This window comes from Dysidea avara, chromosome 11 (genome assembly GCF_963678975.1).
Source record: "Dysidea avara chromosome 11, odDysAvar1.4, whole genome shotgun sequence".
In the NCBI taxonomy this organism is placed as follows: Eukaryota; Metazoa; Porifera; class Demospongiae; order Dictyoceratida; family Dysideidae; genus Dysidea; species Dysidea avara.
Genome location: NC_089282.1, coordinates 6,056,431 through 6,128,519, shown reverse-complemented (window position 1 = coordinate 6,128,519; position 72,089 = coordinate 6,056,431). Strand labels below are relative to the sequence as shown.

At 38.4% G+C, this 72,089-nt stretch overlaps 3 protein-coding genes across 4 annotated transcripts; all 3 read left to right on the top strand.

Annotated features, from left to right (window-relative positions):
- The first annotated feature begins 7,096 nt into the window (after positions 1–7,096).
- LOC136239343 (fibrinogen-like protein A) lies at positions 7,097–7,807 on the top strand. The gene has a single exon (XM_066030075.1). It carries the CDS (start codon positions 7,097–7,099, stop codon positions 7,805–7,807), a length of 711 nt encoding a protein of 236 aa, XP_065886147.1.
- Positions 7,808–23,214: 15,407 nt separating this feature from the next.
- LOC136238457 (uncharacterized) lies at positions 23,215–56,660 on the top strand. 2 transcript variants are annotated; one of them, XM_066028931.1, is made up of 7 exons: positions 23,215–23,250; positions 32,123–32,182; positions 33,805–33,865; positions 43,575–43,658; positions 44,715–44,870; positions 54,247–54,360; positions 55,789–56,660. In XM_066028931.1, the coding sequence occupies exons 2-7, from the start codon at positions 32,172–32,174 to the stop codon at positions 56,482–56,484; spliced, it is 1,122 nt and encodes a 373-aa protein (XP_065885003.1). In that variant the 5' UTR covers positions 23,215–23,250; positions 32,123–32,171; the 3' UTR covers positions 56,485–56,660. The 2 variants fall into 2 exon arrangements, with proteins under 2 accessions (XP_065885003.1, XP_065885002.1); XM_066028930.1 differs by lacking the exons at positions 23,215–23,250; positions 32,123–32,182 and having other exon boundaries at positions 33,773–33,865.
- On the top strand, positions 56,530–56,934 carry LOC136239342 (uncharacterized). The gene has a single exon (XM_066030074.1). The coding sequence runs from the start codon at positions 56,530–56,532 to the stop codon at positions 56,932–56,934; it is 405 nt and encodes a 134-aa protein (XP_065886146.1).
- Positions 56,935–72,089: the final 15,155 nt, after the last annotated feature.

Sequence of the window (72,089 nt, the reverse complement as noted above, 5' to 3'; positions counted from 1 at the left end):
TATATGGTTTCAGTATGTTTAACACATTAACTAAAGCCTCACATGAGATTGTTAGTATAATACAGGTTATATCAAGCTTTTTTGTATTCAATAAGCCACTGGAAATACCATCTTATATCCCTCTTTTTTCACAGTGCTAGTCAATATTACTTACGAGAAAATACAAACCTTCATGATACCTGTACTACCATACTGTATGATTTGCCTGTGTACAGGATCTTGTAACCATTTTGAGTATAAACATTGAAATACTATTTTTTTCATATGTTGTGTTAATTAAGCATTAATATGTTTTCTATTTTTAGTTCAGAGTTGTAACTTTCGTATTAATCTTAGTAGCATTAATCCCTGGTCCCAGGTCCACTGTTTATACCTACCTGGTTAAAACTTGCAATACTGTATGAGCATACATAGCTAAAGTTGATGCACTAAATAGAACAATGTGTTGATACATTCTACCTTACTTAGTGTGTTTGCTGGAATGTTCTCCTACATATTTGACACTCTTCCTTACTACTTTATGTTATTATCTCTTGGTTGTGCACCTCCATAGTTGTATTGTTTAAAGTTGTTTTATTTTAAAACACACTAAAAATTAGGAATTTTAGGAATCACTGAAAAAATTAGGGAAACAAGGGAGGTTGCCTACACCTACAGATATGCTATATAGTGGACATTTAATCCCTACTTCGAATTCAGTCTATACTCATGACTGAATTAGGGATTAAATGTCCACTAATATATCTGCAGTTGTAGTTCCCTACTTTTTTTGTGATTCCTAAAATTCCTAATTTTTCCTTATATTTGACTTGTATGGTTATTCAAAAGTTCTACATTGCAACTCAATTTGCTGTTTAGTTAGATCTTAATGTTGGAGTAAAAGAAAGATGGTCCTATGAGTTTGTTTACACTTTAATGACATCTGGTAAAATTATTTGTTTGTTGTCAATAATATCTAATCCAAAACAGCCAAGCTGTAAAAAAAGAGTGCGGCCCTGAGAAAGGCTATGGTGAAAAAAGATGTGAAATCCAAGGTGGCGGCCAAGAAATGGCTGTGATGGTAGGTTAATGGTAAAAATTTTAATAATGGCAATTCAAGTGAATTTTGTGCCAAGACCAAGCGGCACCAAATTCACTGAATTGTTGTTATTAAAATTTTTACCATTAACCTACCATCACAGCCATTTCTTGGCCGCCACCTTGGATTTCACATCTTTTTTCACCATAGCCTTTCTCAGGGCCGCACTCTTTTTTTACAGCTTGGCTGTTTTGGATTAGATTTCACTTCTTTTTGCATTTGTATACCCCAAAGCCAGCCTATGGCCGGCTTTAGGGCTTTTTAACCTGTCATTTTTTTCTTTACTACATGAAGAAGAAAAGATGAAGCAGGGTGATTTCTTTGTAGTTGACCTCTCTGCAAGGTGATCCTTCTAGCTGATCCCTCTACCGGATAACTTGTTTGTAGCTGAACTCTCTACAAGGTGATTTGTTTGTAGCTGAACTTTCTACAAGGTAACTTCTTCTAGCTGATCTTTCTACAGGGTGATTTGTTTGTAGCTGAATTCTCTACAGGGCGATTTGTTTGCAGCTAAACTGCTGAACTCTCTACAATGTAACTTCTTCTAGCTAAACTCTCTACGGGTGGCTTGTTTCTAGCTGATCTCTCTACAGGGTGACTTGTTTGTAGCTGAACTCTCTACAAGGTGATTTGTTTGTAGCTGAACTCTCTACAAGGTAACTTCTTCTAGCTGATCTTTCTACAGGGTGATTTGTTTGTAGCTGAATTCTCTACAGGGTGATTTGTTTGCAGCTAAACTGTTGAACTCTCTACAATGTAACTTCTTCTAGCTAAACTCTCTACGGGTGGCTTGTTTCTAGCTGATCTCTCTACAGGGTGACTTGTTTGTAGCTGAACTCTCTACAAGGTGATGTGTTTGTAGCTGAACTCTCTACAAGGTAACTTCTTCTAGCTGATCTTTCTACAGGGTGATTTGTTTGTAGCTGAATTCTCTACAGGGTGATTTGTTTGCAGCTAAACTGCTGAACTCTCTACAATGTAACTTCTTCTAGCTAAACTCTCTACGGGTGGCTTGTTTCTAGCTGATCTCTCTACAGGGTGACTTGTTTCTAGCTGAACTCTCTACAGGGCGATTTGTTTGCAGCTGAACTCTCTACAAGGTAGCTTCTTTGTAGCTGAACTCTCTACAATGTAACTTCTTCTAGCTGAATTCTCTACGGGTGGCTTGTTTCTAGCTGATCTCTCTACAGGGTGACTTGTTTCTAGCTGAACTCTCTACAGGGTGATTTGTTTGTAGCTGAACTCTCTACAAGGTAACTTCTTCTAGCTGACCTTTCTACAGGGTGATTTGTTTGTAGCTGAATTCTCTACATGGTAGTTTCTTTGTAGCTGAACTCTCTACAATGTAACTTCTTCTAGCTGAACTCTCTACAGGATGACTTGTTTCTAGCTGATCTCTCTACAGGGTGACTTGTTTGTAGCTGAACTGTCTACAGGGTGATTTGTTTGTAGCTGAACTCTCTACAAGGTAACTTCTTCTAGCTGAACTCTCTACAGGATGACTTGTTTCTAGCTGATCTCTCTACAGGGTGACTTGTTTGTAGTTGAACTCTCTACAGGGTGATTTGTTTGTAGCTGAACTCTCTACAAGGTAACTTTTTCTAGCTGAACTCTCTACATGGTGACTTGTTTCTAGCTGAACTCTCTACAATGTAACTTCTTCTAGCTGAACTCTCTACGGGTGGCTTGTTTCTAGCTGATCTCTCTACAGGGTGACTTGTTTCTAGCTGAACTCTCTACAGGGTGATTTGTTTGTAGCTGAACTCTCTACAAGGTAACTTCTTCTAGCTGACCTTTCTACAGGGTGATTTGTTTGTAGCTGAACTCTCTACAAGGTAACTTTTTCTAGCTGAACTCTCTACATGGTGACTTGTTTCTAGCTGAACTCTCTACAATGTAACTTCTTCTAGCTGAACTCTCTACAGGTGGCTTGTTTCTAGCTGATCTCTCTACAGGGTGACTTGTTTCTAGCTGAACTCTCTACAGGGTGATTTGTTTGTAGCTGAACTCTCTACAAGGTAACTTCTTCTAGCTGACCTTTCTACAGGGTGATTTGTTTGTAGCTGAACTCTCTACAAGGTAACTTCTTCTAGCTGATCTTTCTACAGGGTGATTTGTTTGTAGCTGAACTCTCTACAGGGCGATTTATTTGCAGCTGAACTCTCTACATGGTAGTTTCTTTGTAGCTGAACTCTGTACAACGTAACTTCTTCTAGCTGAACTCTCTACAGGATGACTTGTTTCTAGCTGATCTCTCTACAGGGTGACTTGTTTGTAACTGAACTTTCTACAGGGTGATTTGTTTGTAGCTGAACTCTCTACAAGGTAACTTCTTCTAGCTGATCTTTCTACAGGGTGATTTGTTTGTAGTTGAATTCTCTACAGGTGATTTGTTTGCAGCTGAACTCTTTTACATGGTGGTTTCTTTGTAGCTGAACTCTCTACAAAGTGACTTCTTCTAGCTGATCTATCTACAGGATGACTTGTTTCTAACTGAACTCTCTACAGTGTGATCTGTTAATAGCAGAACTTTCTACTAGGTGATTTGTTTGCAGCTAAACTCTTTGCATGATTGTTTCTTTGTAACTGAACTCTCTACAAGGTGACTTCTTCTAGCTGATCTCTCTACAGGATGACTTGTTTCTAACTGAACTCTCTACAGTGTGATCTGTTCGTAGCAGAACTTTTTACTGGGTGATTTGTTTGTAGCTAAACTCTTTGCATGATTGTTTCTTTGTAACTGAACTCTCTACAAGGTAACTTCTTCTAGCTGATCTCTCTACAGGGCAATTTGTTTGTAGCTGAATTCTCTACAGGGTGATTTATTTGAGCTGAACTCTCTACATGATGGCTTATTTGTAGCTGAACTGTCTATTTGGTACCTTCTTCTAGCTGATCTGACTACAGGGTGACTTGTTTGTAGCTGAATTTCCTACAGAATAACTTACAATGTAATATAACTGAGTAAATTATAAATGCAGCTGAATGCTTAATTAGGGTGACTGTTCTATTAGAGTATCTCGATCTCCCATTTACTGCACCTAGTTGCCTTTCAAATCATAACTCAGTGATTTGTAATCCGATTCTTCTGTACTACTGCAAGGACTTTCTATGATGATTATTCCAGCTACATACTGATTTCCAGCTCGTTGCTCTAAGCGGTTTGCCTGGTAGATACGAAAACTAATAGTTTTTTTATTCATAAAAATCCATCGCGTAATTTTGACACAGGTTGGGTTTCGTGTCATATCTCCATGGTCTTTATCCCGATTCCTTTCAAACCACAAAAAGGCACTCCTACGATGGTTGCTCCATCTACATATCAATTTTCAACTGATTCCTCCAAGGCGTTTACCCTGTAGGCGTGACAGACCTTCGACCTTATTTTACGCAAATAATCGGTAATAACTCCGTGAATGTTCATCGGATTCCTACCAAAGTTGGTACGGAGATCCGCCTTAATGAGCCCTTTAAGTGTGCCAAATTTCAGCCACATCCGAGCACGCATTCGTGTTTTATGGCGAATTTTGCGAAGTGTGCGAAATGAAGAAGATGAAGAAGAAGAAAAAAAAAACGAAGAAATTAAAACGAAATGTTGTTCGCTCGTATCTCGGAAATGGCTAGAGCGATTTTCTTCAAATTTGGTATGTAGACTCCCCTAGCTGGGCGGCATGTCTCCAGCAAATTTGGTTCCAATCGGATAAGGGATCACAGAGCTACATAGGTGTGAAAATTGCGTTTTCTTACTTCCTGTTAATATACTCACGGTGTGGCGCGCCGGCTTCTTGGGCCGCACGACACACTATCGTGTGTCTTGATCCAGTCAGGATCTTACAAATTAGCAAGGTAGCTAAAAACATACTAATTAAAAGTTATAATTCAAATAAAACTCCCTCCTGTAATACTATAAAAGGTGTACATTTGAGCCCCATACAGAAATATACATAGCATGTACATTGGCACCTATGCAATTTCTTACTGTGATAGATTCTATTATGATGATCTGTGTATTTACGTAACACTGCTAGGAATTATGGTGGGTGATGGCTGTCCGATGGCATTATCTGCTAATGGAAGCTGCTGTGAACTCCCACTATAATTGTTCAACCATTCAAATTTACTGAAAAGATCCCTGTATATACTACATATTGATAACAAACTTCTTCGTTTCAGCTATGTATGTTTACAAATAAAAAAAGACCGGTCACTACCACAAATCTACACCTTAAGATGTCAGCAAAGATAAATGGAACACAAAGGAGGACACTATGATGCATGCATTGTATGTACTGTGGTATGCCAAAAGGCACCTGTCACGCTGAAGCAATGTCAAACAGTGCAAGCCTGTAGTCTTAGCTGTTATCAAGTTACTCTTGACTGCAAGTCAGAAAGTCAGTTAGTAAATCAATCAGTCAGTCAGGTAGGCCGGCAGTCAAAACATTCCATTGAATAATTTTTTAGTAACCTATTGGAAGCATTTTAGGTCATACTGAAGGCACTTTTGGGCTTGGCTGTACCAAACCAATACTGTCAAGGTGCCATGAAGGTATATTGTGAGGCTGGTTTCTGGTCAATAGTTTTGTGAGAAAGTGCAAACCTTCATGATCCCTGTATGTAATGATCGCATGAAGAAAATCCATCCCTCCTGGAGGAAGACTGAGTGTGGCCCAGACTAGACATTGGGTGACCTGCAGTTTGAATCCTGGGGTTGGAGGGATTTTTTCCCTTACTTTGGGTCACTGTAAAGTGCTAATAATAATAATAATAATCATCTGATTTCCTGTCAGCTAGGGGTATATGCTTGTTTATACGGATCTTGTAGTCATTTTGAGTATAAACATTGAAATAATTATTTTTCATATGTTGTGTTAATTAAGCATCAATATGTTTTCTATTTTTAGTTCATAGTTCTAACCCTTTAAGTAAAACTTGCATATAGTTGGTATAGATACCATGAGCAAACGTTGTTAAAGTTGTATCAAGATCTAGAGTTCATAATATTAATGTTAAGGAATACCACAGGCTTTAAGCCTTCTCACAGGTTCCTAGTGGAATGGCATTCACAGAATGTATAGCCTGTCCACACACGCACGCACGTACGCACGCACGCACGCACACACACACACACACACACAATGTAAGTAGAATTGACTTTTGACATTTTATGCTGGTGCATGATAGAGAACTGTTGAGTACAGTACTGAGTATAGGAAATCTCTGCACAAAATAGAAACAACCAACATGTCAATATATTCTACCTTACTCAGCTGTTGGAATGACTTATTTGTTCCTAATTATTTGACACTCTCCTTTATTACTTTATATTATCAACTCTTGGTTGTGTACCTCCAGTTGAAGCTATAGTTCTATTGCTTTACTTAATACATAGGATGTTATCTTTTGTGCCTGACTCTGCATGTACATTAAATATGAGTTGCATATAACAAGAATATCAGGTCTGGTTTTATGTCATGGTGACAAAATATTTTATTCACTGCAAACCACTGTACTAGCTTTCCTATAGCTACTCAATTTGCTAGTATTGCTTTTAGCAACATGATCTAGGGTGTAATAAAAAGTATTTCTGGAGCTCTACATATCTCTTCAGTCCCTCACAATATGCAATTATCCAAATTCTATATGCATTGTAATATAATTCAGCGCAATTTGAATTAGCTACCTTTGCAAGCTGTTAGATCTTCAGGTTGGAGCAAAAGAAAGATGATCTTTTGAGCTATATATTTTAATTGTATCTGGTAAAATTATTTTAGTTGTTGTTAATAATATCCAGTCAAGATCTTACAAATTAGCAAGGTAGTTAAAAACATGCTAATTAAAAGTTATAAATCAAATAAAACTCCCTCCTGTAATACTATAAAAGGTGTACATTTGAGCCCCATACAGAAATATACATAGTACCTGTGTAATTTCATACCAGTTAGTTAATCACTGAGCACAAAACACAAAGCTGTGATGGATTTTATTATGATGATCAATGTATTTACACTGCTAGGAATTATGGTGGTTGATGGCTGTCCGACGGTGTCATCTGTTAATGGAAGCTGCTGTGAACTCCAACAAATTGTACAACCATTCAAATTTACTGAAAAGACTCCTTTACAATCCCGTATATACTATATAACAAACTTCTGTGGAGAAAATGGAATGATAGCCAGTGGGTATTGTGATGCTGCCACCGATGGAGGAGGATGGCTGGTTATTCAACGGAGACAAGATGGAAGTGTTGACTTTAACAGAAACTGGAAAGATTATGAAGATGGATTTGGTAGCCTGTCTGATGAATTTTGGTATGGATTAACCGCTATCCACTGCCTTACAAGTCAAGGGCAGTGGGAACTCCGTATTGACTATAAGCAAACTGATGGAATTGAGGGATACATGTCATATAGTAGTTTTAGGGTTGGACCAGCCACTACACAATATATATTAACCATATCTGGTTATAGTGGAACTACTAACGATCCATTTTCATCCTATCCACTTAATGGCATGAAATTTTCAACAAAGGATAGAGACAACGATAAATGGGGGAGTAACTGTGCTGTTAATGATGCAGGTGGTAATGGTGGTGGATGGTGGTATAATGCTTGTAGCAATATTAGGCTTAACCATCAATATAAAAGCACTTATTCATTGTATGTCAGTAGCAAGTGGCGTGCACTTAGTTTTGTAGAAATGAAAATTAGGCCAAAAAGTTGTGCCATCTAAACTATGCAGTTAAAGGTACGTAGCTACTAAGAGTTGGTACACATTATGTGTCACATCATATACATTCACATAGCATTTTATCATACACATTATTTTTTCTTCTTAAACTTGCAATAAAATAGTTGCATTGTATACGTACATGTACCATGTCTTATGTTCTGAATAACAATTTGCCTGCACATGAAATTTGGTTATTACTTAAGTGTGTAAATCAAAGATGGATATTGATTTATGCTTTTGTTACTATGTTATACTAGCAAGGTGAGGAGGCACATGCAGTATAATTGTCTGGGAATAAATTTATATAAGATATAATCCCTTAAAATTGTAGGATAATAGCAGCATAACTATCCAGGTCATTGAATTGATCATGAAATCAAAGTAAACATTTACTGAAATGTTTGCAGAAGTGATATATTTTCAGCAATGACCATACAAATGTCAGACCAGCTTTATGGTTGATCTGACATGCTCATCAGCCAATCAGCCAACAACACTATATTTGCCTCAAGATACGTATTTATCAACGCTATAGTGTACAATGGCCCCACCTGGTTGGTTAATCTCCTAGCAACAAAACATTGTTATTATGTCAACTAGAGTAACTATGCAGGTGAAACCACAGCCTGCACCCAATTTTCCCTGACCTGACAAATGCCAGACCAAACAGAACAATTTTAATTGTTAATTGGTCAGGAAATGGCTGATGGCCAACTGTTATAATTACCCCTGACTTGAATATAAGAAACTCTTACCATGCAATTTAATTAGCAGCTATATTATATACCGTAGATTTAAAAAACCTGAGGCAAATGTCATCATATCATTCACAAAATGTAAATCCATTCCATATTGTTATCTATGAAAGAAAGCAACTGCACAATATTGCTCAGTGTTCATTAGTAAGATTCCCTCAACTGGAGATGTGCAGATACCTATCTGCTGCTAAGAGGTCTCTAACCATTTTAGAAAACCCCTTCAAAGGTTTCACATACCACTTTAGTACATGCGCATGGGCGTTTAAAGGCACTACACATTCAAATCATCACTCCTGCTTAATCATCACTATCTCCTCTTCTGAAATGACCAGGAAGGAAACCAGAAACACATAATTGACTAATTTGTAGTAAATCAGTTTTTTTTTCTGCTTATTCAAGTATAGACAACCTAATAAAATGATTCAGGGGTGTACCAAAGGGGGTTTCCAGGGGTTTCAGGAAATCTCTTTGGATTTTACACACTACTTAAAACATTAAGAAATTGAAACTTCAAGTTTCCAGAATCTGGAATCTATCATGGAACGGGACACAATTATCTTAGTTAAATAATAGTTTCTCACCTGATAGCACCACTTATAGCGAAATATGATTTTGGTGAGATACTCTAATAAAGCAGTCAGGCAATATAAACACAAACTACTCTAATATAACAGTCACTTAGCTGTAGTGGAAACCCCTTTTCAAAATTCCTGCGTATGCCCCTGATTAAATAATATGCATGTGTGTATACTATGCCAGTACATTATTATGCACATGCACATATGGAATGCACTATACGGCATGTTGTGTGTTAACGATGTTGCAATTCCTTTGGCTGCTACTTAACAAGATAGCTATATGGTAGTATGGATTTTCATATTACATCCTTTAGGTTTTATATGGTTGCATGAACTGCAGCTCACAAAAAAATTAAAACCAACTTCCAAAACTTGCTTGTGTAATGAGTATCATCCCACCATGTAGGTTTATAGTTGTGTAGTCAAATAGTCAGTTCAGAAAACATTAACTGGATTCCGTAATTGCCAGACCTTCTGCTCTTCCTTGTAAATCTATTTATGAAGTCCTTTTACATTCAAACAGTAGACTTCTCGTTGACTTATATTCCATGTTTATCACTGTAAACTACGTGGAGATATATATTGGATAACAGAGGTTGATAGTATGCTAATTGCGGTAGCTATAGGAAGGGACCTGTCATGCAGTATAGCCAGTACAGCTTTGGTCATAACAGTTGTTATACAACTTTTTAATAAAACAAGATAGCTTGACTTTTCACCAGCATTGGTTGGAGAGGCTTCTAGTGGTGAGAATGAAAGATGTGCAAAAGATTCAATCACTCTAATAGAATGGTCAGGATATAGACTCTAATGGAGCAATCAACACAGCGAATGCACCACATGCAATAGTTGGCTACAACAAAAACAGTACAGTTAACTACCTGGTTACATGCTTTATGTGCAATACCTATTTTACTGAAGTTTATAAGTGACAAACCTGAATGAAATTACAAACATCATTTGCATGTAAATTAGAATTATGTATATTCTAAGTGAAAAAATCCAACAGATTCAATCAAATCCAAATCTGTAAAATATTAGGTTCAATCAAATGTGCCTAAATAAATCAAGTGGCGTATGTGGATGGTGTGAGATTTAGCTATGTATGCCACAACTGTGAGAAATTCCTGAAGAGCTAAGTTTTGTGTACATGGGTACGTATATCGTAAAGTATGTGACAAACTAGCCCTTCATGTTGTGCATTAGACTAACTATATAGCTATAATGTATAACTCAATCAGTGAGGACATGGTGAACTCTATTATTATGGACTTATGGTTAAGTCCCTACAAAGTACGTACAGTTGTCAAGAGCATGACACAGGCTTGATGAGAATGTGGTAAATCATGAATATATGCTGATAATCTAGTGACTTGAGTTACTACAATTGCAATAGTGGATATTTTCAGTGTTGGCACACACACACACACTACACACACACACACACACTACACACACACACACACACACACACACACACACACACTACACACACACTACACACACACAATACACACACACACACACTACACACACACTACACACACACACACACACCACACACACTACACACACACACTACATGTAGTGTGTGTGTGTGTGTGTGTGTGTGTGTGCATGTGTGCTAAGGATTTTTAATTATCAGCTTTTGTCCAGCACTTAGCTATGCTATCTGTGCTGGGGTGGTGGCAAGGACATAACATCTAGCCCAGGAAATAATATATTGCCAACAGGGCTGCCCAGAGAAATTAAGAGGCCCAGGGCAAAGAGTTAAAATGGGGCCCTTGACCCAAGTTGTAAGGTGAAGACCAAAAAAAAAAAAAAAAAAAAAGGTCACAACCTGCTGGCAATGACAATAACTACCCATCACCAACCATATCTCCTTATCTATAAGCTTGCTACACTGCTCCTCTGAAGAATACTGTGACTGCTCTATTAGAGTATTTAGATCTGACTGCTCTATTAGAGTATATCGATCTTTTAAACAGGCATTCAGGGGGTCCTTCATGGGGCCTCCTGGGGCCCCTTTCAGGCTGGGTCCCGGGGCAAAATGCCCCAGTTGCCCCCCCCTTGGGCGGCCCTGATTGCCAATGCCCATTCTAAAGCCCTAAATTAGTGGAAATTGACTCTGAAGAACTATGTCATGGTACTGCATATAGTATCTATGCTTATGTGATATATTATGGGAGAATTAATGTATGGGGAGGGATCAAGTGATATTCCAGTCCTTTTGTAAGCTATCCTCTGTCTGTTGTATGTACATTTGCAAACAAATTTCTGTCAAAATTGCTGCCAAAAATTTAACTGATTGATTTGATTTGATTTATTATTATCCTCTTGGTAATCGGCATGAGCCGTTCTTCCTTACCAGAGCTAAAACACATAATATGTACAGCACAAACAGATACAAGAACAAAACCATACACACATACACTAATTACTAACACATCATTACTTAAATACATAGATTTAACACAATCAACAAGTTCAGGATGAGTCATGCATTACAGGAGGAAATGATATCTTTGAAGTAACATCAGTCATTCCACCAAGTGCTAGCACTAGATCGAAAATATTTCCATAGTCCTCGATAGATGATAATTAGATAGGTTGGTAAAGTGATCACTACAACATGTAGTGTATGAATTCTGATGTCCAAACATTATAGGGAGTCTAAGGGTAATGTCTCTTGTTGTTGGTAATAATGTGACTAACTGAGCTCAGATACTAGGTAACTTTCCTGTGGGGGCATGCCCCCAGACCCCCTAGATAAGAGCACACTCTAGATTATTCAGTTATTCACTCTCTGTGTGTTTAAACGTCTAAATATTACTTTATTTCAATCAAGCATTTAGTGACATGTCTTTTCTACCTTGAAAAATGCCTTTTCTACCTTTTTTTCGCTCCACTTTCAGCTAGCTACTACTTGTAATGTTTAATTGCTAGTGAAAGAAGAGCAGCTATGTTTCGTTGGATTGAGCTTTCCTTCTTCTACATGGATAGATGATGCGTAATTAGCGCAAACCCTCGCGCATCATAATAGAACAACGGAAAATACACGTTAGAGTCCGGGCTCGGACCAGAGGCCGGGGACGTGAGAATTGGACCAGAAACTCCTATACCAAGATTACGAGAGTCCGGAAAGTGAGTTTTTTCTGTTCGTGTGGCGTATTATTGAAAGTATAACCATTGTCTCCGTATACAAAATAATAAGGTATCACTGGCCGCTCTCATAAGAAGAGGTAGCTACTTCTCCATTCGAGCCTACTGACTAGTATTCTTTTAGTGGTGAATAGAGTTTACTCAGAGATTCGAACGCTTAGTATCTCACCCCACAGTGCTTTCTGTACAATCACTGTTAGGGTCCGTAACGCGAAAAATCGATATCCTCCAATCAACTATCTAACTATTGTCATGTGTTAGGCTAAGTGTAACTTGAATAACACCAGCGTGGCAGCCAAGTTTGTCACTTCTGGTAGAAAACGATACAAATGTCTTTAAATCACGTGATTTTTCGTTGCAGCGGTTCGTAGGGTTCTTCGTATGCCATGATATTCACTCTCAACATTGTTCAAGTAGTCTATCATCAACTCAAAGTATTGGTGGTTTGATTTTATTGGTCAGCTTCTGGTGGTAGCACGGTCTGTGTGGCTTTTTGGCGACAAACAAAATGTTCCCCCCTCCAGAGCACAGGACAAGTAGAGCAGCAATGATCAGTACTAGGTAAAGTACCTTCATGCTGAGTATGGTTATAATTGAAGCTTGTTAGCCATCTGGCTGAGCCATCTATATGCTTAAATTCGGCCAAAATGACACGATTTTTGCAAACAAATACCAGAATGGTTGATACAACAGTGAGACAGTCTCCAACAGCAAGGATGCTAAGCTGATAAACACCTAACAATACAGCTATCTTGCCCAGTAAACGCATAGAGCAATCCAATGCATGAAATAGGCACTCGCGTGATCAATATTCAAATCGCAGAAAATGCAACCACAATGACCTTACAATCACTTGGAATCAAATGACAATCAGTTTGTATGCATTAGGTACAGCATCTCGATTAGCCTCAGCACCTCGATTAGCCCAGCAGTCTAAGACTCTCCCTATGATGCCATCACAGAATAAAACACACCTGCACTGATGCCTGAGTGAACAATTAACACAAATATTTATAAAAGGAGCACACTGAATGGTTCTTATTCAGAAATTAAAGCGATTTCATGGGTATTTCTGCGATTTCAATTTCGATCACGCAAGTGCCTATTTCATGCATTGGATTGCTCTATGCGTTTACTGGGTGAGATAGCTGTATTGTTAGGTGTTTATCAGCTTAGTATCCTTGCTGTTGGAGACTGTCTCACTGATGTATCAACCATTCTGGTGTTTGTTTGCAAAAATCGTGTCATTTTGGCTGAATTTCAGCATATAGATGGCTCAGCCAGATGGCTAACAAACTTCAATTATAACCATACTCCGTATGCAGGTACTTTACCTAGTGCTGGTTATTGCTGACCCACGGCACAGTTGCTGCTCTGCTTTTCCTGTGCTCCAGAGGAAGAAACATTTTGTTTGTCACCAAAAAGCCACACAGATCGTGTTGCCACCAGAAACTGACCAATAAAATCAAACCACCAATACTTTGAGTTGATGATAGACTACTTGAACAATGTTGAGAGTGAATATCGTGGCATACGAAGAACTCTACGAACCACTGCAACGAAAAATCACGTGATTTTAAGCTATTTATATAGTTTTCTACCAGAAGAAAGTGACAAACTTGGCTGCCACGCTGATGTTACACTTAGCCTAACACATGACAATAGTTAGGTAGTTGATTGGAGGATATCGATTTTTCACGTTGCGGACCCTATCACTGTACACTTGCGTATATGTAAATGTGCCCTTTGTCAAGCTCGCCAGCCCACAACAAACCATATCACTGGATCATATGAAAACATTTGTCAACTTTAACCGTACATTATAAAAATCCATAACATAAAAAATACCCGAAAGTAACCGTCTATTAAACACAGTGCCATAACTTCCGCATGCTTTAATTTACGGAGATCTGGTATGGCTAATCAGAACCCTTGATCAATGGCAAATGGAATGATATATAGAAGTTTGTGAAGTGACCAAGAGAAAAGGCAGGATAGAGCATTGTATCGCCAAATTATGCATTCAGATACATAATAAAACAGTGGGAAACCCTTTTCTTTGTATATGTTTTGCAATGTAACTCGGTGTCACGAAGCCGAGTAGTTCTAGCTATTCGATCCGGCGCTTCAGTTCTCAATACTCAGTTTAGCACACTCAATTGCAGACTAAATTTTGCACACAGATACAGAGTATTTATACAAGCTGTAGTGCTAAGGTCAGCAAAAGGTCAACTACACAAGCTTACAAAGAGAGTTAATTACCTGTACAAAACTAGAACAATAAAGAGACAGAGATATGTCAAAACAACCTACTGATAACTTACAAAAATAACAACAAAGACAGGAATAGGTAAAAACACCTGTCTAATTACACTAATAGCTACAAAAAGTAATTATGTATGCATACAAAGAGATAATTAATGTTAATTAAGTATGAAGTTATAGCTGTTTACAGCCTGCTTCTTCACATCCCTCCCTCCTTAAGCTGATGGCTGGGGCTGCTTGTAGTCACTGCCATTTGCTCAGTTAGTTGCAGTGGTCCTCTAGATAGCCCATCAGCGTTACCATTCTTACGACCAGAACGATGACATATCTCAAAGCAGTAGGGTTGAACAGCTAGTGCCCATCTGGTAAGTCGCTGGTTGTTATTCTTCATTCGCTCTAACCAGGAGAGTGGCTGATGGTCGGTCTCTATAGTGAACTTCTGTCCATATAAATAAACATGAAACACTTGTAAGGACCACACAATCGCAAGGCACTCCTTCTCAATTACAGAATAATTCTTCTCTCTAGGCAAGAATTTTCTGCTAGCAAATGCCACTGGATGTTCTTCTCTGTTCTGATCTATCTGACTTAAGACAGCCCCGAGTCCTTGTTCAGAAGCATCTGTCTGGAGAACATAACACTTAGTAGGCTCAGCAACCTTCAAAATAGGAGGGGTAAGCAACAGTTCTTTCAACTTACAAAAAGCTCTCTCACACCGGTCAGTCCACTTAACCTTGTCGGGATTCTTTGCCTTGGTCAACTCTGTTAAAGGTTCCGCAATGGTAGCAAAATGTGGCACAAATCGTCGATAGTAACCAGAGAGGCCCAAAAATGCTCTCACCTCCTTCTTGGTTGCTGGTACTGGGTAGTCATCCACTGCTTCAAGCTTCTGAGGGTCTGGTTTCAAGGTTCCTCCTCCAATTACATGACCCAAGTAGTGTACTTCACTCTTCCCAAACTGACACTTGGACATATTAACTGTTAATTGAGCCTTCTGAAGACATTCAAGGACTTGACACAAATGGTTAAGGTGTTCTTCCCAGGAATTACTGAACACAACGATGTCATCGAGGTACGCCCTAGCAAATGACCAGCATTCTCTGAAAGGTAGCAGGGGCACTATGTAAACCAAATGGCATTACCTCAAATTCAAATAGTCCAAATGGTGTAGTGAATGCAGTCTTGTCCTTTGACTCTTCAGCCATTGGTATTTGCCAGTAGCCCTTGGCTAAATCAAGTGTTGAAATGACTACTGCTGGCCCAATTGTATCAATGAGCTCCTCTATTCTAGGCATTGGGTAGGCATCAAATCTGGCAACTTGATTCAACTTGCGGTAATCCACACAAAAACGAATACCCCCATCTTTCTTATTGACAAGAACAATTGGTGAAGCCCAGGGGCTAGTTGAAGGCCTGATCACACCTGCCTGTAACATTCTGTCAAGCTCCTGCTGAACCTGCTCTCTCTGGGAATAAGGCACCCTGTAAGGCTTCTGTTGTATTGGAGTTACATCTCCCACACTGATGAAATGCTGAACAAGGGTAGTCCTTCCTGGTTGGATGGCTAGTACCTGTGGAAATGATAACAGTATTTCACACAGTTGTCCCCTTTGTGGTTCGGAAATGTTCAAGTTCACTTCCTGGACCCCATCTACTTCCAAAGGAAAGAACTGTTCCTCACTGGTCTCCTGCCAGTACTGAGTATCTTCTGACTCTGGAACAGCCTCAGCTGGGCCCATGGCCATTGAAACTGCCTGTACACTGGGTTGAGATGGCATTACATACCACTGCTTCATCAAATTTACATGGTAAACTTTTCTTTCCTGTCTCCTACCTGGAGTCTCGACCTCATAGTCAACAGTGCCCAACTTCCTTGTGACCTTGAACGGGCCAGTCCACTGCAACTTCAGTCGATTTGCTGTAGTGGGAAGTAGTACCAACACCTGGTCTCCAACCTTAAAACTTCGAGCCTTTGCTCTTGTGTCATAATATAGCTTCTGCTTCTCCTGGCTCCTGGATGAGTGTTCAGCTACCAGCTGTGCCATGTCTGCCAATCGCTGCCTCATCTCTATCACATATGTATTCACAGGAACTGCAGCTTCCTTATCTCCGGTCTACCCTTCTCTCAGTACATCTAAAGGACCTCTAACATGGCGTCCATAGAGTAAATCAAATGGGGACAAGCCAGTTGTTTCCTGTGGAACCTCATGGTAAGCAAACAATAAATATGGCAAATACTCATCCCAGTCCTTCTGACTTCTGCTTACAAACTTCCTCAGCATACTCTTCAGGGTCCCATTAAACCTTTCCACCAGCCCATCAGTCTGGGGATGATATGGGGTGGTCCTGATCTTCTTGATATGAAGCAGCTGATAAATTTCCTCAAATAGACTCGACATGAAATTCGTTCCTTGGTCAGTCAGAATTTCATCAGGCACTCCAACATGAGAAAAAAGGTTTACTAGCTCTCTAGCTACTCTAGGAGCTTCCACACTTGGCAGAGGGATGGCCTCAGGGTAGCGGGTAGCATAATCACAAATAGTGAGGATAAATCTGTTCCCTCTCTGTGTACGGGGTAGTGGCCCGATGACATCCATAGCTACTCGCTGGAAGGGCTGTTCTATCACAGGCAAGGACACCATCTTGGCCCTGGGGGGAGACTTAGGATTACTCTTCTGACATACCTCACATGTCCGACAATAGTTAGCCACATCTGTGAAGACTCCTGGCCAATAATAACGTTGTAAGAGACGATTCTTGGTCCTGGTGATTCCCATGTGGCCAGCCATTGGTACATCATGATTCATGAGCTAACTGTAACACTGCTTGTCGGCACTGCTGGGGTAACACTAATTGTTTACAGGTTCTTACATCTCCTTCTGATGACCCCTCAGGTCTCCACTTCCTGTGCAGCAGCCCATTATGGTAGTAAAAGCCAACTCTAACATCACTCCCCTCTTCTCCAGCCTCATCCCTGACCCTAGTCAATGTAGGATCAGTAGTTTGCCATTGCCTTATGTCATCAGCATTAGCCTCCAGTGGACTGTGTTCCTCATCCGTGGAGGTTGGTAGCTCCTCCCTCCTTTGCTCATTGCTCTCCTCTATGGGATCACTCACAGTACTGCACTCACCCTGAGGATTACTGTCAACTGGTATGACCTCATTGTCATCACCGGGTTCTGGTCTGCTACTTCCTTGTGCACCAGCAGTAGAACTGTGATTCCTTCTTGCTTGGGCCCTGGTAGTGACCATCACTGGCTTGAGTTCATAAATGTCTGTACCTAGCAGCACAGGCACTGGTATACCAGGAGCAACTACTACCTTAGCAACTTGCGACCATTGCCCCAGCTTAAGGTTCACTTTTGCAGTTGGGTAGCTCACCATATCCCCATGTACACAAAGGATCTTCTCCTGGTTGTCAATGTCTAAGCAGTTGGGGTGGATATAATCAGCTGACACCATTGTCTTGGTACACCCTGTGTCTATCAGCATTTGGACTGGCTTACCATTCAGCATACCACGACGCAAATACTTTTGGCTCTCCTTATTCCAGGCCACCTCATCACAAGCCTTCCCACTCAATCCAGCATTGGTCTGCTCACGTCTCTGATGATCTGGGCAACTATACATTAAATGTCCAAACTTTCCACACTGAAAACACTTCTTGTCTCCTCGTAGATTGGTTTGGCTTCTGCCATTTCTCATCGGATTGCTCTGGGGTCGATCTTTTGAACCCAGACTGCCAGCTGAGTTCTCCAGAAGACGTGTGCCAGTTCCAGGTGGGGTTGAGGAAGATGTCTTGAGATTTGTCTTCTGGTTACCCTTACGAGCTAGAGCATAGTCATCTGCAAGAACTGCAGCTTGTCGGATTGATGTGGGCTTTCTCTCACGTAGCCAAATTCGGAGGTCATCAGGTATACTGACAAGAAACTGCTCAATCATTACAAGCTCCTTTAGTGGGACAGCCTGACTATCAACCCATCGAGTAAAGTGATCTCCCAGCCGGTCAGCAACTCCCGATAAGATTCCTCACCCTTCTTACGGTCCTGTCTAAACCGTTGTCGATATGTCTCTTCATTTATTTCATATCTCCTCAGGATTGCCTCTTTCACCTTCTCATACTGGATTGCATCCTCAGGGGTAAGAGCTGCATACGCTGCCATCGCTTTGCCACTAAGTAGCCCTGCCACTTGTGTTGCCCATACCTCTTTTGGCCACTTCTGTTGGGTTGCAATCCTCTCAAAGGTAGCTAAAAAATGTTCTACATTGTCTGTGGCAGTTAATTTCTGGAGCGTAGGCTTTGGTAACTTTGCCTTTGCTGGGTCACCCATCTCTTCCTTTGGCTGGGTGTCCTTGAGGGCCTTCATCTCTCGTTCATGAGCCAATCGTTGCTGTTCCATCATATCAAGCAACATCTTCTGTTGGGACTGGTGCTGTTCCTGCATAGCACGGTTCTGTTCCTGCATAGCACGGTTCTGCTCCTGAAGCATTTCCAGCACTCCAGCCAACGATGATCCATCGGAGTCTGCACCTTTATCTGCCCCCTTGTTAGTTGGCATCACTGAGTCCTATATACAAAATGTAGGAAGACAGAGAACAACTGCTCAATGCAAATAGCTAGATTAGACCTTTCAGGGTACCGTTATCACTAGAAGCCACGGTACCACAGCGGATGAGCTTCGGGTTACAATAATCAGTAGAGCTGTCAATCGCCACGCAATTAGCTTCAACTGATCCCACCGCTGCCACCAAATGTCACGAAGCCGAGTAGTTCTAGCTATTCGATCCGGCGCTTCAGTTCTCAATACTCAGTTTAGCACACTCAATTGCAGACTGAATTTTGCACACAGATACAGAGTATTTATACAAGCTGTAGTGCTAAGGTCAGCAAAAGGTCAACTACACAAGCTTACAAAGAGAGTTAATTACCTGTACAAAACTAGAACAATAAAGAGACAGAGATATGTCAAAACAACCTACTGATAACTTACAAAAATAACAACAAAGACAGGAATAGGTAAAAACACCTGTCTAATTACACTAAAAGCTACAAAAAGTAATTATGTATGCATACAAAGAGATAATTAATGTTAATTAAGTATGAAGTCATAGCTGTTTACAGCCTGCTTCTTCACACTCGGTATAATAGTTGGTTAGGCACTTCAGGGAGATTCTTAATCAGCAAGTGTTTACATGTAGAATGATACCAAGTTTAGTGAATTCAGTTGAGAGTAACAGGTTGCTTTTGGGGGGTTTCCCAACCAATATAAATTGCATGGGGGTGCATATTATGTGGTAATCAATAGTAAATAAATGTTACTATGGTAATGCAAGAACATTACTTCATGTAAAACAATTCAAGGGCTTTAATTTTTTGCATAATGTCGTGTAGAGATTATGGGTGCTAATGCTTACTTTTTGTATTTAGTACAAAATGCATGTATTTTACATAGGGCAAGAAATGATGGCTGTCAACAAGGTTTTTCAACCAACTGGTTTGACTAAGCTAAGACTACCAAAATGACATGGAGTTGATTTTTAGCTGTTTTAATACATAATTCATAAGAACTTATAGCAAAACTTGATGTTATGTAAAATTTTATTTTGACCATTTCGGCTTACAATTCCCGATAACAAGTTTTGATATGTGTCCTGTTGCTCCAAGTATACCTGGAGACATGATTCAGTCCTACAGGTCTACCACCATTCCAACCAATCTTTCCTATACCCTTAGCAGACTTGACTTGGTGTTGATTTCCAATAATTCACTTTCCCCACCAACACCCAACAACATCTTTTGGCTGCTAGAGCTCAGAAGGAAGATTAGTATAGCTGTTTACAATATGACCTTCAGCTTTCTGGCTTATCCGTTAATCTCATTTCCATCTAGATTGGCTGTTTAGGCCATTTTATGCCAGATACAATTGCCCAAGTGGACAATGCTTGCAAAGTGGCAAAGAAGACAGTAAGATCACTGTTTGAGCAGACTGCATGCACTGTTATCTCCTGCTCATACAGAATTTTTTTAATTCTAGAGCCTCCCCGGACTGGGATCTATCAATTGGTTTGCCTAAACTGAACTTTTCTGCATGTGTATTGTGTGTAAGTCTTACCAGGGCTCCTGTACTGTTCACCCAGTACATGATACCGCTGAGTCTAGACCCCTGTACTTATGTTGTATATTGTCTTAACAAAATAAGACATCTCTCTCTCCATGTTATTGTACCAGCCAAATATCACTCTAAACCCAGCCTCAATTTCCCTTCATGACAGCTTGACAGCATTGGTTAGGCACAGCCAAGCCCAAAAATGTCCTCAGACCAACTCCAAACCCTTCCAAAAGGTTTCTTTAGAATTTTGAAAGTTTCTACTTAACAGATTTTATGCTGACTGACTGACCGACTGATGCCTCCAGCCAAGCATAACTCAACAATGGATAAATCAATGGGCTTGATATTTCACTGTTTGACATCACTTCGTCCCGAGATGTGCCTTTTTTCCAACTGCAGTACGTACAATACACACATCGTGGAGTTGCCTTTGTTCTCCTTTGTATTCCTTTGCTAACAACGCAAGATGTTGATTCACGATAGCGCGATGCAGCTTCCCTGTGGCTATTATGTTTATCGCCTATATTTTCCATAGCAACTGGATTGATTGCAGAGTTGCTTCTCACTTTTGAGTAGTTGGGGCTCACGAATTCTCCAAATTCTTCGTGGTCACTGGAGTGATTGCAGAGGAGCTTTTCCTAGTGTTCTTTGTTTGTAGGGCTGTATAATGGGCTGAATATACCTGAAAGCAAAACGCAGTGGCCATTTAACTTTTGAGTCAGTAATTGATAGCTGAAGCACGTGTTCAAACAAAAACATTAACTCTGGTGTCATCCTTTCTTTTGATGCAGTATGCGTGGGTCACCAGTCATAATAGCTAATGTTACAAAAAAGTAAACAAACAAGTATAAGGAAAAATTATGAATGTTAGGGGTCATAAAGTAAGGAAACAAGGGAGGTCACCTACACCTGCAGATATACTAGTGGACATTTAATCCCTAATTCAGTCTATACCCAGCCTCCCTTGTTTCCCTACTTTTTTTTCTATGATTCCATTGAACTTAAAATTACTAATTTTTCCATTTTTGTTAGACTATATCAAATAATGAACTATGGTCATATATTATTTGCTTTCTGGGTTTCTGTGGCCCCTGTGTATCCATGTAGTCTGGTGCGGCCGTCCCTTCAATGCCACATTCCATTTTTGATGACAGACCAGACCATTAATTTCTAATCGAAAGGGCTGCCATGCAGACATGTTATGAACTAGTAAAATCACAATGGAACAAAGCAGATTTACTTACACTGTAAATTGCTACAACAACTACACAACTACTGCTCCTACATACAGGGAAAAACTAAGGGAATTGTCATCAACATCAGTACCCTGAGGTACAGGAATTGTTCATCCATAATGCAACAGAAAGTTGCTGGAGCAGGTTCTTCATTTGTGCTGTGCATTTTGTGAATTGATAATTTACGCAGCAGTTTCATAGCTAAATTGTTGCACAATTTATCAACTACAGTGTACTACAAATACTGTGCATTAATGAGCTCCTAGATTCTGGGTACCGCAGTCGAGTTCTGGGCCAAATGCATATCATAGCTGTTTTCCATGACTAATAGGGGATTACCAATGTAAAAAATTGACACCTTCAAAAAAATTTGCTATCTGCTGTTGCATGTTGGACTATTGAATACAGCTGCAGTGGAAGTAAATTCTATTGCCTTCTTGGGGTGGAAATCGGTCAAACTATCTGCAAATCACAATATTACAAGCTGTAACTCCTGGAAATGATGATTTTTTATCACAATACTGCTTTTTCAACCTTAGCAAACCACATTGGTGGTTTGATCAGTGAAGCATGATTGCCGTCGCCGCACCATTTAGACAGGATTTTGTAGTCCTAAAACGGGTTTTCATCCATGAAGACCAAACGAATGATAGACAGAACTTCCTCACACCACAGTAGTAGTCACCCATCAGCAAAGTAGTCATGTACCAAGTATGGCTAAATTCTGAATTTGCTAGCCATCTGGGTGAGCAAGATATTGGACAAGAATTGCCCAAAATGTTTTTCTGATCACCAATTCTTGGCTTAACATGTAAAAAATAAATTAATTAGGCGTTTATCTAAATAATTTCAGGCTGACATGATTTCCATCCTTACGGAGATTTAACACTTGATCTCACACTTGATGTATTGTCTAATGGTTTTAACAGCCATAACTTGACATATATCGACATGAATTTGGCCTATAATTATCTATGATTTCACCAAAATAATTGTGATCTCCCCAAATGCATATTTTCATACTGCTTACATCCTTTAACCAACACAAAAGCCATGGCTTACATGTACAAACTTTAATTTTTTCACACATTGGTATACAGTCATACTTTTTAGTAGTAAATTTTGTAATTCTGAAATCACAAGTCATTGGTCATTCCGCTGTCCACTTTACGCAATGTGTGTTCATATTGTATTTTCTTTCCTAAGAAATGGCAAATAAGAAGTACATGTACCTATTCAAATTACTACTGGTCGGAGATAGAGATGTTGGAAAGGTAGGAATTATGCAGAGGTTTGGGGATAACACATTCAACAGTAGCTGCTCTCCAACCATAGGTAAGCCCGTAATCGTAAGTGTAGGGATTAAGAGAATCCACACATGCATTTTTGCTGTTACACTACAAGTACAGGGATGTAATTATGTGCATTGTTGAGTAGTTGCTGCCACAAAATCTTATTTGATGTTTGATTCTGAAAATGGTGATGGCTATAAGTCATTATTGAATTGATATGAAAATTTATATGGGTATGGAGTCATGCAGGATATAAATATTTGCTTGAATTGTTTAATTTTGTAATTACCTGTATTGTTAGTAAATATTCTGAAATATGTGTAATTATGGTTTGTCTGCTCATCTTTGCTTTTGCATTATGTTGTCATAAGATGCTACCATATGCTTTGATAAAGTACTAGTATTATCTGGGAGCATAGAGAATTGTTATTACTTAACCCAAAAGATTTCAAACTGGGCCAGTGTAGAGCAAAAATTCTTATAGAGCAGTAATCTGTTGTAACCAATGCAATTTATTAATTTAAAAATGAAGTAAGGTTTTACCAATAAAAGGTAGTGAAACAAGAGATATGATTGATGTTAGTTGTGTGGGAAAATCCATACATTAGCATGTTACCACCATCTGTTCAATGCCAAGATAGAGATGTTCTCACATAGCTACTGTCATTCATTTCATTACTATTGCTGGAATCCTACAGTATACATCAAATATAGTTAACGTAGCATAGTGTAGTTACGGGTATTGTAGTCATAAAGCGGTTGTAATTTTGCCATAGTTACAACATAAAAATTATTATATTTGTAATTATGAAGCACAATTTATCCAGTGTACTTGTATGCACAACATTATCCATGCAAAAACAGCCAAGCTGTATAAAAAATGGTACAGCCTTCAAAAAACCTGGGTGAAAAAAAGTTGTGAAATCAAAGGTGGTGGCCATGAAATAGCTGCAATGGCGTTGATGATAATGAATTTTAATAATGGCTTTGTGCATTAATAAAATTTACAGGGTATTATCATTAACATCATTGCAGTCATACTGTGGCTGCCATGTTTGATTTCACAACTTTTTCACCCAAGTTTTTTGAAGGCTGCACTATTATTATAGAGCTTGGCTGTTTTTGCATGTATTTCACTTCTTTTTGTATTTTAAATACATACAAAGCCAACCATATGCTGTATAAACTGGTTTTGAGGTTTGTTTTTACACAAATCATTGTTCTTATCTACAGATGCAATGAAGACAAACTAGTGCTCTACCAAAACAGAAAAATACCTACTGATTCTAATTTATATTGATGTAATTTAGCTGTAATATACATGTAGTGCCTGTATTTATTTGTAATAGTGTTTTTGCAACAAAAAGTAAATTCCTCCCAAGTTAGGTATACTATTTGTCTATTACGATATTGCAGTGACTTTTCTATTAGAGTAGCTTAATTTTTCCTGCAAAACATGATAAGTTGCAGTTGCTCAATTTTTAACAAAGCAAATCTCCCACCTTTTATGCTAAAATAGAATAGTCCATTTCCACGCAAACAAAACTATTCATGGTATGGTAATGAATACTAAATTTATTATGGGTTGTGCAACATCCGGTGTCCTTTGGGAGGTCTTAAAATGTAAAAAGTCTATGGGACTAAGATCTTTATACTTCATGGGAGCCCAAACCATACTGTTTTCTATAATATCTCTACAACAACAACTGGAAATAAACAAAACATATGTTTATCACTTTTTTATTACCTCATACACCTATACACGTGATTGCTATATACTACACTCCTCCCTCCTGATGAGAGAATTCCTATGGCTCTTACAATCAAATTGTGATACACTGTAAAAATCAACATGTTTACCAAAAAGTTCTTTTTTTACAATTAATTTTTACAGCGTGTGTTGTACCTGTGTGCATTAGAGCTAGTATCAGTGTTCAAAGCTTTGTTATTCTCGCTTTGGGTTGGGGTGGTTGTTGTAGTTATTAAGACTGGTTGTCGCACAAGATGATCAGCATGAACTCGTTAGAGGTCCCTAAAACTTTTACCAGGTAAGTGACTGGCCCATAACATTCTTCAATCTCTCCTTTATCCCATTTTCTGGGACGTTCACTACAGTTCTTAACTAAAACTTTCTCACCCTTGTTGAATTCTCGTAACTGTGAGGTGGGGTATCATGATACTGCTTTTGCTGTCTCTGTTTGCTTTCAACTGTCTCTGCTAAATTTGGATGAATTAGTGAGAGGTGAACGTTTCGAAAACAATGATGCAAGCATCTCTCCAGTCACTGTGTGTGGTGTATTTCTGTAGGCGAATAAAAAATTTGCTAATCGGTTTGACATTGACAGATTTCCCTTTTCTGTAACTGTTACACTTGTTTCTCAATTTGCACGGATCATTCTGCAGCACCATTTGGTACGGAGGTACCAACGTTTGTTTGATCTCATTTGTACTTTAAAAGTTTCTGAACACTGAAGCTGTGAACTGGGGACCATGCATTGTCGCTTACTATTTCTTCTGGCAGTCCATAAGATGCAAAAATCGACTGCAATACTCCACATGTCTTTTCTGCTGTAGTACTTCGCATTTCAATAACTTCAAGCCACTTCGAGTGACTGTCACTGAGGACTAGGAAAGTGTTGTTTCCTTTTTGGGAAAAATCAAAGTGAAGACGTTGCCAAATATAGGATGGCCATTTCCAAGCATGCAGTGGAGTTGCTGGTGGAGATTTTTGGACTGCTGCACACACTTCACATGATTTTACTTTGGTTTCAATTGCTTTGTCTAACTGTGTGGCCACCATAAGTAAGATTTGGGTAGAGCTTTCATTCTAAATATGCCCAGGTGTTCTTCATGTATCTCATTTAACAACTTCTCCCAGAATTTCTGGGGAATCACCACACATAATCCCCCACTCCTGCAACTTACTACAAATCTTCTTGGTTGAATCAATCTGTAAGATTGACCCAAAATCATGTGATTCTTGCCACTTGCAATCGGTATCTGTATTGGTAAAAATTTACTGCTAAGTATCAGTACGTATTTTCTGTATCGGTGGAACCCTAATTTCAAGTGAGCTCTTCAGTTGCAAAATAGTAGTAATCCGTATGGTCAACTACCCTCCTCAGTTGTAAAGACCCTTTGATCTATGATGCACCATAAGATAATCAATCAGTTTGTGTTTACACTATTCATACATCAGTGAGATGTCGGGCACGTGAATTCTGCTGCCCAAGCCCTCCTGGGCATCCACAGAAGAGCCTACATGTAAAGTAGGCATCAGGCTGTGGCTGTTTCATGGGAGCTGACTTGATGGGAGGTGGATACCACCACAGTGTCAAGGGAGCATTGGCTTTGAGCCTGTTATTATGAGCAAACAGTGTCTCTCCTATTCACTATTTTGACATCTTGAATGTCGCCGACCCATCTGGATGCTTGGATAGTTTCCAAGCATTAGGAATGTGATCAGCAGGGTCCTACATTGTGTTATGAAATAGGTAACTGTAACTGTGCTGGTTTAAGACTTGCAGCAGTGGATGGTATAACAGACTCAAACGATGATGCTCTATGTAAAGCTATCTTAATTGCTTATTACTTCTTAACACTTGGACTTTTACCTCCACTGTAGTGAATGTGGCTGTAGTATGGAGGAAGGCAGAATCAGCTGGCTGTGTTGTGGCCTTAGAAGAGAAAACAAAGGAGCAAGGGAAGACAGTAGAAACAGAGGCCTAAACAAAAGTTCCAATGTAGTCATCTGCACAAATAACTATGCGATTACTACTTGCTGGAAGATAAGTGTTAGGCAGATGGCAGGTGGGGATGAGGCCTGCGTGTAATAATATACTATAATGAAGTTTAAGACCTTAAACCAAGGGTAGGACTGCAGTTAACAGTAATCCATCAGTTGAGTGAGTCAGTGTCGCTAATTGCAATTACATCACATGCACACATGTATGCGCTTATTGGAATTACACATGTGATAAGTTGTACCACGTGTCATAGCAGTGGCGTGGAGTGAAGACAGCTCGTAATCTGTCATCATAGACAGGTCATCCCCAAACCATTAGGTTGGTTGAGAAGTGTGGTACTTAGGTTTGCAGTATTATACCAGTAGAAAGGCAGAAAGGACTTTGCAAATACTGGAAGTGCTGCAGTGGGACTCTGCACTGTTAAAACTGAGGTGGTCATAGCACACTTAACCAGCAACACACCCTTGGGGTGCAGGCACACTTTCAAGATAAGGTGTGTAAAGCACACAAGACAAGCAGTGTGAATGTATAATGGTGTACATGACACCAAGATTTGTAAACGAAAAACCATTTTCTCACACTATCATACAGTACGATAGTACTGTATAGTAGGGACCACAAAGGAGTAGGCGTGGCCCATGAAATAACATCACCCAAAAACCAGCCTCAAGTTTCCCTGACGACAATGAGGCAGTATTGGTTAGGTAAAATTAAGCCCAAACAAGCTTTCAGATTGACCCGAAATGCTTTCAACAAGTTGCTATGGATTTTGAAAAAAAATTATAATGGATTTTTTTACTGACTGCTTGACTGACTGACCGACGCCTTCAGACAAGCATAACTCGATAACAACTAAGGCTATGGGCTTGATTTTTTCACTGTTTGACGTTGCTTCGGCCCGAGTGGTGCCTTTTGGCATACCGCAGTATCTACAATACATTCCTCATGGACTTACCAGTGTCCTCCTTTTTGTCCCATTCATCTTTGCTGACAGCAAAAAGTGTTGATTTGGCGGTAGCACGTGATGGCTTCCCTTCGTAACAGAAATCATCTGTATTTTTCATAGTGGCTATTTTGATTGCAGAGGTGCTTTTCAAACAGTTCTTGATTCATACTGCTGTGTAATTGGTTGAACTTAGCCTACAACAAAGCGTAATGGATACTTCACTTTTCAGATGATAATTGATATAACTGGGGCACGCGGCACCATTTCTTTCTTTCGGTATGCGTGGATTGCAGAGGTGCTTTTTGAACACTTCTTAATTCGAAATGCTGTGTAATGGGTTGAACATAGCTGACAACAAAGCGTAACGGATACTTCACTTTTAAGACGATAATTGATATAGCTGGGGCACGTGGTGCCATTTTCAGATGCGGTATGCGTGGGTTCACCAGTAATAATAATTATTTGCAAAAAAAGTTAACAAACAAGTACACAAAAAATTTTGGAATTTTCAACTAGAGTAGGGATCATAGCACATCGATAAAAAGTACTGAAACAAATTGGAGTAGTCCATGGTATTTAATCACAGTAAAACAATAAGAAGTGTTATATCCCTACTGTGCTCAATATAACATAACGGAAATGCACAGTAGGGATATAACACTTCTTATTGTTTTACAGTGATTTAATGTCATGGACTATCCCAACTTGTTTCAGTACTTTTTATTGATGTATGGTCCCTACTCTAGTTGCAAATTCCAAATTTTTTGTGTACTTGTTTGTTATCAGTGTGACTAATATGGTATGCATACTACTCTTATAAGGATGTGCCAGTTCGGACAACAATATCACAGGACATTGAAAACAGTGGAAATTGAAACTGAAAAACTGAAATTGTTCAAAATGTGTGAAATAGCTAATAGTACTCACCTCTTTACAAAGACCTCCTCTATGATAAGACCACCTTTATGATAGACCACCTATATGATAGACCACCTCATTATAGTGACCACATATTTTATACTTCATGACCACTTTACGTATCAGATAAGGCTATAACTTCATTATTCAGTGACCATTTCAAAGCGATTTGTGGTATATTTCATGAATTTGTGTACAAGGTCATCTATCGAGATTATATTTTTGTCTCATTTTATTTTTGTGTAACCTGATTAATCAAGATACATATGAGACTATGATTTAGTACAAGTGTAAGAAAAAATTAGGAATTTTCCATATAAGTGGGGACTGCAGCAATAAAAAGCACTGAAACAAACACTGAGACAAAACACAACTGAATGATTGTATTTTAATCCCTGCTTTAGCCATACAGGCTAAAGTAGGGATTAAAATGCAATCATTCAGTTGGTATGGCTAAAGCAGGGATTAAAATACAATCATTCAGTTGTGTTTTGTATGGCTAAAGTAGGGATTAAAATGCAATCATTTGGTTGTGTTTTGTCTCAGCTGCTTGTTTCAGTGCTTTTTATTGCTGTAGTCCCTACTCATATGGAAAATTCCTAATTTTTTCTTACATTTGTTTGTGTACTTTTTTGTAAATTTTATTGAATAACTGTATTTAGTAATTCCCCCCCTGCAATTCTCGAAATACGCAGCTAAACATTCCTAAGGATGTGTACTTTTAACAAACCACTTTAAACAACACATCACCCACAGAAGCATCTTTTCAACTGTTTTATAGTGTGTCTACAGTATTATTTTCCACAAATTCTCTCAACAAAGTCTCAGGGCTGCTCTTACTTTTAGTTCACGTAAGTACGGGTCACGCCCACTTTCTAGACGACGAGATATGCGAGCCTATGAGGCCTACTACGGTGTTTTTCAGTTGTAGTACACCTGAAAAGTGCTCTGGGAAAGCTACCCATAGAGTCTGTAGAGAGGCGCTATATACACCTGGTTTTTAAACTCGGAAAAGAAACCACCTTCGAACCAAAGCAAACACTCTAATCCTTACGTGTGTAGTTTCTCAACCGGCGATGTTGAACAGGCAGCAGCATATCCCGAGGTATATCCCAACATTAAAATTACGTACTCGCTACAATTATGCTACACGTTTATTCCAATATGTTGGGGCGCTGTGGTGTGTGTGCTTTGATGGAAGCCGTACCCATGAGAAATGGCCACGGTAAAGAAGGATCAAAGATAAAACAGTAAGACAGTAGCGCACACATCGTAGGTATTTAATATTGTGAAAGGTTTTTTCGCCACAAAATTCGAAGCGTTTCCGCCAAAGAAGCAAGGCTGTAGCTGTAGCCAGTTTTCCACTACACTTTACTGAACGCATCAGTGAGGCAGTGAGGCAGTAGAAAATTCACTAAAATAATGTTTTTTTAAATTTCATAGCACCTCATCGGAAACGTTTCGAGTCGTTCTGAAAACACATTTGGGCTTGTTTATACCTGACCAATACTGTGAAGTGGCCGTGAAGGATTTCTGAAGATGATTTTTGGTAGTTTTTCTTCGTGGACTGCGCCCACACCTTCATCATCCCTACTATACAGTACTATTGTACTGTATGATTAATGAGATATTAACTCAAAAGTAGCCACACCAAATAGCTAGACCTAGCTTTTTGGGGCTAAAGTTTGTATAATGAAGGTTAGCTAGCTATATAGCAACCATTATTTTATTTTATTTTATGGTCTTATATTGGAAACAGTAGGCATCTTGTGCATTCCTCTGCCTAATGAAAAGAAAATCAGTCTGAACCATAAAATAAAATAGTGGTAGCTATATAGTAAACCACAGCAACACCTCGTACAGGCTCTGCCTTCTGTGTATGCCCTCCAGTGCCTAATTGGCTCGCTAACTGGTAAAGAGGATAAGAATAACACGATAATTATTTTTAGAGGCGCTTAGTATGCACGAAGGTGCTGGGTGACAATTTCACAGCTAGTTTGACTTTGGTTTGCTTTGGTCTCAGGTTAATTTGTAGTAAAATGTGCATATTTTCATGAGTTTTATGAACTGATCTTGGCCTGACAAAGTTTAGTAGAAGTATGGCTGGCTCCTCCACTAGGTGAGGGGGGGGTATTTGCCCCAAATGCCCCATCCTGGATCCGCCATTGATATACACGTACTAAACTGTCTATATCGGCTCAATCTCACATGTCTGATATTTCATGGTCTGTACACAATACCTCATCATCAGTGGGTGTGTGTGTATGTGTCACAAGTGTGAATAAATTTGTTATCTAAACCATACCTGCACATTGGGCAGGTAATAATGCTAGTACATTTATAATTGTGTCTTCAATAATCATCTGTATGGATAAGTAGAAATGTGGGAAAAATCAAACCCAGACGTTTGTCATAGGCTGGTTTGGGGCCATATAAAGTATGAAAAGAAGTGAAATCTACACAAAAACAGCCAAGCTGTGAAAAGGATGTGTGTGTGACTGAATTAGGGATTAAATGTCCACTAGTACATCTACAGGTATAGATGACCTCTCCTTTTTTTAGCTATATTCCACTACTTTTTTTTATCCCTGATCCAACTTAAAATTCCTAATTTTTCCTTCTACTTGATTATTTACTTTTTTTTATAACATAATTATGACAAATAGACCAGCGCATACCACATTAAAGAAAGAATGGTGCAGGAATTCCATAATAATAATTTTGTGTCAGAACACATGCCCCAACAATCAATTATGTAATGGAAAGGGAGGTGGCCATTATGCTTTGCCCATTACACGGCATTACAAACAAAGAACAGTACAAGAAGCATCTCTGCAATCAATCCAGTAGCTACAGAAAATACAGACAATTAGCGTAATAGTCAACACAGTCACAGGAAGCCGCATTGCACTATCGCAAATTTGTGCCTTAAATTGTCAGTGAAAAGAACTGGAACACAAAGGAGAACAAAGGCAAGTCCATGATGCGGTTGGTGAAAAAGCACATCTCGGGACAAAGCAACATCGAACAATGAAGAAATTAAGCCTGTAGCCTTATCCATTGCCAAGCTATGCTTGGCTAGATGCATTGGTTGGTTAGCCATTTGGTCGGTCAGTTGGTTAGTCAGTCAGTCAGTCAGTTAGTCAGTCAGTTAGTCAATCAGTCAGTTGGTCTGAAAACATTTTTTGGGCTAACCAATGCTGCCAAGCTGTCTAAAAAGGAAATTGAGGCTGGTTTTAGGGTGATATTTTTGTATGATACGTATTTGTGCATTGTGTGTGCTTTTCTATCATATTTAATTTTAGGCATTGAGTTCAAGTTAAAAAAGTACAAATTAATGGAAAGGAAATAAGGATGCAATTATGGTACGTATAAGTATTTATAAAACTTTGCATGATATTTTCCTTTAAGTATATATTATAATTTTACTTTATAAAAGTTTTATGAAAGCATACTTATAACTGTAAGGCATGACTAGTTCATTGTCAACAGTTTGTTTTTTTTGCTGGTTGTCACCAACATAATAGTAATCAGCAAGGGACAAAATTACTTAGGTTACAAAGGTTGCACTAACCACAAATTTGTACAACACAAGGAACCGGAATACCAGTTACACCTATAGTGACTATAGTGTGTTCATGTTGAGTTGATTCGAACCTCAAGGATGGAATTATGCAAGTTCTTGAAATTTGGCTCATTTTAGTACTGCTCCATCCACTAAAAATCTTTTCGTTTAAATGTATGACACTTTATTTATAACCAATCAAGGTTTTCACCATTATTATATTCTCTATGTGGAAGCCATGAAGTGCACAGTCTGTTATGGCCTATTCTCAAACTTGTAATGAAGCCAAACCACACATGTCTGCACTTGATACCTTTACTGTCACCACTATTTCTCTTGAGAAAAACAATCCACTTTTCTTTTTTAGCTGCTGTTCTTCCATAGCCTTGATGTTAAAGCACTTGGGCCCAGCCTCTTGATATATTAACATCTTGGCCACATGCCTTATTCCTTATTGTTTGCATAACACTCACACCAATTCCTTAACATAATGATGGCACATGCAATACAGTAGTACTGTATACAGTAGTACTGTATACAGTAGTAGTACGAGCAAGTATGGCTCACAATAAAATATTCAGCTTTGCATGCACGGGGTGTATCATAACTGGACATAAAGAACTTGATGGTTTTACCCATAAAATACATTCTCTGAAGCTGTAAAAGATAGAGTGGTCCCATTAAAAGATACAGTAATGCCAAACAGTACAGTTGTCAAACAACTGCAAGTTGGAAACATTATAATGTTTTAGTTTACCTAAGAAAGTTTGTTTATATGCCTATTTCACCATAGAATTTTTTTTCAGTTTCAAATTTCACCACCATATTATATCAAGAGTATATAATGGGGAGGGAGAGTATCGAACTACGCTATACGCTGTGAAAAATGAGCCCGTAAAGTAACCCGCATACTTTCGTTTCTTGTCGTAAACCTGACCGCTGTTGATTGCTCAGATTTAACACCTTAAATGTTTTAACGGGTGGTCCGTATAGAATCACAATGGCTGAAATTCCATTTAGACGAGTCACTTTAACTAGTACAACTGTCGAGGCAAGGCATGGGATGGCGACCATGATGAAATCTCTACCATGATGAAATATCGAAATCTCGACCTCGCTCGACCATGATGAAACCTCGATGTTTGCTTTCCAGGTTAGCTGCGTCTGTCTTTCTCTTTGTATGGCAAATTCCTCTGCATAATGTGCCATACTTTTCTCTAGTACACCGTTCTTTCACTCAGTAGCCACATCTACAAAGTGCGCCCACTGCGCTTATAATTAGTCACCAATCAACACAAATCACCGAGTCGTTTGAACGATGCCATAGGACTTTACGGGCTCATTTTTCACAGCGTATAGCGTAGTTCGATACTCTCCCTCTCCATTATATACTCTTGATTATATGAATATTGTATGTTTCAGGGATACAGGAGGTCAGGAAAGGTACAGTGCCATCAATATAGCATATTACAGGGGAGCAAAGGTATAGTAACTCTCAGGTATTGCAATGTTGAAGGGTTTAATGTGTTATAGTGTCAAGCTCAGTGGCGGATTTAAGGGGGTTTCAAGGTTTCCATGGAAGCCCCTTTGAAAAATGATTGTGCAATATAGTATAGCGGCACAACCAAAAAATTGTGCACTTTTTCATAAAGCCATGAAATTTTCCACATAAATAGTACTCCTCAATACATGTATTTTTAGATATAGTGCCATCGCTGATTTGACCTTTGGTGACCTTTACAGCCATTTTTGTACAGAAAATTGATCATTTTTGTCTTTAACTCCCTGAGGCAGTAATTAACTTGTTAAAACATGGTACCAAACAAAAGATCTTGTTGATAGAAACAACTTGGTTTTTTATTAATTTATTATTAATGCTTTACAGCACAAGTGCTGAAGGTCTGTAGGACACCTGGTCCTACAGCCTGCTCAAAGACTTTAGCTACATTAGGTGTGTTTGAAAAGTTGGAGAAGGGAGAAAAAATCCATGACTGGACCTAGGTGGCCTCGAACCTGCAGCCATCCGATTTACGTTCGAACACTTACAGAAGTCTACCAGGTGGTCAGGATGTTTTCTCCTTGTTATTTTCATGTAATTATATCCATAGGAATTCTAGAGAGTAACTCATTATCTCTTAGTACCCCAAGTAGAACCAAATGGACACTAGTTTATTTATTTATTAATGCTTTACAGCATTTTATTTGAAGTCAATAGGTGATTGCATTACAAAGGTATGATCATTTTTATTAGCTACAAAATTTGATAAATTTACCTGCCCTCGAGGTGTGAATTACCTGTGGGCAGATAATTATGCATAAATTTATCAAATTTTGTAGCTATTAAAAATGATCATAACTTTGTAATGAAATCACCTATTGACTTCAAATAAAACCAAGTTGTTTCTATCAGCAAGATCTTTTGTTTGGTACCATGTTTTAACAAGTTAATTACTGCCTCAGGGAGTTAAAGACAAAAATAATCAATTTTCTGTACAAAAATGGCTGTAAAGGTCACCAAAGGTCAAATCAGCGATGGCACTATATCTAAAATTACATGTATTGAGGAGTACTATTTATGTGGAAAGTTTCATGGTTTTATGAAAAAGTCCACAATATTGCCAATTTTGGGGGCTACACCGCTATACTAATAGTTGAGTATTTAATTAATTATTGCGGCGTGCACCTATAATAAGCGATATGCATGCTCAACACTCCGTAAATATAGACTTCGTAAATATTATTTTTCACACTAAAATTGTTGCCAAATGCAGTCTCAGAGCATCAAAATTTCAAAAATTTCCTGGGGGGCATGCCCCCAGACCCCCCTAGCAAGTAGTGATGCACCGATACCAGATTTTTACAACTGATGCTGATACCGATACCATATTGGATAAAAATACCGATACCGAGTCCAATACCGATACTACAGTTAAACGATATATTCAAGTGGTAACATGTGATTAAAAGTGTCAGGGTACAATACAGGTCCTGTTTACAGCACAAGAAAACTTACAAAAGGCAATTAATATCCCACGACAGGTAAGTTTTTTTTAATAAAGAGGAACATTTCAGCCTTTTCCGGCAAAATTCTGTTTCTTTCTGCTGAGATAATGTCACTTGCACTACTGAACAATCGCTCTGAAACAGCAGATGATGGAGGTATACATAAGTACTTGCAAGATAGATGAGCTAAGCATGGCCAAACAACTTTCTTCAATTACCAATATTTTAAGGGATGAATATGCTCAGAACGAGAGACTACAGGTTCCTTCAAATACATTTCTGTTATCACTTCAGTTTCAATTCCACAGTCATCTTCAATTCACCATCACCATTTGTTGAATCAGCTATCAGTTCACCAAACAGGCTCCATAATGCTGAACTGGACTTCTCTCTCGAGTCACTTCTGCTACGTTTCGGCTGTGGCTCATCACTGTCTGACTGACATTTCTTCAGATAAACCTCACACTCTGTAATAAGAAGCATTTTTGCATGAGCTGCACTACTAGCAGACATAAACCCCTAGCTTTAGCTTAAATCTTGGGTCTAAAATTGTAGCAAGTACACATAGAGATTCTTGCTCTACATTTCCATAACGTTCCTGTATGGATTTCAACATACCTCTCTTCATAGACATAACACCATGGTCATCCTCATCTTCTGAAATTTTTTTCTTTAGAGCCCTGATTATTGGTATGATTACAGAGGCACTGGCATATTCTCCACTAACTTCCTGTGTTGCTTCTTCAAAATCCTTCAAAAGTTTTATTACCTTTTCAGCCAAAAACCATTGTTGTGTGTTTAGTTCAGCAGGTGGTTGACATTCAGTATTAGCTGCTGTAATGGTTTTCCTCTGCTCTACTAACCTTTCTAACATATAATAGGAGCTGTTCCATTTAGTGGTAACATCCTGAATAAGGACATGGTCAGGTAAGTTGAGCTGTGATTGTATTTTCTTGAAGTTTTGAAATGATGAATTGGAACGATGATAATGACCCACTAAGGATCTAGCAGTAGCTAACAACTGCTGGACTGCAGGTTGCAGTAAAACACCATCCTTGATGATTAATTGGAGAGAGTGTGCCAAGCATGGCAATGATTTGAGATTTGCAGAATTCATTGCAGCTACTATATTGGAAGCATTGTCTCGTAAAACACATACAATACTTCTATCTCCCATTGGCGAACATGAGATAGTATAGCAGCTGCTATATTGACACCAGTGTGTGATTCATTGAATTTCCAAGCACACAACATGACATCTTTCTTTTCCATTGTACTTTCCACAATGAAATGTGCTGTCAAGCTAAGAAACGAATGAGAGCAATTGGTACTTCAGTGGTCAGAGTGACGTAGCTAACCAAACTCAAAAGCTCAGAGATTCCCCGTTTGACTTTTGTAAAAATCTCAGGAATAAGAACCTCTGAGAACTGTCGACAGTTTGGTAGTACATATCTGGGCTCAAGTTCAGCCAGCAGGCGCTCAAACCCTAAATCACTGACAATACTAAAGGGCTGTAAGTCAGTACAGATCATTTCAGCAACACGGTAAGTAATAGCTTTTGCTCTTGGGTTATTTGCACTGTACGCTGTACATTTTCTACCATGGATTTCAATGTTTCTTGCTTCAATGTAACTCCTTCAGCTTTTTTTGGCTTTTCCTTTCTTCTCTTCTCCTCTTCTAAAAGACTTTGAAATTGATCCTTGTGTACCATCAAATACTTACGAAGGTTGCTTGTGTTGAATTTGGTTGAAACGCTTCCTCTTCGAGAAACTTTTTCCTCACAAGTAAGACATATAGCCTTTTTATTGTCACTCTTGTCGATTTTAAAATATTTTCCCATAATTATTATCTTGCTGGTTTTCTTCCTTTCTTTTACTCCTTTATCAACACTTACAGTCGATTGCAGAATTCTTGAAAAATCAATTCCGTACCGTGAATATTTCCGTAGGTCACATGAAGTCGAAAAAACGCACGACTAGCTATTTGAACATAGGATATCACGAGAGATATCAGCTAGCTATGTCCCTTTCAGCGAACTGTGTACGCACAGCACCTTATGTGGCAACGCCTCTCGAAAGGATTGTTGTTCGTGGAAATAGCAGAAAGATTAGATGTGTCCATCAGCACTGTATGTAGAGTTTACAAACTCTTCAAGGAAACAAATGCAGTTGACCCTAAGTCACATTGCAAACCAAGGCTTCATACAAGACAAATGGATATGCAATTAGAATTGTATGTGATAGGATATGTGCTCGAGCATCCAGGCATATACTTGTTTGAGCTGTGTCGGAAAATCCAAGATGCATCAGGAGTACAGATTTCTAAGAGTACCATTTGTAGATTGTTGAGAAGACACGGATTTACTCGTAAGAAGCTTCAGCAAATTGCACTCCAGCAATCCACATTGTTAAGGGGCAAATGTATGGCAACCACTATGCTATACAAAAGGGAACAATTTGTATGGTTGGATGAAACAGGCTCAGATAACCGCACCTATTTGAGAAAGTATGGGTATGCAATTAAAGGTGAAAGACCAAGGTGTCGTCAATTACTTTGCCGTGGTGAAAGGATATCTGCTATAGCTGCCCTTTCTACAGATGGGTTGGTTGCTGCTGAAGTCATGAAGGGTACAACAAATGCGAACGCTTTTTTGATTTTGCAAGGGGGAGCCTTATTCCTAACATGAACCCATTCAATGGTTCAAATCCAAAATCCATTGTAATTATGGACAATTGCTCCATTCACCATGTACAAGAGGTCATCAGTTTGTTTCAGACAACTGGGATACTTGTGATGTTTCTTCCTCCATACAGCCCCGATTACAATCCAGTAGAAGAAGCTTTCAGTGATGTGAAGTACTATTTGAAGAGACATGAAAGTTTACTGCAAACAATACCAGATAAAACACCTGTAATAAAGTCAGCCTTACATAGCATTACAGCTGATTTAGCGTGTTCTTAGATTGATGACTGTGGTTACTCATAGTAGTTATATGAACAAATACATTATAAGTATACATGTCTTGCTCAATGTATGCTGAATAAGTATCACAAATCTAACTAACTGATAAGAGATAGCCTAAATATAAACACAGTATATGTGGACACATGCACATCAAAACTTGTAGATATCACTTAGAATTGTTTCCTGCAACTTTTCATACTGGTCAGATGTGATATTACCTTTATCAAGCAGCTCCCCTAGTTGCTGGAGCTGCTGAATACACTCAGTACGAAGATTGATTCTCTTCCCTGGTGATATGCCAACCACAGTAGGAACAGAAGTGGCATTAGTAGTAGAATTGGTCAGAACTGAGTTACTTGATGTACTCTCAGACACTCTTTCATTATCTTTCTTCTTTTTACCTCTAAAAAATGGGTAATCTGGGGGTTCATCATACGAGCTCTGCTTCCCAATCTGTATTAACTGTGCCCAAGCATGGTACTGCTCTGCTGTATACTTCTTCCCATGCTTATCTTTCAACTTCAACAATATTTCCTTGGCCTCATCTATTTTACCTTCTATCTCGGTGGTACACTTTGTACGTTTTTCATCGGCATGACCAGCAGTATCATTGCTGCGCTTCTTACTGACTGCTCCTCCCTTACCAGGCAGAAAGCACCAAAGAAGAATCTCTTTTTTCGTGCTGTAAGCTTCATACATATCTTGTAAATCTTCCCAACAGGTAATCCAACGCTTGTATCCATGTCCAGGTTCCATATACCCCACCTGTACCTCACCACAGGCACTTAACTCGATGTATGACTCTTTAAGCTTCATGGTCAGTTGCTCAGGAGTCTTGAACTTAACATGTGTCTGCCACTTTTCAACCCGGTATTCTGACTTTCGGTTAGGGTTGATCAATTTCACTGAATAGCACGTATCAACTGTCTCACAATCATCCTCTTCGTCACTTAATATTGGCATAGGTGAACCGTTGTTACTTTCCACTTGCACCTATTGAAAGTGATAAACTTGTCACATTGCGCGCCAGTTATGCCGCCAAAAATGTTCTCAATACCTTGCCGCTTTCACTTGAGACTTCACTGGTTGATTCTCCAGTCGTGGAAATGCTAGTCTGAGAAAATGAACCGTTACAATGGTAATATATCCCCATGTAAATGGAATCTGTCCGAAGATCCATCACTCCAACAATGACACTCGTGCATGCACGTGACCTACGGAAATATTCACGGTACGGAATTAATTTTTCAAGAATTCTGCAATCGACTGTAGCGGTTCACCTTCTGTTTGTATAGTGACTTCGTGGTAGCTATCAGTGGCTTCGTGGCTATTTTCAGTGGCTTCGTGGCTTTCTATTTCATCTTCTATCACATCTATTATCACATCCATACTACTTTCACCACATGTCACTAACATATTCGCTTCAGCATCCACCATCTTGAAAAGTAATTATCCTACGTCATCGAGTATCGGTAGTATCGGGTGGCTTGTACTTAAACCGATACAAGCCCGATACCATCAAAATAAGCCCGATACCGATGCTAGTATCGGTATCGGCAAGAGTTCATAATACAAGTAAGGGAGAGAGTATCTAACTGGAATACATCCAGGAAAATCACTGAGTCAAGTAACACATTAAGCCTGTTCACAGAATAAAGCCTTGACCTTATCAACACCAGGCTATATATTGGAAGCTGGATACTCTCTCCCTTACTTATATTATGAACTCTTGGTATCGGTGCATCATTACCAAGGGGTAGTCACTTCCATACCACCAGTTGATACACTTGCAACCGGGATCAAGAATTTTGATCGTCGAAATTTCGCCTTGATCGCTTGATTACACTTATAAAAGTGCCATAGTCTACCGTAAAATATTAGTAAATTATCGTGTTGCTAAAGTTAGCTTTGAAAGGTGCTTGATCGTCACTTTTGTGGACATCTTGATCACTTGATTCACTGTACAAAAGCCCCTTGATCGCTTGATTAAATCTTGATCCCGATCGCAAGTGTTTCAACAGACGGTACTGAAGTGACTGCCCCTTGACTACTAGCAAGGTGAGTGTGCTTCTTCGCACACTCATGCATAGGCAGCGGAAGAGGGGGTGCTGCAACTATTTTACTGGGGGTGCTGAGCACCCCAACTCAAAGCTGCATTGTGCAATAGTCGTCACGTGAATTTCCAGAAACTTGTCAATCACAATCGAAATACTCTAATAGTCAAGCATGTATTAAAATAAAATTAATAGTACTAGTATTTGATTAACAACTAGAACCACCGAAATGCCTCAAAATTCAATCTCCTGACACCTAATTTTCACAATTTTCCTTGGGGGGGGGGCATGTCCCCAGACCCCCCTAGAATTAGCATGGTTGGTGTGCGAACACTACCACCATAAATTTTGGGCACCCCCAACTGTAGCATCCTTCTGCTTCCTATGCAGTGGATATGTCCACCTTCTAAACTGGAAACCCCCTTTATAAATTCCTAGATCCGCCACTGAAGCTGCATGGGCATAGTAGTCTGGTGTTTCCACTGCTATGTGACTGATATACACCTTAGCAAATAAATCTGGTATTTCCACTGCTGTGTGACTGATATACACCTTAGCAAATAAACAGCATTAGCATCATTGCTTTGTAGTTTTAGCAAATTTTTGTGTATCAGTATTAAAAACTGTTCATTAGCATAACGTGAAAACCAAGCAAGAGAGTATAGTGCAGTTTGTTTTAGAGAAGCACCAATCTTTTTATCTTCACCATTTTGCATGTCTGTTGTGATAGTTAACCAGTTGAATGTATGTATGTATGTATGTACGTACGTACGTATGTATGTATGTATGTATGTATGTATGTACGTATGTATGTATGCATAGTATGTATGTATGTATGTATGTATGTATGTATTTATGTCATAACGTGGTTAAAAAGTAACCTCTGGCTGATGCTATACTTCTTGGTTAAAACAAGACAAAAAACAAAGCATATTATTACCAATAACTGTCTTGAAATGCACTGTGCCATTCCCTTTTAACCCCCTTACTGCCAAATTTGTAGAGGCCTCCAATCTACTGCTTCTAAACTGCTATAACTTACAAACCATACCATATAATCCTATAAAACTATATATCAATTTACTCGCTATAGAACAAGGAATTCTATTGTTTACACAAGGGCAAACACAAAGCCATTATATAACTTCAAAATGCAAAAATTGGCCTAAGTGAAACCAAACGTGAAATTTCACTACTTTACAGGCTAGGACTGTTTATAACAACACAATAAACATCGCTAACCTGTTTACAGTTGAAGCGATGATCACCAAGTCAGCATTTGAGCAAGTGCGCATGTGCATACAGACATGAGGTCACTGTTTCGAGGCGTAAAAAAGTAGCAACACGCCACTCCAACCTTCTCCTTACTGTTTCTCTTCATTAGTAGTGCCATTATCACTTCAAAGAATTGTCTACAATGTTTGTTATCGACATTCCGAAAGTACGTGATTGCATTATCTAACCATGCGATAGTGCACGAGAGACCGGTTATCCCTGTTCCCATTCACTTAAGGGTGTGGCCGCTACAGGATAAGTGCAGGAACTACTAAAACACTTGACTGAAGTTATAGAGTGCTTAGAATGTGATGCTATGGGGGTTTATATATTGAAACCGCCATATGGCGGTTGTGACGGTGAGAGGGTTAACAATTGCCATCATAGAGTTTTCAGTGTGCTAAATAGTAAGTGTGTACGTATATAATAGACGATATGCGTACCGTAAATTTTCTAATAAACACGTGATTTTTAACACGTCACAACAGTGACTGAATGTATTGTGGTCTATGGGGAAAGGCACAAATCACTTCATTGCATCTACAGTAGACCAGCTACAGACGATTCTTTGACAACAACAAATTTTTCTAATTCAAAAGTAACGTGTTCCAATTGAGAAAACCGCACCCGTAGCTTTAGTGGTGAGTTATTGTCTGAGCCGCATTCGCTGCCCATACTTTTGTATGGGATTCACGAGAATAAGTTACCGTTGAGACTCAACGCTCGATCATTTTTCTTTCAAGTAATTTAGTATGCATATCATCTATTGTATGGTATTCTTATCATACAACTGTATAGTAGGGACCACAAAGGAGTAGACGTGGCCCATGGGATAACATCGCCCAAAAACCAGCCTCAATTTTCACTGACGACGATGAGGCAGTATTAGTTAGGTAAAACTAAGCCCAAACAAGTTTTCAGATCAACCCGAAATGCTTTCAACAAGTTGCTATGGAATTTTAATAATAATTTATTTAACGGAATTTTCTACTGACTGACTGAGTAACTGACTGATTCCTTCAGACAAGCATAACTCGATAACAGCTAAGGCTACAAACTGGATTTTTTCACTGTTCAACGTCGCTTTGGCCTGACAGGTGCCTTTTGGCATACCACAGTACGTACAGTGTATTCTTCATGGACTTACCAGTGTCCTCCTTTGTGTCCCTTTGCTGACAGCGAAAAGTGTCAATTTAGTGGTAGCACGTGATGGCTTCCCTTCGTAACGGAAATCATCCGTATTTTTCATAGTGGTTATTTTGATAGCAAAGGTGCTTTTCGAACAGTTCTTGATTCGAAATGTTGCGTAACGAGTTGAACATAGTTGACAACGAAGAGTAATGGATACTTCACTTTTCAGATGATAATTGGGGTGCGCGGTGCCATTTCAGATGCGGTATACGTGGGTTCACTAGTCATAATAATTATTTACAAAATAGTTAACAAACAAGTACACAGAAATATTTGGAATTTTCAACTAGAGTAGGGACCCATAGCACATCGATAAAAAGTACTGAAACAAGCTGGAGTAGTGCACGATATTAGATCACAGTAAAACAATAAGAAGTGTTATATCCCTACTGTGCTCAAGATACCATAATGGAAATGCACAGTAGGGATATAACATTTCTTATTGTTTTACTGTGATTTAATATCGTGCACTACTCCAGCTTGTTTCAGTACTTTTTATTGATGTGCTATGGTCCCTACTCTAGTTGAAAATTTTTCTGTGTACTTGTATAAATAATCATCACAGTTTGAGTGTTGTATGTCATTGGATAGTGGCCAGAAGCTGTACCAAACTGTTTAGGACTATGTGTTGTTAGCAGCAGCGCTTAACCACTGTATATGTCTGCTAAATGTAGTTAGTAAATTATGTTTTAATAATAAACACAGGGTATCATGATGATATATGATGTCACCAATAGCAGATCATTTAGCTACATAGAGAATTGGCTAAAAAGTAAAGATATCAAAGAGGTATGTAAGACCATTTAGCTACATAGATAATTGGCTAAAAAGTATTAAAGATATCAAATAGGTATGTACTACAGTTATGTATGTACACATAAGCACATTATATGTGTCTGCATCAAAATTGTGGCCAATAGAGGTATGCAATACACTTTTCATGTACATTACTGATCATGAAGTTGGCGTAATGTACATAAGTCACTGCAGGGTGATTATAAGGTCTCATATTTGAGTACATAGGCAATGAAGCCCTGTTAAAGTATATGTGTGTAGTTATGAATGTACCTTATCCAGATTGATGACATGTAATATCGTAATTTTGACAAAATGGCCATGATAGTGTGGGAACTCCATCGCACAGTAGCAAAATGTTTGCTGCTTCACAACATGGAGATGGAGATAAAAGCAATGCGAAATAGGCCCAGCTGGCAAAACCATTCTGATACAAAGTATCGTACATTTGTATGTAAGTATGCCTCACCTTATAATATTTAAACATAGCAAAATGCCTAATTAAAGACCTTCACACTATCATTGCCATTTTTATGTTGCGATATAAGGTTCATTAGTGTAATGATTAGCCTGCATGCTGTAAAAGATAATACTACTAGTTATATCACTTGATAGTTAACAGATTAGTACAGTGGAATCTCTCTTAAAGGACCCTCCCTGTAAAGGACACTGTACATTTAATCTCCTTATAAAAGGCAGTTTTTGAGGTCCCTACCAATACAATTTTACCTCTGAAAAAGGTCAACCTCCTTACAATAGTAAAAATTCATCACAATTACTTGGTCCCAAAGTGTCTGTTAAATATAGGTTGCACTGTATAACATGTTAACACTTGAATGAACTCCACATAATGAATGCACTCGGCTATCAAAGTATACTGTTGACTGTCCAAGTACGGTATTTCAAATAAAGCATTATACAGATAGTGACACAATCTTTTGATATGTTTTATTACTGAGCTATACATGTACTCTACATGTGTGCATACTATTTAATTGTCTGTTGTTTGCTGAGCTATTCAATACATAACTCATTTTATTTGTTTAAAAGAATGCTCCTGAAGATGTAGAGAAAATGATTCTTGGCAATAGATGTGACCAAGAAGTTTCTAGAGTTGTGAGTAAAGAACAAGGCGAAGAGTTGGCTAAGAAACATGATGCAAAATTTATGGAAGTCAGTGACAAAGCTAATATCAACATTGAAGAGGTATGCAACACACTGCTATATAGGGGCAGGCCTTAAATTAACGTGCGGTCAACAGACAAAATCCGCACAAATAGCACAATGTCTGCACATAATTAGTTTTGGGTGGACACACATGTCCTTGCAAAACCAATAGTGGTACCATAAAAGCTGATGTGTACATGTTTGTTTGCAGTGCTAACGATAACTGTCACTTGGTTGCTAGGAGATACTACATTTTCCCAACCCAAGGATTTACCAATGCCACCTCCCCTTTGTGTACTGTTATCACGGATTGCGCATCCGTTGTCATAATTTTTTTTTTGGATTCGACCAAATAGCCAATCAAATGTGAGGACTTCTATTCAAATTTCGTTCTCATTGGCCCAGTTTCACGTGACGCCATAGACATTGGTGACCACGGATGTGCAATCCGCAATATCACCAGCAGCTGTTATCCGGTGATATGTTGCAGCTATGTGGTTGTGTTTAACCTCAAAACTTTTAATGGAAACTCCCTATTCCGATTCCAGCAGTCTATACAAAGTGCTCCTCTAGCTCATGTCTGGACAATTTGACGCTATGTCTACATTTGTGAATATGTAAGGACATTTGTCCTTGGCACCTTAAAAATTAAATTAAGGCCTGAGGGGATTCCAACATTTTACAAGAAGCCACATAATAACCCATATATGCAAAAAGTGTTTCCCACTTAAAGAGACTGGGTGTCTAAAATTTTCCGCAAATGTTCAGAACCGCTTGTTACAGAATGTTTTAAGAATACTTGAAGGTTGGAGGTTTGTTACTAGTGTAATTAAAGACTACGTATTGATTAATCTTGACGGAAAGTTGATAAGAAAGTATGCTAAAATAGTCTTAATTCACGAAAAAATTTTAGTCATATGCCATGTTGTAGTTTTAAAACTACAGTCTGGTAGTTTTAAAACTACAGTCTGGAAGTATAGTTTCATTTACAAGTGTCATTAACTCTATCTACTTTCATACACTTCTTTACTTGAAGTGCTGTGGCTGCTGTTTATTTCAAAGCATTCTTAGTTTGCATAGCCTAAATGTCGATTGGCATGATGATAAAGCAAGCTGTCACACCCACTTTTAAACCATCTGTCACAGCAAAACGTTTAGCAGGGTGTTTATCTAAACATTCTGTACAGTCGTACAGTACGGTTGTACTGTCAGGTTTACTATGTACTTTTGTTAAAATTTTATGGGGATTGGCAAACCTATATATTTTTGGAAAGCTTAGAGCATGGAAAATCTGAAAATCAATGTTTACATTTGCACAGATTCCTGCAAGGTCAGTATTTTTAAATTTCAAAATGGCAGCCAATAAAGTAAGAAATTCAATTTTAATTTGACATAAAAGTTCATTACTGAACTCAACGAATTCTCTGGTGACATATCTCTATTCATTAGAGGTGATAGATAATCATGAAAAATTAGAAGTTTTTACAAACAGAATAGAAGAGCGTCCATTATGCTGCAATAACTCAAGAATAATTTTTAGCAAAAAGAATTGAGGAATGTTCCAGATTAATTGGATGAGATCTATGTATAACTGGTGCAAAGTATAAGTTTGGCTTTCACTGAAACAGTTCAAGCCTAAAAACAGCAGAAAAGATTGAGTTACTCTAATAGAGCAGTCACATACTCTAATAAAGCAGTCAACTGTGAGTCCATATTTCAAGCTCAAAAATGTATTCAGACTAACTCCAATCTCTTCCAACAAGTTTCTATAGCATTTTAAAAACTTTTATTCAACAGAATTTTACGCTGACTGACTGACTGACAGCCAAGCATAACTTGACATACGGGCTTGATTTTGCCAACCGCAGACATACAATACATGCATCATGGGCTTGTCTTTGCCCTCCTTTCTGTTCCAGTTCTCTTCGCAGACAATGCAAAGTGTCAATTCACGCTATAGCTTATCGCCGGTATTTTCCATAGTAATACGTTTGATAGTTGAGACACTTCTCACGTTGTTCTTTGTTTGCAACGCTGTGTAATGGGAAAATCATAGCTGAAAAGGAATCATAATGGCCACTACCTCCCTTTTTGCTACATAATTGATAGTTGGGGCATGCGTCCAGACATATGGTTTGTCAGGTCCTTTTGATGCAGTTTATGCGCGGGTTCACCAGTGATTATGTTACAAAATCAGTCCTACATTTAATCCCTATACTTCAGTCTAATATAGTAGTGAAACAAGAGAGGTTTCCTATATGCTATAGTGGACATTAATCCCTAATTCAGTCATGGTTATAGACTTATAGGGATTAAATGTCCACTAGTATATCTGCAGATGTATAGGCAACCTATCTTCTTTCACTACTTTTTAGCAATTCCCTTGTTTCTTTACTTTTTTGATCCCTAATCCAACTTTAATTTTTTTTCTTCTACTTGTATGTTTAAATCTTCATCACTTGTACATCTGTACCACACAAACACAGTTCTGTGCAAGGTAAATCGTTGCAATAGCGCTAGCATTTTAGCATGGAGCAGTTACTTGTAAGCCTGTCATTAAAAACATCTTGGCTAGATATTTTATTACTTTGCCAAATGTCCTTTTTTATTTTTGTCATCTTCTGGATAAGAATCACTCCATCAACAATGGCAATGGATTATTGATTATTTAAAGATGTGTGATATGCAATCATTCTGTCACTGGAAAGCAAATTTTCATTGGATTAACAATTAGGTAACAGTGGATACTAATTTTCAAGATTGTGTGTCAATTTTAACTTGTCAGTGCATGTCTATCTGGTGCTTAAAATTGCTCTTGGTGATCATCATTGTTGCCAATTGTTTATGTAAAGGAAATTTTCCTTTTAGGGGAGAGCTGATTCCAATTACTGTACTTTTAAAATGAAAATTCTTTCGAAGTTCATCTAGTGCTATTAGCAAAAAAATGGGCTCAAAAGTTGACTACTTTTAAATGACTGCTCTATTAGAGTATTTAAATTTTCAGCTGTTTTTCAGGCTTGAACTGTTTCAGTAGAAGTCATGTTATACTTTGTACTAGTACTTTGCACCAGTTATACTCCAAACAATCCAGAGCATTTGTTAATTCTTATCACTATCCTGAATTATTGTAGTATAATAGGCGTTCTTCTATTCCTTTGTAAAACATTCAATTATTCATGATTAACTGTCTCACCTCTAATGAATAGAGGTGTAAAAATGTCACCAGAGAATTTGAGTTCATTTATTAAACTTTTATGTCAAATTAAACTTGATATATTAGAATTCTCTTATTTTATTAGCTGTCACTTTGAAATTAAAAAAAATGCTGACCTTGCAGGAATTTGTGCAAATGTAAACATTGATTTTCAGATTCCTCATGCTCTAAGTTTTCCAAAAATGTATCGGTTTGCTAATCCCCATAAACTGAGCGAAAGTGTATTTTTTGACATAGTGAACCTGACTATATTAGGGATCATTGAGATTTAGGCTTTTCTGGCCAAAAATACAGCTTCAGAATACCATTCTGGCGCCTTGGCAGTATTGGTTAGGTATAATTTAAGCCCAAAAGTACCTTCAGTGTGATCCTAAACACTTCCATAGGATTGTTATGAGAATTTTTATTCAATGGAATTTTCTACTGACTAACTGCCTGTCTGATACCTTCAGGCAAGTGTAACTTGATAACGGCTAAGGCTACGGGCTTGATTTTTTCACTGTTCGACATCGCTTCATCCGGAGACATGCCTTTTGACATACCGCAGTACGTACAACGCACACATCATGGACTTACCTTTGTCCTCCTTTGTGTCCCATTTATTTTTGCTGACAGCCCAAGGTGTCAGTTTGTAGTAGCGTGATGTATGGCTTCCCTACGTTTGTAAATGGAAACCATCCATATTTTCCGTGGTGACTGGATTGATTGCAGAGGCGCTTCTAATACTGTTCTTCATTCATAACGCTGCTGAAAATAGGTGAAAACGAAGCGTATTAACCACTTTACTTGTGAGGCAGTTGGGGTGCACGAATATTCCGTATTATTTGTGGTGACTGGATTGATTGCAGAGGTGCTTCTCCTAATGTTCTTTGTTTGTAGTGCTGTATATTGGGCTGAACATAACTGAAAGTGAAGCATAATGGACACACCACTTTCAAGTCAGTAATTAATAAGTGGGGCACGCTCCAGCTACTTTTTTCTGCCTCCTTAAATCAATGTACAGTACCATCAGAATGGAAAAAAGCACTAATTTTCCCAGTGTTCAAAAAAGGAAACAGAAAGGATTCATCAAATTATCAGCCAGTGTCTCTTACTAGTGTATGTAGTAAATTCATGGAACATATTATACCATATAGAGGGAAACCTTGGCGGGAGTAAACTTTGGCAAATAGCAAGCTAAATTGCATTTGGCGAAATAAACTTTGGCGAATATGAGCTCATTCTATAGCTATATAGATGCTATTCTCAAACGCTACGAGTAATTGGTGGGTTAAACTTTGGCGAATTTGTAGCAAATTGCCAAATTCGCCAAAGTTTTCCCCCGCCAACGTTTCCCTCTATACGGTATACAGCAATATCATGTCACACATAAAATCAAGTAATATCTTGTCAGACATGCAATTTGGATTTCAGAAATGGCGTTCTGCTGAGTTACAGTTATTGCAAACAATCCATAATCTAGCTTACAATTTAAATCAAAAAAGCCAAACAGACATGATTTTACTTGATTTCAGTAAAGCTTTCGACGAAGTATCGCACTGTCACTTGCTTCTAAAATTGAACTATTATGGAGTTAGAGGTAATATACTAAACTGGATCACATCTTTTCTGACTAGACGTACACAGAGTGTTGTGTGTGGTGGATGCACCTCCACCCCCTGCAATGTTTTAAGTGGTGTCCCACAAGGCTCTGTACTAGGACCTCTGTTATTTCTTATATATATAAATGATATTGTACAGGAATTAAGTTCTATTTGTCGCTTATATGGTGATGACTGCATACTATATAGGAGAATTGACAGTTTTACAGATGTTAGAGCCTTGCAAGACAATCTACAACTTTTGGAACTATGAGAGAAAAAGTGGAAAATGTCTTTCAACATCAATAAATGTATGGTTATATCAATAACTCTTAAACAAACCCCAATACATGCTAATTACGCCCTTTGTGGAAAACAACTTGCTATGGTCGAGTGTGCCAAATACCTGGGGGTATCAATTGACTCCAAGCTATCTTTTAACCAGCACGTGGACAGTGTGCGCAAAAAGGCAAACTCTGTATTAAGTTTTGTAAGAAGAAATTTCACAAATTGCTCACGTAAAATCAAAGAAGATCTGTATCTTACATACGTCAAATCCACTTTGGAATATGCAGCTACAGCTTGGGTACCTTATAGCAGACAGTCAATTAACAAACTGGAGTCTATACAAACACGAGCAGCTCGTTTTGTGATGCATGATTATTACCAAACTAGCAGTGTATCAAACATGTTATTACGTCTTAATTGGAATACCATGGAAACATACTTCAAACATCTAAGACTTCAAATGTTGCACAAAATTATTCATAATAGCGTGGATGTCTCACTACCTAGCTATATAACACGTAGAACAAGGCATACCAGGGGCAGTGACCTTAAATTTATACAACCAGACACAGCTATTGACGGATACAAGTACAGCTTCTTTCCTACATCAATTTGATTATGGAACAATTTACCTAGAGATACTATAAGTTGTAACAATTTAGATTCTTTTTAGGAACATTTAAATAACACTACATTGTAACTTAGCCTTAATTATTACACCTACTGTAACATACTCACTCATGTGAGTTCTACAATTACACGTATTACCTATAATAATAATAATAGTATATCTGCAGGTGTATAGGTGACCTCCCTTGTTTCCCAACTTTTTTTATCTATGATCCCTAATCAAACTTAAAATTACTAATTTTTCCTTATATTTTTGTCATTTCTGCACTCTTCTTCCTAGTAAAAAGCACGTGCATACATATATGTGCACATTTTAATCTGTATAATAGTTTCATATTGTTCTCGGTAATAGGGCAATACTGTTTTGTAGGCATTCTTAACTATGGCAGAAGATATCCTAGAAAAGGTTGAAAAGTCTGAAATCTCAATAAGTGATCATGTACTACTGTATTTGTATATGTGACTGAATTTTGGAAAACCGTCAATATACGCACAATAGTATTTAATACAGCTTAGGCCAATGAAACTTGATTACCAGTTTCTCGCTCAGATTTTTGAAAATTTGATGCGGGCGGGCGGTTATTATTCATTATTCATTATTTTTCCAAAAGCACAACACACATCCAAACATGAAGATTTCTGCCAAAAAACAGTGAGATCTACACTGATTACTCTTGCATTAAATAGCTAAGGTACGTTACTAATCTATAACAAGTGATTTTTCCATTAGAGTATAGCTGATTGCTCTATTAGAGTAAAAGTGACTGTTCTATTAGAGTATTTCGATCTGAAATACCAATAATGAAATTCCATGCGGGAGTATCAAAAGCATGCGGGCGATGATGCGAAACTGCTAATCAAGTTTCATTGGCCTTATACTTGCAAGCAATACAGCATTTAAAAACTATGGGTAAAAAATGCAAGCTCCAAAAAAAATTATGCAAGTTTGTATTGCCTCACTGGTGGGCAAATTAAGCCTTCAATGGATAAATCCTGGGCATCATCGTGTTCGCCTGTGCATAGGGAATACAAAAATCTTTGTTTCATCTCCATACACGAAAGGATTCCAACGTTACAGACGTTTGTTTACATTGCGGTGACGAAAGAGTTTACCGATGATCGTTTTTCAGTGAATTTTCCTTCCTTCTCGAACACAGAGGCATGCCTGGGAAAAATATTATACCTTGGTGGATGCACAAATTCATGGCGAACACAATGAGCCAAGATTAAATTCCTTACGTCGTTGTATCAGTAAGTTATGATGGTTTATGTAAACACATGTAGATTCTTTTCTCGATAGCTTCTGTACATATCAATTTATTCGCTCGTCCGGCTGTCTAGTGCTGTATTTCCAACGCTGCTTAACTTAGGAAGCTGAAATTTAGCTAGTCCATTCCTCTGTCCCTGTAGAAAACAAAGAACAAATAAAATGATTTTGAAAATTGTGCGGATATTGAAGGTTTTCTAAAATTAGACTTCACCAAATGTCCATACCGTATAGTTTTAACTTTTTTTGCAGTGGTTTTTTTAACTTTGATGGAGTGATTGAAATAAATAATGACATTAAGCATTTGACCAGCCTTAGTAACACTATTGTCCTTTCATGTTAGCCTACATGTACATGTATATCTAAAAATACTACCTTGTCATCACCTCAACACCTTCCTCAGTCAAGTATAAGCTGTATTGATTGCAAGTACAAAAACAGTTGGAAAAAAAAACAATGTTGAAACAGGTAAGCAGGTGCCCAGTGAGAGAATAATGGTAGCTATTGCATATATGTGCAGTAAGGAACACATACATGTAACAGAAAAAAGGTGTAACCGAAAGGTTGTTGAAGCAAAATAAAGTTCAGTGTAACCAAAAAAGTTGTTGAAGCAACAAAAAAAAGTTGGAAGCAAAAAGGTTGGAAGCAAAAAAAAGTTGGAAGCAAAAAGGTTGGAAGCAAATAAAAGTTGGAAGCAAAAAGGTTGGAAGCAAAAAAAAGTTGTAACCAAAAAGGTCAGGTGAAAAAATGGTATTGCCTTCACCAGGATTCGATCTGGGGACTGAACACTTGCAAGTTCGATGCTCTACTGCTTAGACCAAATGTGATCTGTGGTTTCCTTCAGCATATAAGTTGTTTCATTCAGCATATAAGTTGTTTCCTTCAGCATATAAGTTGTTTCCTTCAGCATATAAGTTGTTTATAAAGGCCAGCTTAAGTTGAATGGAAAGCTGTAGTTTACAGGAAGAATTCCAATAAGATTTAGGTTACACCCTTGCATTCAATGCGCTGTAAATGACAAACAACAGCAGTTGGAAACTTCATTTAAAAACAATACAATTCTAAGATGATGAGCGCTTTGTTTGATGCTAAAACCACACTGACTCATGCAGTGTTTGGTAAGATATTTGTTGGATGCCATGGAATGCATGACAGACAGACAGACGGACGGCTTTTCAGCTTTATATATATATTATGTTGATACAATAACATTGTGTAATGATGTGTATGCCCGGAGATGGATGCCATACTTGGTTGACTGATGGCCACTATGTATGGAAGGATAAAGGTAAGACAATAGCACACGTATTGTATTGCTATCAATATGCCATCTTGAGTGAATTCGAAGCGTTTCTGTGAAAGAAGTAGCGGCATAGCAGTACCCACTTTTCTGCTATGCTTGACAAAACAATCAGTTAGGCAGGCGGGTGGGTGGGCAGGTGGGCAGTAGAAAATTCTCTTGAATAATATTCTGTAGCAACTTGATGAAAATATTTAAGGTTGATCTGAAGGCACTTTTGGGTTTGGTTTTACCCTGTCATGTTGTTGTGAGGGGAAATCAATGCAGGTTTTTTATCATGGGCCACACCCAATCTTTGTCATCCCTACTATACAGTACTATCGTACTGTACAATAGTATTAGGCTGGTTTCCATATAGCCACGAACTGCCTGCATTATTGCCTGAGTCAGAGTGTCTATGGTAGCCTGCGACTTGCTGTGGTTGGCCTGCGACTGTGGCTGAGATGGATTAACAATTCAGTACACATCGGTATTTTGCTGTATTTTATAAGTTTAGCAAACCTTGGAAACGACCCTGGCAGCAAAACAACATGGCACATTACAGGTGTTTTAGTAACACTCTATAAAGCGTGGCATACTCATAGGCACCATGCTTGGCTTCTTCGTGTTGAAAATTGCTAGTGTCTGCCTACAGTGTTTGTTTCCATTAACAAATCATCCTGCCTGTGATGCCAGAAGAGCTGGGAAGGTTGAACCTCTCCCAACCTTTACGGTGGCTGTGGCACAGTTGTTGTGATACCAACGAGGTATGTTTCCATATTGTTTACAGTGCCCCCATCAGGACCCCGACGATAATTGCAGGCAATGCGCAGGCAGTTTGTGGCTCTATGGAAAACAGTACATTAGACGTCAAATACTTATCACCGTGTGCTATAAAAATTGGTTTTAAAATCTAAAAGTGCTTTCAATGCTGTGATAGAGAACACCTATCTATAATAGCCATGTCATGTAGGTCCCAAAAGGTAAATAGATAACTAAAAGTGTAACCATCTCTTGTATTTTCTCACAGGTCACCTTATTAGTGAAACTTCACTGATATTAAGTAATTGTATAATTACGTACCTATAGTAGTTGTCTTAATTGCTCTACAAATAGTAGTTAAGAATGCCTGTAATGTTTTGTTATTCTCATTTCAGGAGAAACCTATCCCTGAAAGTGGATTATTTGGTGGCATTAAAGGCTTCTTTGGTAGAAGTGGACCAGCAACCAGTGACGACAGACAAGCTCCTCCACAAACAGTCCTTTCACAGGTAATATATCACAATTAGACATAATTTATAAAAGCATATCATTACAAAATTACACAGAGAACTTAAACCATATCATCTTAACGGAATAGAAGTGTGATGGAGGATTCATAATGGAAAACCAAGCATGAAAGGAATACAAATGCGATACTTTAATAGAGTAGTCACACTGCTACTAGATAAATTTTAAAATTGAAAATTTCAAAAGGGGAATGGGATCGCTGCTTTGAAACAAGAAGGGGTTGCTGGGGTGGTAATGCAAACCACAAATCCCTATTTTCACTCAACTCAAAACAAGGAATGGAGCATGCTACTAAATTTCCAAATAGGGTTTTGTGGTTTACATTGCGACCCCAACGATCCTTTCTTGTTTCATGGGTTTTTTTCAGCAATCCCTATTCCTCTTTGAAATTTTCAATCTAGTTTGTGTACTTTTTATTAATCCAGTAATGTATTTTTTTTATATCTTGGATAACCCGCCCATGTACAATGACCACGGAGCAAACTGCAACAAAGTCTTTAGCATACGTAGATTAAGCTTCCTGGTCTATACTGAGATTTTATTAGCAACAAGCAGTGCACAGCAGCAAACCCATGTAATCTTTTATGGCTTTGCATGCATAATGGTATTTTGACTTGTAATATTTTAAAAGGGGTTTACTCAGTGAAACACTGGTTTTCAGTGAACCGCTAGCCCTGATTGCAACCAACATACACATCATTTATAAATACAAAAAAACACAGAACAAAAGCGACAAATACAAAAATACATTAGCTGCATAGTTAAGTCATAATATTTTTTAAATGACGACAAGTTGGCTTCCTCAGTCACAGCTGTCAGCAAAGAATTCCATAAACTAGCTCCTCTAAAAACTCTACTTGTTAGAACAAATAATTAATTTATGTAACAGTACTTAGTGACATGCCCTGTAATATCCTTTAAGTAAGAAACACTTTATGAAACGTTCATAAACCTATTAGAAACTTAGAATGAAGTAGCAACACAAATTTAGAATGCACTCTTTCAAGAATAATTAGCATAGTACAGTGGTAAGAAAAAAGTGACAAGAGAAACGGCCCAGTTTGGGCTGTTTCATTTGCAAACAAAATCAAAAATGGCTCAAATACAAAACATGCACAATGATCCATAAATCACTTTTTGTCCCAGGATTCTCCTTGTAAACTTCACTATGCCTGTGAAGTATCATCCCCCAAAGCACCTAAGGTACATCCAAGAAACTACAAGTGTGAAATCGCTGTACTGTATAGTAGGGATCATGGAGGTTAGGTTTCCTTGCCCTTCACTATCAATCAAAAACAGCCTCACTTTTCCTTCAAAACGGCTTGGCAGTATTTATTAAGCACCACTTATTATCACACTTTAGTAACCCATCCATATGTTTTATAATTGTGATGTGCTTATCATTGTAGAAGCTCACTCCTGCTGATTCATGCTCACCTGATACATCCTCTAAGTTACAAACAAAATCAGCTCCTGAATATAATAAACAACTCACAGCTCAACAACTGGAAAATAAACTGGAAAACACAGATGGTGCATATCAAGCTCTTAGTGAGAAATTCCAGGAGCTTAGTAACACTTATCAAGATCTTCAAGCCAACTACCTAGAACTTAATGTAAAGTATCAGGCACTTGATTCAAAATGTCGTGAGCTTGAAAATGAGCGCAATGAATTTGCTGCACAATGTCAGAAACATGCTGATAAGTCGACATACTTAGAAAATGATGTTATTCCTCAGCTCCTAGAGAGATTGGAAACTTTAGAAATGTCAATGAGTGCTGTAGAAAGACTGTGGGTGATCTCCCGTGGTGATGTACATCTTAGCAGTAAAATACTGGGAACTGGGGGATGGGGTGTAGTGCAAGAAGCAACTTATAAAGGTCAAAAAGTTGCTGCAAAAACCATCCATGAAGATATCGTCAGTGATCACAATCAAGATCTGTTTCTGAAAGAGATCAAGATGATGGCAAAATGTTATCACAAAAACCTGGTAGAGTTTATTGGTGCAGTTCCTGATAAGCCAACCATCATTGTTATAGAATTGATGCATTCTACCCTGAGAAGTGCTTTAAGGAAAGGAACCATTTCACCCCATCAAATATAGCCAGCTTGTCTTGATGTTGCCCAGGGATTACGCTACTTACACAACATGAGGCCAAAGCCAATCATCTATCGTGATGTCAGTGCTGCCAATGTGTTGCTTAAAACTACTGAAGAAGGAGGATGGATATCTAAACTGTCTGATTTTGGCTCTGCCCAGTTTGCTCATCTAGCCCAAACACCAGGCCCAGGTGCTGCAGTGTATGCTGCTCCAGAAGTCACTGGTCCACCTCGTCAGCAAACAGTGAAGATTGATGTTTACAGTTATGGAGTGCTACTAGTGGAGGTATTGACCAAGAATATACCCACTGGAAATATTATAGCTCAGTTGCAATCTCTTGAAGCACAATGGCCCCAGTATGTGGCCATTAGTAGAAGACGTGTTAACAGGGATCCCAATCAGAGGCCAACTATGACAACAGTACTTGTTGATCTGGACAAAATCATAGTGTAATTTTCTAGTTTTAATTTTCATTTTTTTTGCTCTGTAAGCATATACGTATGAAACAGTTTTGAACTTGAAAATAGTTATACGAATTAACTTAATGTGGCAGTCAAGAGCAGTCAAAAGCTGAGCTACCCTATACAAAATTTATATTATGTATGTATATCTGTATTTCAATACTACTTCATGGTAACAACGCCAACACAATTTAGTTACCATGCATGTACATAATGAGCTATACTGCTAGCCAGTATTTATCGTCATATAAGCCAAACCACATATATGAGGCAAGTCGAAGATAGTTAAAGTAAAATCTGCTTAGTAATGCTCACATTAATCTTCATAACTCGGTTATTGTAATTGCTGTGTCAATCATAACACTTCTGCAAGATCTCCTATTTCATAAGCACATGCAGTAGCAGAGCCATCCTGTCTGGCTGTCTGATATACGTAGTTATCACCTAGTGTGGTACTTTGACACTTCCATACACTTGGATTTAAGTGCAATTATCCTGTGAAACTGTTTTGTATGCAGGTAGGCTTGAGTCCATTATGTCAAGACAACAGTTTCTGGCATAGCATAGGAATGCAAAAGCAATCAGCATAATGCTAGCATTTCAGGCAGAATAAAATTAAATTCTGTCAGGTACAAACTTATCAAAATACATAACACCTAAAATTAGCTTTAGTAATCATATTTGCAGAACATACCCAAGCCTACTACTGAAAGACGAAAATCTAAACTAAAAGTGCAGCTTTGCACCAAGATACTTGACTCCTCTACTACCATGCATGTGCCACCAATTATATACAGCATGCAATTTTCAATGCTTTGAAATATGAATTTAATAAGCAATGCCCATACTAATCATTAACTGTGCAGCCAATATTAAAGATAGCTAGCCTACATAGTCTATTGATCATGACACAAATGATGGCCATCAGTTAATGAAATATTATTCTGTCAGCTCATATATAGATATACCAAGAGTTCATAATAAATATTATGAACTTTTGCTCATACTTAGCACCATTAGCCCAGTGACTTTGATTCAGCTTATAGTTATAAAAGAATTATGGTAAGAAAATTATAATAATGTGCATATAATTATATTATATACATAGAAAGTTTCAGCATTCATATGCAAAATGCCTGCAATTAACATGTAGCTTGTTTACGTTCAGCTATCACTTATGTAATGTCAGACACAGAACAATTTCTTCCAGAAAGCTTGTGTTTTACATATACCCATATGTGCTGCAGTTTGTCAATGGCCAAATTTATTATCAAGCACATAATGAAACTCAGGAGGAAGGCAGCTATTACCAGACTTGTTAGCTGCTTTTTCTTTACAATGTGAAATTGATACATTTTCAACTATCCTTCAGTATTGGTTAGTGATATTGCATTAATTTACTCTAATAGAGCAGTCATAACAGTCAAGTAAATGTGCAGTATTAATGTGCTGTATCTCAATGGCGGATCCAAGATGAGGCATTTGGGGCAAATGCCCCCCCCCCCCTCACCTTGTGGAGGAGCCAGCCATACTTCTGATTAAAATAGCTACTAAACTTTATGTCAGGCCACGAAACTCAAGAAAATATGTACATTTTACAAATTCACCTGAAACCAAACCGAACCAAAGTCAAACTAGCTGTGGAATTGTCACCCAGCACCTTTCGTGTGTTAAGTGCCTCTAAAATAATTATCGTGTTGCTGTTGTTTAAGACATTCAGAGCCTTTTAAACAGATTTTTAAGACTTCACAACCATCTGAAAAGGCCAAAATGGCAAAAATCAACAGTGAGACACTACTAAGAAGTGATTATTTGCTGCTTCAGAAATGTAGCACTGAACTAGAGAATCTGGTTCTCCCCAACCACTTACAACTCAACCTGTTTGTGCCCCTCCCCTTGCCAGCTCCTGGATCTGCCCCTGTATCTGACTATGTAATATTAGAAACCTCTAAATGTAAATAAGGTACATACTGTCCAGAAGCCAAAACTAGGCTACCTGCATGCATGCTGCCATAAATGTATATATTCTTATAGCTAGCTTGTTTTTGGTTAGCTTAAAATGCATGGTAGGATTGGTAGCTAATAGACTGCTTGAGGTGTAAAATAAATAGAATGATAATGCAATTTTCATGAAAGAATAAGATGGCTATTGTACATGTTTGTAGTGGTGTACACAGACTATGTGTGAGCGTGAGTATTCAGAGTAGCTATATACTTTTTTCACTCTTCCACATTGTAAATCAATCCAGCACATGATAAGAGTGAAAAGCAACTCAAAACACTAATCTACATGCAGTTACTGTCCTTTAAAGTGTGTAGCTCCCACTGGCCCTAGTGGTATACCTTCATGCAATTTCAGTCCAGACACCCAATAATGATTTCCAATATAGAAGGTATCAAGTCCCAGGGGCAGATACAGGGTTTGGCAAGGGAGGGTGCACCAGGGTAGCTTTTAGGTTGTAGAGCAGGGATCTGGGAGTTGTGGCGCCCATATAGATGCTAAAGCTATTTCATATGTTTCAGAACTAAACATCTTGATGTATAGAGTGGTTTTATGCACAAAATAATTTCAAAATCATACTACTTTCTAACAGGACTACATTAATCAAGAGTTGTATTAGGGATAAGTGACAGTCACTAGTAGTTCAGCTACTGTATAGGTATAGCTGTAATTATTTTGGACCAAAAAATGACATACACAAGACCATGTATGTTTGCAAAATAGTCTTAGCAGGCTAAGTGTGCCCATGCATGGGATATGGTGCTGCAGATGCTGGTTTTCATACTTATCAACTACAGCATGGAAGATTCTTGCTAGTGTTATATATGGTGACTGTTCTATTAGAGCATTTTACTTTTACTGACTTCTCTATTCGAGTATATTGATTTTGGAGTGCCCCTTGGATTTGCCACTGACTTCACAACCACTAAATTAGCTAACTATTAGAATACGATGTCGGTTTCAGACTGCTCTTCCACTTTAAGAGCAAGGATAAGTCTTGAGATGCGCTGTTTATGAGGTCGGGCCATATGGTTGTCAATTGACAAGTCACTGTGTGTGTTGTCTGTTTGTGGAACTTTGTTTGGTATTAATTAATGCAATTACTTGTGGTTTACCCTTCATCTGCCATGATGAATTGTGAGATCTCAATAACATGCAGGGCTGCAGGAAGTGTGTCAAGATGTCAATTTTGAGCTACGTACGTACAGTACATTGAGCATGTCAGCCGTGCTGCCTAGTGTCTGCTCAGTACAAACAACATATAAAATGTAATTTCCTGGATGTGTGTGTTGTGCTATTTCATTCAGCTCCCTTATGTTTTCTGCTGTGCTGGAGCAGAAACCTGCAGTCTACCTAAGCACTCTTCACCATTAATTTTGGATTGATTACTATAACTATATGACTAGTAGGGACTTGAATAGTGTACCCACTCACTTCATTACAATATAACAAGCGTATTGAAGCTCTCCAGTAACCTGTGCAGGAAACAAGGTTATACTTATAGCATCATGATAGCATTCACAGAATAGAAAGCAGAATAACAATTTTAAAATGCTGTTGCTATTGTTCCAGCAATCACATGAATAAAAATAAAACTTAGACAAAAAGGGTCCTAAAATGGAAAATAAAACACATAATAAAATCGGAAATCAAACCCACGACCTCCAGTGCTTGAGCCCAGGGTCCTAGCCATTGTGCTACGTATGTGGCTCTCAGCTAACCAACTCCCTTAGTTTCTACCTTATATGTCTCCAAGTGGACTAACTTCTATATAATATCGAAGACAAAGGTGAAGAAGAAACCAAAGCTGAACCCAACAGCCTAACGCTAATACTACTTTTCGTGTCCCCTAAAGTTGAATGCTCGGGGCAACCTACTAGATGCGTCCCCTAAAGTTGAATGCTCGGGGCAACCTACTAGCTATTATACTGCTGTAATGGTGCTGCTTGTCTTTTTCACTTCTGAGGTCAGCAATTAGATGTCTGAGGGGTTCTAGATCCTCAAAGGGGTCCTTTGGCCACTCTTTAGGATCAGTACCAATTGACTTCATTCAAGTGGAGTCAAGACTCCCATCAATTATGCAGTAACTCTTATTGCCCTTTTTTCTTTGTACTTTTAATTTGTTGTTCTTGTTATTTTATTGGATGTAAGTCGATTTGTACTAGACGCATACCCTAAAGCAGAGCTCTCAACTGGTGGAAATCACTTTGAGTGAGAACATAAGTGAAAATGAATGAGATTGGTATGAAAATGAGTGAGATTATGTAGAGCACAGGAGACTCACCTGCAGTATGTGGATCACATTCCTAAATGTGAGGGATATTGCCTCTAGGGGGTCTAGGACATGGGAAAATTTGGAACCTGAGACATTCTCAGATGCAATTTTAATCAAAATTCTGCAAATTATTATGCAAACTTTCTGAAAACCAGTTGAAGACCAAAAAAAAAAAAAAAAAAGGTCACAACCGAGATACTAATGCGTGAGTTTAGAGGTGCTGTGAGTGAGAGAGTGAGATTTTGCTTCACTGCGTGAGAGTTGAGAGCTCTGCCTAAAGTCGAATACTCGGGGCATAGTGTGTTTGATGGTTAGAGAAATGTAGTACAATAGCCCTGACAAATATTTCAGGCTGCCGGAACAACAGCAACTTCGTAAAATAAAAAAATAAAAATAAAATAAAAAGTTATTTTACTGTAGCTATTATGCACTAACGGATATGTCAAAACCACAATCGGAAATTCATTTTCTACCGATGCAGCTGTTGATTTGTATCGTATATGCATCACTATGGAGAACCAGGTGAACAAGGAATCCATGAATATTTTGAGTCTCCCAGTGGAATTGCTGGTTTACATTACATCGTTTTTACCTACGGTACGTGATGTAGTGAAATTGCGATACGTTTCACGAAGACTACGAGTTGTGACTGAAACACCATCGCTATGGAGTGAGTTTGTATGGCCACTTTATGACCGTCGAGAAGAACGTTCTGTGATGAATGTGCTGAAGGCCTGTGGAGTGTACATTAAACGTTTAATCTTACCTAATCACGTGCCACCGTCAAGAATTGCCCTTATGCTGTCCCATTGCAAAAACGTTACACAACTCTGCCTACCGTCTGAAACTATTGTGGACCCAAAGAAACTTGAGAAAAGCTTACAACACATGCAGAATTTAAGGAAGTTAGAAGTTCAGTTTTTAAGTGATGTGGCTATTGAACCTATATTTCAGATTGGTGTTGGGTTGAAGGAACTCACAGTGCATGTACAAGAGAGGCTGACATATAAGCAATATTCATGGTTAAAGGAATGGATAAAGAATGGTTGTGTTCCAACACATCTGACATTTGTTGTTTTAGATTTTTATCCCTTTTCTTTTGAAAAATCATCTTTCCTGCAATTCTTGCTACAAAAACGTACAATACCAGTACACCACAAACCTTATTTCAAGTTGCATTTCAATTTTAAAGTGCCATTGAACCTTTTTCCTACTTTGCCAGACTTTCAGTTAGAGTTTGGTAAACAGGGTGCTTCGCCATTTGTCAAGGCTAGTAATTTTGGAATATTGGGACTAGATTGGGACCTTTTAATATTAACTGACTGCAGTTGCAATGGCAAGACACTTTCTAAAGCAAAGATAGCATCTGCTGATTGTGACGTGTTCAAATCAATTCGTGATAATATGGTAAACCAAAATATCATTACCCTAAAATTTGTGATTGAGTTCGACTTTGCACATTCTGGGTCACTTCATTCTGGACACTTGGAGCAACTATCTATTGCATGTCCAAATCTTCAACGTCTCAACTTAGCAGGTAATGAAGAGTGCTTAAGTAGTCTACAAGGTCTTCAAATGATTGCTCAGAACTGTGCTAGTTTGTGTGGATTAAATTTGAGTTATATATCAGTAAAGAAAGTGGAGGATCAAGTTGTACTATGGGAAATACTAAGTGATATGACAATAACTCATCTGGCAATTGAGGTTTGCATATTCCAACCACTAATAGGGAATGGAGAATACCTTGTTAGCTTGTTTGAGAAGTGCTCTAGTTTGCACGGACTGCAGTTAGATGCAATTTACCGTTCTAGTTCGTGTGAAGAATGTATTGATTATGGAGGTCAGTGGTTGTTGTTGTCCTATTTCCCAGTTTTGAAGTACTGCAAAGTACAAACTGATGACGATGAAAATGATGTCCAAGAAATTCTCGACAGTTGTGAGCAGCTGTTTTGTTTATCATGTAAATCATATGCTCAACTTTCACTGTCTTCTGCTTCCCATTCTAATTTACAGCAATTGTGCCTTGGGTCATACAGAACCAATCTTCCCAACATCTTCATGGAGACAATATCAGCTCATGGTGGTTTAGTACATGTCATCTTCCATGTGAATTCAGTAACTGTTGAAGGAATTACCAGTCTAGTTGTGAATTCCCCTAGACTATTGACAATGATTATCCTTACAAGCCAGTTTGTTTGTAATGATCATGGTTCTAAGGTCAACTCAAAAGACATTATATCCAGTTTGAGGAAGAGGTTTCCTGGTAGAAAATTGTTCACTGCAGGTGATTGCAGAGTGGTCCAAAAATATCGAGGTTATCTCTCAAGTTTGGAAGAAGACTTTTTGTATGGCACAGACCTTGGTCCGTTGTGGTGATAGAATATTGGCTATAAATGCACGACATATGCAGTATATTTGTAACACTTCATTTTCAAGCATTTTTTGTATAGTTCTTTGTAATAAACTATACACCATGCAGTTCTAGTAGTGTGGTTAGTATGATGAATATAATTATTATACATGGAAGTGAAACATGATATACATCATCTATCTATGCATACCACCAAGCACCCCCTTCAAAATTTTACTATGTGCTAGTGCTAGCTAGCATCTTAAGCATACATGCATGAGCAATGAAAAGATGGGAAAAGCAAGAACTAAGTTCTTGAGGTCAAACTTATGTTAGGGGCAAAAGCAAAATACGACTAGAACGTACAACTACTCTAATAGAACATCCATATTAAACTCTTCTAAAGTATAAGAAACAAATGCAAAGACCAGTGTGTGAACTGAAATTGAACCTCTTCTTCTTCACCTGCTGTGCATATGCATTTGTATATATTATCACCATAATACCTAACATCCTGACATACCAATATAGCTTTAAAGTTATGTACCATGAATCACTAGTATTTTAAAAATTGTTAATTTAAAAGTGAAGTAGGGATTTACGCAAAAAAGTAGTGAAACAAGAGATGAATGATGGTGTTACAGCATAGCTCATCGTTGGATGAAGAAGAAGATAAGCAGCCTGATTGAAGATAAAAGAAAAGACAAGGCGCAGAGGACCTACACTCATGGTGGTTTCTTTGTAACTGAACTTTCTACAAGGTGACTTCTTCTAACTGATCTTTCTACAGGGTGATTTGTTTGTAGCTGAACTCTCCACAAGGTAACTTCTAGCTGATCTCTCTACAGGGAGATTTGTTTGTAGCTGAACTCTCTACAGGTGATTTGTTTGAAGCTGAACTCTCTACTTGGTGGTTTCTTTGTAGCTGAACTATGTACAAGGTAATTTCTTCTAGCTGACCTCTCTACAGGGTGATTTGTTTGTAACTGAATTCTGTACAGGTGATTTGTTTGCAACTGAGCTCTAAACAGAATGGTTTCTTTGTAGCTGAACTCTCTACAAGGTAACTTTTCTAGCTGATGTCTCTACAAGGTGACTAGTTTGTAGCTGAACTCTCTACATGGTGGTTTCTTTGTAACTGAACTTTCTACAAGGTGACTTCTTCTAGCTGATCTTTCTACAGGGTGATTTGTTTGTAGCTGAACTCTCTACAAGGTAACTTCTTCTAGCTGATCTCTCTACAGGGAGATTTGTTTGTAGCTGAACTCTCTACAGGTGATTTGTTTGAAGCTGAACTCTCTAAATGATGGTTTCTTTGTAGCTGAACTCTCTACAAGTTAACTTCTTCTAGCTGATCTCTCTACAGGGTGATTTGTTTGTAGCTGAATTCTGTATAGGTGATTTGTTTGCAGCTGAGCTCTTTAAATAATGGTTTCTTTGTAGCTGAACTATCTACAAGATAACTTCTTCTAGCTGATCTCTCTACATGGTGATTTGTTTGTAGCTGAATTCTGTATAGGTGATTTGTTTGCAGCTGAGCTCTTTAAATAATGGTTTCTTTGTAGCTGAACTCTCTCAAGGTAACTTCTTCTAGCTGATGTCTTTACAGGGTCACTAGTTTGTAGCTGAATTCTCTACATGGTGGTTTCTTTGTAACTTAACTCTCTACAAGGTAACTTTTTCTAGCTCATCTTTCTACAGGGTGATTTATTTGTATCTGAATTCTGTATAGGTGATTTGTTTGCAGTTGAGCTCTTTAAAGAATGGTTTCTTTGTAGCTGAACTCTCTACAAGGTAACTTCTTCTAGCTGACGTCTCTACAAGGTGACTAGTTTGTAGCTGAGCTCTCTACATGGTGGTTTCTTTGTAACTGAACTCTCTACAAGGTGACCTCTTCTAGCTGATATTTCTACAGGGTGATTTGTTTGAAGCTGAACTCTCTACAAGGTAACTTCTTCTAGCTGATCTCTCTACAGGGAGATTTGTTTGTAGCTGAACTCTCTACATGATGGTTTCTTTGTAGCTGAACTCTCTACAAGGTAACTTCTTCTAGCTAATCTCTCTACAGGGAGATTTGTTTGTAGCTGAACTCTCTACATGATGGTTTCTTTGTAGCTGAACTCTCTGCAAGGTAACTTCTTCTATTGATCTCTCCACAGGGCGATTTGTTTGTAGCTGAACTCTCTACATGGTGGTTTCTTTGTAGCTGAACTATACAAGGTGATTTTTTCTAGATGAACTATCTCTTTCCATAGTTGCATGAACTCCCTACAAGGTAACTTCTTCTAGCTGATCTCTCTACAGGGTGACTTGTGTGTAGCTGATCTCTATACAGGTTTCTTATTTCTAGCTGATCTCTTGAATTCTCTTCAGGGTGACTGCTCTATTAGGATGACTACTCTATTAGAGTATCTCGATCTCGCACTTGCTGCACCAAGTTGGATTTCGTGTTATAACTCCGTGGCTTTAAGTCTGATTCTTCTACACCATTGATGAGCCTTTCTAAGATTATTACTCCATCTGTATAACGATTTTCAAAGCATTACCCCAAGCGGTTTATCTGGTAGGCGTGGCAAGCAGTCGTTTTTTTATTAGCTAATCTCGATTGCGTAATTGTTACACACTGTTGGTTTTTTCGTTGTATCTTCCTGTTTTTTAACTCGATTTCTTTCAAACCACAAAAGGTTTGAGGTTCAATAGTTAACCTATTCACCCACCGATTTTCAGCTTCTTCCCATACGCGGTTTACCCTGTAGGCGTGACAACATATTGATGTTATTTTTCGTGAATAATCGCTCAAAACTCTTTGCCTGTTTATCGTATTCCAGCCAAAGTTGGTACCGAGATGCGCCCTTATATCCCCCTTCTGTGTGCCAAATTGCAAGGCAATCAGATATGGCGTTCGAGTTTTATAGCAGTTTTTGTAAGCGTGCGACAAGAAAAAGAAAAATAAGAAGAAAAAAAAAACAACGAAGAAACTGAGCCAATTTTTGAAGTCGCATTTCTCGGGAACGCGCGAAGCGATTTCGCTCAAATTTGGAATGTAGAGTGCTGCAGTTGGGGGGCATGTCCACAGGAGAAATAGTCTTGTTTCATCAAGGAAGCACAGAGCTACGGAGGTGCGAAAATTGAGTTTTCTTTCTTCCTGTCAATATACTCACGGGTGTTACGCGCCGGCTTCTTGGGCCGCACGACACACTACCGTGTGTCTTGATTTTTGAGAAAAAAGGCAGCCAAATACTTGTCAATTAGAGTTAAAGGTATTAATTAAGAAAACAGCAAGTCTAAATGTAGCTGAACATCAGTCAGTGCAAAATTCTCCAATCTTTAATGTGTGTTAATTATACTAAGTGGCATTTACATTCTTTCTTGGCCACACCACATATCAGATCTTTTAGTTGCAGCTATTACAGCTACTTGTAGTTTCTTGCATTTGACACACCCTTTTTACAGCGAAGATGTTTTTGCATGTGTATACCATAAGTCCATAACCTTATTAATAGGGTTCACCATGCATGTCATCACTGATTGGGTTAGACATAGTTAATGCACATGCAGCATGGAGGGCTAGTTAATTTGTCACATATTACAATACCATGTCCATGAAATTTATTGAATTGACCAAATGAAGTACCGGCCTTTACCTCTTAAGGATTTTTTCACAATTGTAGCATAGCTACCAGTGGAAATTCTAGACATGACCTACAGTGGGGGCCAAGTAGGGAACAGCACGACTATTGTTGTATATATATGGCTGTAATATAAAGTAGAATTTTAGGGGGGGGGGGGGGGGGGGGTCTGCATGGGGATTGCACCCCAGAAGCTGCAGGATTTTTGCAATTTGAAGGCTTGAAAACAGCCTGGAAAATGCTAAAAATAACAATGCCAATTTATACTGCAACTTTTCCCCAAGATTTAAAAAAGTTATTTTTCAGCAGGGGGGACCATGCATGGCCCCCCCTTAGAATCGCCTATGATAGCTACATCTCACACCATCCACATTGAATGAGTCAAGCAACTTGGTCTATTTAGGCAGATTTGAATCTGTTGACAATACCTAGCTGTGGGCTAATAGCTATAGAATCAAGACACACGCGGTAGTGTGTCGTGCGGCCCAAGAAGCCGGTGCGCAACACCCGTGAGTGTATTGACAGGAAGAACAAAAACACATTTTTTGCACCTTCATAGCTATGTGTTTCCTTGATGAAACAAGACGATTTTTGCTGTGGACACGCCCTCCAACTTCAGCACTCCGCATTCCAAATTTGAGCGAAATCGCTTTAAGCGTTCCCGAGATATTTGACTTCAATGAACCCTATTAATAAGGTTATGGACCTATTAATAGGGTGCAGCTAAACCTATTAATAGGGTTCATAACCTTATTAATAGGGTTCATTAGGTTTAACTTCTAGCTAGAGATCGGGGAGGATGGGAGTGCCATTAGGGCCGGAATAAAATATATATATATATATATATATATATATATCAAGACACACGGTAGTGTGTCGTGCGGCCCAAGAAGCCGGCGCGCGTAACACCCGTGAGTATATTGACAGGAAGAAAGAAAACGCAATTTTCGCACCTCCGTAGCTCTGTGCTTCCTTGATGAAACAAGACGATTTTTGCTGTGGACATGCCCTCCAACTGCAGCACTCCACATTCCAAATTTGAGCGAAATCGCTTCGCGCGTTCCAAGATATGCGACTTCAAAAATTGGCTCAGTTTCTTCGGTTTTTCTTCTTCTTCTTCTTCTTCTTCTTCTTCTTCTTCTTCTTCTTCTTCTTCTTATTTTTCTTTTTCTTGTCGCACACTTACAAAAACTGCTATAAAACGCGAACACCATATCCGATTGCCTTGAAATTTGGCACACAGAAGGGGGATATAAAGGCGCATCTCGGTACCAACTTTGGCTGGAATACGATAAACAGGCAAAGAGTTATGAGCGATTATTCACGAAAAATAACACCATTATGTTGTCACGCCTATACAGGGTAAACCGCGTATGGGAAGAAGCTGAAAATCGGTGGGTGAATAGGTTAACTATTGAACCTCAAACCTTTTGTGGTTTGAAAGAAATCGAGCTAAAAACCAGGAAGATACAACGAAAAAACCAACAGTGTGTAACAATTACGCAATCGAGATTAGCTAATAAAAAACGACTGCTTGCCACGCCTACCAGATAAACCGCTTGGGGTAATGCTTTGAAAATCGTTGTACAGATGGAGTAATCATCTTAGAAAGGCTCATCAATGGTGTAGAAGAATCAGACTTAAAGCCACGGAGTTATAACACGAAATCCAACTTGGTGCAGCAAGTGCGAGATCGAGATACTCTAATAGAGCAGTCACCCTAATAGAGCAGTCACCCTGAAGAGAATTCAAGAGATCAGCTAGAAATAAGAAACCTGTATAGAGATCAGCTACACACAAGTCACCCTTTAGAGAGATCAGCTAGAAGAAGTTACATTGTAGGGAGTTCATGCAACTATGGAAAGAGATAGTTCAGCTAGAAAAAATCACCTTGTATAGTTCAGCTACAAAGAAACCACCATGTAGAGAGTTCAGCTACAAACAAATCGCCCTGTGGAGAGATCAATGGAAGAAGTTACCTTGCAGAGAGTTCAGCTACAAAGAAACCATCATGTAGAGAGTTCAGCTACAAACAAATCTCCCTGTAGAGAGATTAGCTAGAAGAAGTTACCTTGTAGAGAGTAGTTCAGCTACAAAGAAACCATCATGTAGAGAGTTCAGCTACAAACAAATCTCCCTGTAGAGAGATCAGCTAGAAGAAGTTACCTTGTAGAGAGTTCAGCTTCAAACAAATCACCCTGTAGAAAGATCAGCTAGAAGAGGTCACCTTGTAGAGAGTTCAGTTACAAAAAACCACCATGTAGAGAGCTCAGCTACAAACTAGTGACCTTGTAGAAACATCAGCTAGAAGAAGTTACCTTGTAGAGAGTTCAGCTACGAAGAAACCATTCTTTAAAGAGCTCAGCTGCAAACAAATCACCTGTAAAGAATTCAGCTACAAATAAATCACCCTGTAGAAAGATGAGCTAGAAAAAGTTACCTTGTAGAGAGTTCAGTTACAAAGAAACCACCATGTAGAGAATTCAGCTACAAACTGGTGACCCTGTAAAGACATCAGCTAGAAGAAGTTACCTTGAGAGAGTTCAGCTACAAAGAAACCATTATTAAAAGAGCTCAGCTGCAAACAAATCACCTATACAGAATTCAGCTACAAACAAATCACCATGTAGAGAGATCAGCTAGAAGTTAACTTGTAGAGAGTTCAGCTACAAAGAAGCCATCATTTAGAGAGTTCAGCTTCAAACAAATCACCTGTAGAGAGTTCAGCTACAAACAAATCTCCCTGTAGAGAGATCAGCTAGAAGAAGTTACCTTGTAGAGAGTTCAGTTACAAAGAAACCACCATGTAGAGAGTTCAGCTACAAAGAAATCACCCTGTATAAAATTCTGCCACGAACAAATTGCCCTGTAGAAAGATCAGTTAGAAGAAGTTACTTTGTAGATAGCTCAGCTACAAAGAAACCATTCTGTAAAGAGCTCAGCTGCAAACAAATCACCTGTACAGAATTCAGCTACAAACAAATCACCCTGTAGAGAGATCAGCTAGAAGAAATTACTTTGTATAGAGTTCAGCTACAAAGAAACCACCATGTAGAGAGTTCAGCTGCAAAGAAATCACCCTGTAGAAAATACAGCCACAAACAAATTGCCCTGTAGAAAGATCAGTTAGAAGAAGTTACCTTGTAGAGAGTTCAGCTACAAAGAAACCATTCTGTAAAGAGCTCAGCTGCAAACAAATCACCTGTACAGAATTCAACTACAAACAAATCACCCTGTAAAGAGATCAGCTAGAAGAAATTACCTTGTAGGTAGTTCAGCTACAAACAAATCACCCTGTAGAAAGATCAGTTAGAAGAAGTTACTTTGTAGAGAGTTCAGCTACAAAGAAACCATTTTGTAAAGAGCTCAGCTGCAAACAAATCACCTGTTCAGAATTCAGCTACGAACAAATCACCCTGTAGAGAGAGCAGCTAGAAGAAGTTACTTTGTAGAGAGTTCAGCTACAAAGAAACCATTCTGTAAAGAAAGAGCTCAGCTGCAAACAAATCACCTGTATAGAATTCAGCTACAAACAAATCACCCTGTAGAGAGATCAGCTAGAAGAAATTACCTTGTAGAGAGTTCAGCTACAAAGAAACCATCATGTGGAGAGTTCAGCTGCAAAGAAATCACCACTGCCCAAATTTCAAGGCAATAGCTCTTTCCAATCTGAAGTTATCAATTGTCAAAGTTGGCAAATTGGATGTGTGTGGAAGGCCACTTTTCGCAAATCCGGTCACATATGTATTATATATATAATTTGTAGATTTACTGATAAAATATTTAAAGTACATCTACTTCATCTTTTCTTCTTCTTGTAGTAAAGAAAAAAAAACATAGGTTAAAAAAGTCCCAAAGCTGGCCATAGGCCGGCTTTGGGGTATACAAATACAAAAAGAAATGAAATCTAATCCAAAACAGCCAAGCTGTAAAAAAAAGTGTGCGGCCCTCAGAAAGGCTATGGTGAAAAAAGATGTGAAATCCAAGGTGGCGGCCAAGAAATGGCTGTGATGGTAGGTTAATGGTAAAAATTTTAATAACGACAATTCAGGTGAATTTTTGTGCCGCTTCACAAAATTTACCTGAATTGTCATTATTAAAATTTTTACCATTAACCTACCATCACAGCCATTTCTTGGCCGCCACCTTGGATTTCACATCTTTTTTCACCATAGCCTTTCTGAGGGCCGCACACTTTTTTTACAGCTTAGCTGTTTTGGATTAGATATATATATATTAAAAAACTTTAAAAATTGGCTTAGTTTCTTGGGGTTTTTTTTTTCTTATTATTTTTCTTCCTCTTTTCGCACACTTACAAAAACTGCTATAAAACACGAACGCCATATCTGATCGCCTTGAAATTTGGCACACAGGAGGGGGGTATCAAGGTGCATCTCGGTACCAACTTTGGCTGGAGTACGATAAACAGGCAGAGTTATGAGCGATTATTCACGAAAAATAACACCAATATGTTGTCACGCCTACAGGGTAAACCGCGTATGGAAAGAAGCTGAAAATCGGTGGGTGAATAGGTTAACTATTGAACCTCAAACCTTTTGTGGTTTGAAAGAAATCGAGCTAAAAACCAGGAAGATACAACAAAAAAAACCAACAGTGTGTAACAATTATGCAATCGAGATAAGCTAATATAAAAAACGACTACTTGCCACGCTTACCAGATAAACCGCTTGGGGTAATGCTTTGAAAACCGTTGTACAGATGGAGTAAGATATATGTGGGTATTATGAGTCACTTAAGTTAAAAACATTCCTATCACCTAATAATGTGACCCCAATTTTTCATACTACTTGTAGGCAAAGGTGTAACCATAAACTACACTATCCTAAAATTTCAAAAATTATCCTACCATGTGGTGGGCTGTATGATTTTT

What these genes read in the sequence shown, in the direction of transcription:
- LOC136239343 (XM_066030075.1), top strand. Translation starts at nt 7,097, where the DNA reads ATGGTGGTTGATGGCTGTCCGACGGTGTCATCTGTTAATGGAAGCTGC.
- LOC136238457 (XM_066028930.1), top strand. Translation starts at nt 33,785, where the DNA reads ATGAATATTGTATGTTTCAGGGATACAGGAGGTCAGGAAAGGTACAGT. An exon ending in CATATTACAGGGGAGCAAAG is followed by an intron (nt 33,866 to 43,574) that starts GTATAGTAACTC and finishes TAATAAACACAG; the next exon opens with GGTATCATGATGATATATGA. An exon ending in AAAGTAAAGATATCAAAGAG is followed by an intron (nt 43,659 to 44,714) that starts GTATGTAAGACC and finishes TTTGTTTAAAAG; the next exon opens with AATGCTCCTGAAGATGTAGA.
- LOC136239342 (XM_066030074.1), top strand. Translation starts at nt 56,530, where the DNA reads ATGAGGCCAAAGCCAATCATCTATCGTGATGTCAGTGCTGCCAATGTG.